This window comes from Bidens hawaiensis, unplaced genomic scaffold, assembly GCF_021521415.1.
Source record: "Bidens hawaiensis isolate Kalapana, Puna unplaced genomic scaffold, B.hawaiensis_p1.1 tig00025603_1, whole genome shotgun sequence".
NCBI lineage: Eukaryota > Viridiplantae > Streptophyta > Magnoliopsida > Asterales > Asteraceae > Bidens > Bidens hawaiensis.
In genome coordinates this window covers 75,896-147,984 of record NW_027494099.1, presented here as the reverse complement: position 1 = coordinate 147,984, position 72,089 = coordinate 75,896, and positions in this window count along the sequence as shown.

Below are 72,089 nucleotides of genomic sequence, written 5' to 3'. Positions count from 1 at the left end.
TGGGCATCATCTTCATCGGCACCTCTTTTAAACACCGAATCGGCTTGTACTTCATCACCATCCAAGGCTTGCCATCAGCCCTCATCCCTCTTTATTTACCTTCAACCAATTTTCCTTTCTGAGGCTTCAATAACTCAAACTTTTTCTCCTTGACACTCTCTTTCCACAAAATCCTTCCAACCCATCTTGCAAAATTGTCATCGCTTCGATTAATCAACCTCAAATGAGCTAAATCTTTCACCTCACACTCAGGCAAAGTGTTCAGTAATCTCAATGCCTTCTTAAAGTACTGAATCCCATCATAACGCTTAATCACAAAAAACTTTAACTGCTCATCATATAGCCATCAAATGATACCTTTCTTCGACTCAGCGTAGCCCTTGATACTGTAATTCTTCTTAAACATTGTCGGTACCGTAGGCTTCTTTGTCTTGACGAACCACTGAGCACAGCCTTCTTTCCATCTCGGCTGTTCTTCCCACTCAGACTCATCTGACACATTTGCATCTTGATTCAAATTAATCTTTTCATCAATAATCTCACCTTCTTCTAACTCACTATCAATCTCAATTTGTTCACCAATCTTTTCAATCTCATCAACCGTTAACACATCATCGACTAACTCATCATCCTGTTCCAGCACTTCCTCATCATCAACAACCACCACATTTTCACCACCTGTTCCACCTGATGTACCAGCAGACTCCCCCTGAGATGTGGAAGTCCCAAGAGTTTGTTCAGTTCTTGGCAACTCACCACCTGCACCTTCCAATGCATTGGAATCATCGTCTCTGTCTTGCCTCTTTTTGGTTCTCAACTCATCACCCTTGCAGCTCGTCTCCCCCCTGAGATGCTAAGAACTGTTTTAGAAAATCAAATAGTTTACCATGTTCAACAAGGAGGGACGATTGGATCTGATTTTCTGCCACAAGTCGCTGGATAGCTTGGGTTTGGATTAGATTGATTCTTGACTGTTCAGCAACTACCCGTTCAAGAGCCGCTATCCTTTCAGAATCAGACAAAGTAGCATCAAAATTAAAACGCATATGAGAAATATCTTGATCATACAGTGGAGGAATTCCCAAACTAGCTGGTATATCCGATGTAGACTGAATAGTGACCGCGGGTGGTATCGAAACAGACAACCCCGCAGTAGCAACCGACGTTGACTCAACAAACCGTGCAACAACCTCCAATGGAGTAAGAGTAGGAGGTGGCAAGGAAACTATTTCAGGAGCAGTAAACTGAAACGAGGTTGGAGGTACACCAAAAGATGACGATATGGTCACCAAAGGAACACTTGAGGAAATTGGCAGTGAGACAGTTGAAGTAGCAGGTAACATAGTCATACCAGATAAGGATGGTGGAGAAAAACGTACAACTCTCGAACTTTCACCAACTCTTGAACTTTCACCAACCCTTTCCTTCTTTGATATTCGTACCATACGATACATATCCTCCTCATAATCTGATTCACTATCATCGGAGTATCTCTTTCGCTTGCCATGAATTCTTTCTTGTCTGGCCAGAATTTGTTGTGCTTCAGCGATATCGTCATCGGAGGAATCCGAGCCAGTTCTCTCAGGATCCTCCACAGATGTAGCGTCCACGGAAACCTTTACACCAGACCCTCAGCCACTGAAGCTTGAATTTCAGCAGCTGGATCAACTCGTTCCATGTCAAAGAACCCCTGCCCCCCCAAAGGCAGCTTCAAGGTTAACCTGTTCTTTTGGAGCGACGACATGATTAACAGGCGGTGCTTGCTGCACCACAGGTGGTGGTTGAAGAACATTTGCCTGTTGCGGTGCCTGATCACGAAATTCATCACCTGGAGGAGCCACATAAGCAGGGTTCACCAGATAACCGAACAATGTAGTATGCCTCGGACGGAGATCAGGTTTACTACGAGTACTCGATGACTTATACTGCGCAAAGATTCTTTTAGAAACACTTTCCACAAACGAAATGGGACGTCGTTGTGGTAGATTGGGAGCTACATGGTTTAGAATCATCTGCAAGAATCTTGGACACATCAAAAATCTTTCCCTAGACACCGCGCGTCTCTGACGATCTATCTCATAAAAAATCATCTGACTAAAGCTGTACGGCTTGCTGTAAGTTAAAGCAGTCATTGCCGATTGCAATGTTGCCCCCATACCATCTGTACCAGCTTTCCGACCGGACATGCACACTATCATCACGTGCATAAGAAACCTCCAATGATCTAACAAAAATCGTTTCCTCCTCTGAGAGTCGCCCAACGGACCAGAATACCCCATGCGCAAAAACGCACCATCTCTGAAGGAGGCCGAAAATTCAATAGGATTATCAGTAGTTTCAACCCCAAGATGTAAAGCTACCCTTATCTATTCGGCCGAGAACTGTACCACCTGATTGTTCACTGTAGCGCGCATAACCAGAGGATCAACCCTACAGTCATATTCAACTGTTCGCCAAAAGTCTTCAATATTTGGTAGTGAAATAGGAAGAGTAGTCGTGATGGCGTGAAGAATACGTGAGCGAACGAGAAATGAAATGATCTCACGATAATCGTCTATACCACGAGCATCTGGATCCAAGGTGATATACATGTTGTGACCCAGAAAGGACTGTCGGTTATTATCACCACCTTCATCACCACCAGCACCACCAGCACCTGCCACAACAGCCATATCTGCACAACAAACAGTTTAAGTCAGTTCTTTGTCTAAACAGGTCATAACTTCTCCCATTACCATAGGCGTAGTTATGAAATAATTGATTGTGAACTTCGCTTGAAGCCCAACTTCGCCTGAGCATGAACACAGAGATTAACAGATCCATTACATTTAATCATTATTTTCTTGAACACGCGAAGTTAATCATATGGCGAAGTTGAGTACAACTTCGCCTAAACCCTAACTTCGCCTCTTAATCGGCGTATCACGATTGACCCATTTGTGGTCTTGTTCGGCGGATTTTGAGAATGAAAACATGAAAGAGGTTGTTCGATTGAGATCCGGATAACCAACATTTGTTACTAAAAACGATATGTTAAACGAGGGTTTAGCGAGACCACAAACCGAATCATCGTGATACCGATTATCACCATATATAACGAATTACAGGTTACATTGATCCTACAAACCTTAATCACGGACAAGAAATAGAATATAATGAGGTTCGATTCAAGAGTATAAGTTCGCCGAGGGTTAGAGGGTTTGAAAATAGTTTGACCAAAAGACCACCACATCAGTTTATATAGTTTAAATAAACCCCAGAGGAGAAGTTGTGATAACTTCGCCCCAAGACTAACTTCGTCAAGTCAAAGACAGGTCAACTTCGCCTCACTTGTTTATAAAGAACATCGCCATTATTATTATTTTAAAAACAGAACCAGAAAACGTTGAACAAAATTCAACTGGCATTTAAACATCTCCGAAAAAGATTTAAATTTTTCAATAAAAGAACCAAGTAACCAAGTTTCAAAAATTTAAACCATAAAACGAAATACATAACGAAAAAGTTAAATAATTACAATAGACGAGATCAAATTTCAGTCTCGACGAGAACCTGCATGTTTTAGAAAAGATCCGAACAGGAATCATACTAATTAAGTGGCTGTCACTCAGATCCATGTTCAGCGGTATTATGACATAAAGAAACAGGTTGTAAGCAGGTATAAAACTTAGTATGGTTTTCATCGCTTATGTGATACGGATTAGGTTCAATTAAGCTCAAAATTTAGATGGACATCATATGAGAGATTGTGATGCCTCCTATCTATTCTCAAAGCATATTTTGGCTTTCCCCAAGTCACCCCGAGTTGACTTCGACCCGTAGTTTCTAATTAAACAATGAGCACACATCTATCTTTAGAGTCTTCTTCACGTTCTTTTTTATGCTTGAAATATTCTTTCTTGCCTCTTTCTAGATATTTGAAACAACTTAAGCATCAGAAGGCTTAATAATATACATTTTTTTTACTGATACAAATAAGGACATTAATACAACTCCAAATTGTAGATAACTGCAAGTCTCAAATCTGGATCACTGCAAGTACTTAACACTATCTTCGCGGGAATCAGAACACTGACGGGCTCGTGTATGACTGGGTAATCACTTTTCTGCCTATCATTCGGAAAGATGTTTATGGAGACATGCTCAACTCAAAATGGTTTTCCACATTAAATCGAGGAGATTTAGTTTATATCACTTCTACTTTTACGCACCATAGAAAGCAGCCATAACATACAATGACTGTTCTAGAGTCTTTTAGGCCTAATAACTTCACCAGTTAAGCACACAAAATCAGTTTTTCTATTACTTTCCAAGGTTGGATCAATTTTCTTTTAAACATCGTATTGAAACTTCTTACGAAGTTATAGACTTGAAAAATTATATCATCTACCAAAAAAAATTTAAAATTCTATCGCCCCGATCAAGTCAAAGTCTTAAGGTAAACGGCTATCCTGAATATCCAATGGATCAGCTGGACCGACCACATACGAGTATGTGTCCTTCTAACTAAGTATGAACGATTATTTTTCAGGGAAAGAATAAAAACCCATCATAAACCGCCCCAGTCACTTTCAGTCATCTGGTTAATGGCTATCCTCATAATCTACAAGTAGAAGTAAGGACCAAACATATCCGAAGATATGTCCTTCAAACTTAAGCAACCGACATAATTTTAAGCGATAGTGATATTATTTTTATTTTTTTTTTTACTAAAAACAAGGTTACTCGGGATTGATCATCCCATTAAGCTCAACAAGATTTTGAAAACGGGATCGGTCAAATGCTTTAGTAAAAAGATCGGCAAAATTATCCAAAGAATCAACCTTTTCAAGCACAATTAATTTCTTCTCAGCACAATCTCGTATAAAATGATGACGAATGTCAATATGTTTAGTTTTACTGTGTTTAACGGGATTGTTAGTTACTGAGATTGCAGCAGTGTTATCAATGCAAATAGGAGTTTGAGTGAAATTCGGAACCATAATCGCGCCATTGCTGTTGTATCCATAAAACCTAGGAGCAGCAGTTTGATGCTGCCATGTACTCTGCTTCGCAGGTGGAAATGGCTACTGAAGTCTGCTTCTTGCACTGCCACGACACCAATCTTCCTCCGAGAAACTGACATCCACCTGTTGTTGACTTCCTGTTCTGTTTGCAACCTCTATAGTCAGAGTCGGTGTAAGCTACCAAATCCAATTCTCCCCCTTTCGTGTACCATAAACCCAACTTAGGCTTGCCTTTGAGATACCTCAAGATTCTCTTCACTCCCTTCATGTGAGATTCCTTCGGGTTTGCCTGAAAACGAGCACAAAGACAAACTGCAAACATAATATCAGGTCTATATGCTGTTAAATACATTAAAGAACCTATGATTGCCCGATATTGAGTGGGATCCACATCATCATCACTGTCGGAATCAGCACCCAGTTTGTGGTTGACGCAGATTGGAGTGTCAAATGGGGTACTATCATCCATCTTGAAGCGTTTGAGCACATCATGGACATATTTCGTTTGATGAATAAACATACCATCTTTCTTCTGATCTACCTGCAATCCCAAAAAGAAAGTTAATTCGCCCATGGCGCTTATCTCAAACCTCTTCTTCATGACCGCTTCAAATTCCTGACACATAGTGACTTTTGATGCAGCAAAAATGATGTCATCCACATAAACCTGAACGAGAAGAAACTCTCCCCCTTTTCTCCTGACAAACAGCGTACTATCAATCTTTCCTCTTTCAAACCCATTTTCTAGAAAGTAGTCTAACAATGTTGCGTACCAGGCACAAGGAGCCTGATGTAACCCATATAATGCTTTACTCAGTTTGTACACATGATCAGGAAAATCTGGGTCAGGGAAACCCGGGGGTTGTTCAACATATACCACCTCATCGACTTTACCATAAAGAAATGCGATTTTCACATCTAACTGGAACACTTTAATCTCTTTGTGTGCAGCATACGCCAAAAACAGTCGGATTGCCTCCAATCTCGCTACAGGAGTAAACACTTCATTGTAATCGACTCCTTCCTGCTGATTAAACCCTTTCACTACCAATCTTGCCATGTTCCTTATGATTATCCCCTTCTCATCTCTCTTACATTTAAATACCCACTTTGTACTGATAGCAGTTACTTCTTGCGGTTTCTCAACTAATTTCCACACTTCCATCTTCTCAAACTGTGTCAGTTCTTCCTGCATGGCTTCAACCCACGAGCTATCCTTCAGTGCCATTTGATAATTCTTTGGTTCAATCTGGCTGATGAAGCAGGTGTACAAGCATTCATTTATTATACCCGTCTCTTTAATGCTTGCGTAAACGCATGTGTGTTCATCCAAACTTCTTCTTGTACGAACACCGTCAGAAGGATTACCGATCACATTCTCCAAAGGATGATTCTTGTGAACTCTAGTAGTCTAAATCGGACCAACTTCCATATCATTCTCAAGATTTGAAGAAAGTTCATCAGTGTGAGTCTGAGGTTGAGTGTGAAATGGATTATAGAACTCATCATCATTCGAGACAGCAGGAGATTCAACCGCATTGGACGAGGTTGGTTGATTTTCATCATATTGTGGACGTTGCACAATGGTCTCCTCGTCGTCATACAGTATCTGCGAGGCTATTTTCTCATCAATGTCTGCAAAATCCAAGTAGGGCACATTAAAAGATTTGAAAAGCTTATCATAGTCAAAAGCCTCTGTTGGTCCCATGCTAGGATTTGATGATTTGTAACTAGTAATGTCAGTGTTATAGACCACCTCAACCTTGATGTTCGATAGATTAAAGACTCTTCTGTTGGGTGTCCCAACAACATAGCCGACTAAGATACCTTCGTTGGCTTTCTCACCAAATTTAGAGTTAGTCTTTATTATCGAACATGGGGACCCGAAAGGTTCGAGACCCTTCAAGTTTGGCTTTCTACCATGCATAAATTCATAACATGTTTTATTTAATATTTTAACAGTTAAAACACGATTAAGGATATAACAGGCTGTAGAAACAGCCTCAGCCCAGAACACCACAGGAAGTTTAGCATCTGCCAGCATGGTCCTGGCGCCTTCGATTAGCGTTCTATTCTTTCTCTCAGCTACTCCATTTTGTTGCGGAGTATATGGGGCGCTGTACTGATGCTCTATCCCTTTCTGTAAGCAGAACATCTCCATCTGATAGTTCTTGAACTCTGTACCATTATCACTCCTGATGTACTTAACCTTTCTTCCAACAATATTCTCAACCTTGGTAATCAAGTTAATTACCAACTGAACTGTCTCATCTTTTGCCTTCAGAAAATAGACCCAAGAGTATCGAGAGTAATCATCGGTTACCACCAGACAATATGAAGTTCCTCCTAGACTCTTTACATTCACAGGACCAAAGAGATCCATGTGAAGTAGGTCCAAGGTGCTGACAATTGAGTTAACTTTCTTGGAGTGATGAGGCTTCTTGTGCTGTTTTCCTTTCTTGCATGATACACATTGGTCTTCAAAATTGAAGTTCTTCAAAGGAACCCCTAGCACCAACCCATTCTTGACTATGCAGTTCATCTTACAAAGATGTATATGACCCATTCTTCGGTGCTACAGTTCTGACTCAGATTCAGTTGCTTTTGACAGAAGGCATGATTCTTCTGTTGTCATCTCGGTTGATCTCATATCCATCACATACGTGTTTCTCTCTCTTGGAGCTCTCATTACAACCCATGTCTCTGGTATCTTAAAACCAGGATAAAGCACGAGTGCCTCATCTTTAGTGAAATGAATAGTGTATTCTTTATCACAGATCTGAGAAACACTCAACAAGTTATGCTTCAACTCTTCTACAAAATTCACCTTTTCCAACTTTATTCTCCCATTTGTCACGGTCCAAATACCACTAATTCCTCCCCCACTTTCTCCAGCGAAACTTACTCTTCCTCCTTGAACAGACTTCCAGTCAGGTAACAATTTCTTGTTACCAGTCATGTGCCGGGAACAGCCACTGTCAACAACCCACATACTGTTTACAGCCCTGTTTAACTGTTCCTGCACAATTAAAGAAATAGATTAAAATCTGGGGACCTAAGACCTACTGGTTTTGGGTTGATTAAATCTGTTATCCGGCATCCAGTACCTTAGTTGCCCAAAGTCAGTTTAAGGAAAGTTTCTATTAGTTCTGTAGGAGAAATTTCTAGATGACTAGCTATGGGGCCATCCAAACCTTCGTGAGTTAATTGGACTATAATTATTGTTTTGGTAATTTACTGGGAAAAAACGAGACTGATTTCTTTGAAATCTTGGTTTAGTCCAATGATTGTAATTTGGTATGTTAGTGTTTTTACTAGCATCATTGTTAGTAATCGTTTTATACCAGTTTTAGTAGGCCTCATATTTCTAGCTTTTCTCTGTTTCAGAGGACAGTCAGCGATAAGATGTCCTATCCGGTTGCATCTAAAACAACTTCTGTTTGATCTAGTCTGGCTGTTTTGAACTTTCGTCTCAGAAGTTGTTGCAGATGTTGAGGTTGTGTTATTATCTATTTGTCTAATATATGGTGGGACGAACGGATTTAGGGACGATTTCTTTTCATCAGGCTTATATTCCTCCCCTCGTTTCAGTAACACAACCTTTTCTTCTATCTCCCTCGATTCGGACGACTTGTCTGAATTTGACGAGATAGAACTGGAGACAAAACAAGTGACATTTGAACTTGTTTTACTTGTTTCGCTCTCATTAACTTCAGTTTCTTTAGAAGAAACTTTGATTGGAACTATCTGACCAACTTCAACATTTGCAGATTACTGATTACTAGGATTATAAGTATAGTTATTGTTGTATGGTAGTGGAACTTCAGAGAATCCAATTCCCCCTTTGTTAACCGGGGAACGTTGAACACTGATTATGTGATCTAACATATTAGAAGAATTTCTAAATTGTTCAATTTTTCTATTCAGTTCCACCACTTTTACCTGGTAATCAGCTATCTGTTTATCTTTTTCAGCAATTAGTTTGGTCTTTTCTTCTAAAACTTCATAACTAAGATTAATTACTTGTATTTTTTCAGCTAGAGTGGCTTTAAGACTTCTGATATCCTTTTCACTAGCTTTTATTTTTTCCGAGTAACTGTTTTCTTTAGTTTTAGAATAGTGATGTTCTTCTTTTAAGTTTTTAAATTTAGTGTCCAAACTAACAAACTGATCAGTTAAGGTCTTCAATTGATCATACAGGTTTTCACATTTTTCACAATGAAGTTCAGAACTTACCTCAGAGAGCTGATCATTCACTTCTGCCATGTATGCTTGATCTTCCCCCGTCTCTCTTTCATTTCCTCCAGTTTCAATGTTTACCAGATTTTCCTGTTCGAACACCTCCTCAACTTGTATATTCCAGTTGTATTCACCGTTCTGTTGAGATACCATGGCCCTATTTTCACTACCACCACCATTCTGTTGAGCAGGTCTGTTCTGACTTCGTTCGACTCTCTCATTTGTACATTCCTTAGCAAAGTGACCGTTTTGTTGACATTTATAACACCGAACCTTTGATTTATCAAACCCTGGTCTTTCTCCAACGAACCTTCTACCCGTTTTCTTCATGAATCTCTTTACCCTTCTTACTATCATAGCCATCTGTCACTGCAGGTCCATCTCTTCCAAATCATCAGCATCGATCTGATCATAGTCTTCATCCAAAGTTGCAGGGTCGACTATTTTACCTTTGATGTAGTTCTCATAAGATGCAATGAAGGATGCATAGAGAGCAAACTGTTGTTCAGCTGATTTAACACTCATGGGCATCTATGAGTAGTTATAGCTTGGAACATTTGATGAGAAATTTCCAGTTGTGGTTTGAGGTTTTGAAGAATTACTACCTCCTGCTACGAAACATACGTCACCATCCATATTGAGAATCACATGACCATCTGGAGTTGAGTTTGATTCCCCCTTTGAGTAGTAGGCGGTGGATTCTGATTTTGAACTTGAGCCTGAAGTGACTTTCGCACCATACATTCCCGGATCCTGAACCTAATCAGTTGGTGTCTCCTTTCGAACCATGTTAATTTCAAAATTTCGTGACTTATTTACCACCGTTTCCAGATCAATCTTGTCAAATTCCTTATCTTCTCTCATCAGAACAGTGTACATCTCCCATTTTGGTGGGAGAGCATCAATAAGCTTATCTACTATCTCTTCTTCCTTGTATTCAATGGAGTAATTATTTAGTTCGGTCATCAAATGATAATATCGTGTGATAATATCATCAAGTGATTCGTTCTTCAGATACTTGAATACGGAGAATTGGGTATTTTGCAGCTTTGTCTTGGAGGTACGTATCCCAACATTACCTTCATATATGTTCTCTAAAGCTTCCCATAGTTCTCTAGCAGTTTTGTACTTTTTTAAAGTATGTAGAATCTCTTGTGGAAGTGCCATTGTTATAGCTGTATGCGCTTTACTCTCCGCCTCATACATTTTCTTTTCATCATCCTCCATCTTAATGTACTTCTTAATCTGTTCACGACCTTCAAACATGGACGTTGGTGGAATGTAACCGTCTTGAATTCAAACCCACATCTTAGCGTCTTGATACTTCACATACTGTTCAAAACGATCTTTCCATGCAACGAAATCAGTACCCTTCAGTAGTTTCGGAGCTTTAGTTGCTGAACCGGCTTCAACCTCCATCTTTACCAGTTCTGTGATGTTTAAAGAAGTCATTGTTGAAAGAATAGAGATTCAAGAATCAAAAACAAGGTTCTGTGAAACAGCTATAGCGAAGTTAGTACAACTTCGCTGGACTATAACTTCGCTGGATTATAACTTCGCTTGGACTATAACTTCGCTTGGACTATATCTTCGCTTAGACCATAACTTCGCTTGGACTATATCTTCGCTTAAACCCTATAACTTCGCTAAAACCCTACGTATTGTTACGGCAACTTCGCTTGACGAACGACAGGTTTTGCAGGTTTTAGTTAAGTTGATTGCGAGAGACGTGAGGGTGATTACGAGGTATATTTGTTGAGGGAAGATGGGAAAGAGACAAAAACGAGGTATTTCAACGTAAACTCATTCCGCGAATGGTCAAGCGGAACGATCCTAACACCCGTGTGATAATCCCGAACCACACAATCACAAGCAAAATGCTCTGATACCAATTGTAGGTTCCCAACCGGATCTACACAGGAGTATCTCGTAACACGAGGGTGCGGAATCCCCACGTAATACGATACGAGTGTAAGATAAGCAATACGTTAAATAAGTAGGTAAACACACGAGATAATACTTGAAAACTTGATGTATTACTATTGCCAACACGTGATGCACAAGATCACCAAAAACACGTTCAGCAAAAACCCTTCTTTTGTCTAAAACCCGAAGTTGAGGTTTATATATACCTCGACAACTTCGCCTGACATACTAGGCGAAGTTGTATAACTTCGCTACTCCCTAAGTTCGCTCAAACAAATCAGCGAACATACAAACCCAACAGTATTCGACACGAAACAAACAAGACTAAACGATTACAAACACAGACAAAACACAAGATACTGAACTACTGACATCATGCACCAACAATATAATATAATAATAATAATAATGAAAATAACAACAAATTTCACCCAACCCATATTCCCGTCCCTGTACCCACGTTTTTCTGGCCGCCGTCTTCCGGCGAGCCGACGGCTCCGATGACCCTCAAACACCCCTAAAACTCGTGTCAAACCTCAATCAAAGCTAGTAAACTCGATATAACGTAACGACAAACACTTTATCAACAATATTAACGCGACATAACAACGATTAATGGGTCATCTAAAACAAATAACGGCCGAAACCCACAGGAAATTATATTAAAACGCAATAAACAATCATTTAATCATATACGACCCAATTGACACTATAAATAGAAGCTACTCGTTCATCTAAACTCGCTCACATCTTCATCTCCATCTAATATACACACTATTATCTCTAATCAATTTGTATTAGTCCGATTCCGGCCATGGCTTGTTCACCCTCTTCGCGGAACCCCACCGGGTAATGTTTATATGGATTTGAATCACCTTGAGCCGATTAACGAAACCCCTAACATAATTTGATCAATCATTGAACGGATTAACAGTTTTGAATTTCTAGGGTTTATGAGGAAGATGATGAACTTGTAATATAGTTTATATATATATATATATATATATATATATATATTTCTGGTATCATAACTAAACTAATAAGCTGGCCTATTGGTTAAGTCTGTTGCGTATAGACAGAAGGACTCGGGTTCAAACGCGGGTCAGGACACATTTTTTGGTATTTAATTTTCTAAACATGTTTTTTTTTTATTTTTCAAATTAACTTATTAAAAACAAATATATATATATAATAAATCAGATAATATTATTTTAGGATTAGATAAAACTATTTATAAATCACGTTCATCACTTTCCACCTAAAAACCGACTTCTGTTCCCGTTAAGTTTCGTTAGAAACCCGATTAATATTGTATTAAAATACCATGGTTTCGTTAAACTCTATATTACGATAACATAATTATTCTCAAGATAATTTCGTTAAATAACCATAATTCATAATCGTTATAAATTTTCAAACTCGTTAAGTCTTGTTTAAACTCCTGAAACATATTTTATTTATAAATACTTTCGTTCGTAAACTATTAAACATTGTTCAACATATTCGTTGTTCAAAATAAAATATATCGTTAACACCAATACTTTTCGTAACCTTTATAATTTTCAACCATGATATTAATCTCGTAATGTAAACTAATATTAAATTTTTAAATTATTAACAAATTCGTTAATGTACAAAATAATATTATAATCCAACTTTATAATAAAATATACATTCAACACTTCAAAATCCTGACAACACGAGTTATCTACTTTTTATAATTCGTTTGTTAATATTGATTTTGTACTTTTAATCCTAGTTCGTGAAGTTCAATTGCTTTGGTTTCATTTACGCACTTTCGGTTTTATTTCAAGATTATCTTCAACTACAAGGTGAGTTTCTCACACCCCCTTTTACCCTTTTTAACTATTTTTGGGGTAGCTTATATATCCTATCAACAATTCAATTTCGTTTATTTATTATTACAAACTACAATTCGGATCATGAACTTGTGTGTTTAATTGTTACTTGCTCATTTATTACGTGCATGGATTTCTTCGATAAGTATGATCATACTGTTGGGTTTTATGCAAGTTTATCAAAGTCTAAGTTAACCATATTTAACTAGAAAACGCAACGGAAGCTCGTGTTATAAAACTTGTTATGAACATACCATTATGTTAAAACTAAAAAACCCGAAGCCAAGGATCAAAATTACAAGAACAAGATGCTCACAAAATGTAAATTGTACCTTCTTCTACCTTTAGAAGAACAAGTGGGTTGTTGAAGGGGATGGTGGATGAATGACAAGCCTCCAAAGAAGAAGACCTCAAGAGTATGATACCCCAAGCTATTTGTGACAACACCAAGTTGTTTTGCTAGGATTTATGAACACAAAACAAGCTCACCAAGCTCTCTTTTTTCTGCTGCTGCTGCCGTGAGTTTATTAGAGAGGAAGAGAGAGATTTTTGAAGCTTGAATACACTTGAAAAGATTCAAAAACAAGACACAAATGCATGTGTTGTGAATGGAGGTTTATCAAGTGGTCAACTTAAGAAGACAAGGCTTTTGATTGGACCAAAAACCTCCACCCACATGGGGTGGACGGTTATTATTATTATTATTATTATTTTTTTTTTTTTTTTTTGTTTTAACCATTAAAACATCTCCATTCATTTTATAAAACTCATTTTTATAAAATGTACATACATTTATATAATTATTTAACCAATTAAATAATTAATTTATATAAACAAATTATCTAGATAATTTATTTAAATCCTCAAGTGTGTTTGTTTAGAAAACCAATTTTCTAAATACTTAGTGTTCGGTATTCGTTTAAATGATCAAATCATTAAAAGAATACATTTGGTGTTGTCTAGCTTGTTATTGGGTATGACCCGACTTGGATCAAACACAGTTAGCCACATTAATATAAGCATGTGTCTCGGGCATACGTATTTCAACAATCTCCCACTTGCACGAGATACATAGAAAATTAATGCAAGTGGTGAATACCGCCTAACAACAGTTCACCACCCCTAATGTGTTTGACGAAGTGCCATTCAATAACATCATCCCTTCAAGTCCCTTACTTGATATGATTTAGGTGAATCTATCATTATATCCCTTTGTTACTAGATGTCATGTTGGATCTAAGAGACATAGGCGATCATTCTCTTTACAATTCAACTTTATCAGGCCTTAGACATCTAAACTCTCAACACATAAGAGGAACAAATCCCATCTTGACTGTATACGCCTCTCACTATCACTTTATACTCCACCCGAGCTCATCCTTATGTACCATCTTTTACGAATAGCGAAGGGGAGAGTCAAAGTGTAATACTTGGTGAAAATCAAGACCCAGTATACATCTCAGGTCTAAGGATAATATGAAATTCTCCTTTACTCAAAATTACTAATGATCAGGTCCATCGACTCCATGTAGTAATATTGAGAGCGGGTCAGTCCAATATTTGTATCCCACAAATATCTATGAACCTTGGCAGCAAACCTATGCTCCATATTCATTCCTTATGAATATCCACCAATTCTAGTTCATAATAGTCTTGCTTCATATTTGTTCCCACAAATGTGATCGACTACGGACTTTTAAAATAAGATAACTTATTCATGGATTAAACATGCAAAATTAGAATTTAACTCAAGATTCCATAATCATATAAAAGAGTTAAATTACAAAAGTCTTTTAAACGTAAATACAAAATAGATCAAATCCAATTACTAGAATATCGAAGTCCTAAGCCACTCGCATGACGCTCATGTTTCGGTCTTTCTAGGAGCTTCGTGAATGGATCCGCAAGATTTTGATCAGTTCCAACTTTGCGAATACATATCTTTCCTTTTTCAACTTCATCCCTTATGTAGTTGAAACTCCGCTCTATGTGCCTTGTCTTTTGGTGCGAACGAGGTTCCTTGATTTGAGCAATCGCACCCTCGTTGTCACAAAAGATTTCTAGGGGGTCTTGAATGGTAGAGACCACCCCTAGATCAGTAATGAATTTTTTCAACCATGCAGCTTCCTGAGCTGCCAATGAAGCGGCGATGTATTCTGATTCTGTAGTGGATAATGCTACCACTTCCTGTTTTGAGCTCTTCCAAGAGACAGATCCTCCATTAAGAGTGAACACATACCCAGATTGTGATCGAGAATCATCTCGATCAGTTTGAAAGCTCGCATCCGTGTAACCTTTTATAGCGAGTTCCTCCTCACCAGATCCATATATCAGAAACATATCCTTAGTTCTCCTAAGATATTTCAATATGTTCTTAACAGCCATCCAATGACTGTTTCCTGGATTCTGTTGGTATCTGCTTGTCATGCTCAAAGCGCATGACACATCCGGTCTAGTACATATCATCGCATACATGATGGATCCTATAGCAGAAGCATATGGGATTTGTTTCATTATCTCTTGCTCACCCTTTGAGCTTGGACATTGAGCTGAACTCAATATAGTCCCTCTTTGAATAGGTACCAAACCTTTCTTGGAGTTTTCCATCTTGAACCTTTTCAAGATTTTATCAATGTATGTACTTTGGTTCAAACCTATCAAGCGCCTTGACCTATCCCTATAGATCTTTATTCCCAAAATATAGGCAGCTTCACCAAGATCCTTGATGGAAAATCTACTTCCAAGCCAAGCCTTAACGCTTTCCATGGTTGGAACGTCATTTCCAAATAGTAGAATGTCATCGACATACAATACTAAGAAGGTTATTATACTCCCACTAGCTTTCTTATACACACAAGCCTCATCAGCGTTCTTGATGAATCCAAAATTTTTGATTTCTTCATCAAAACGATGATTCCAAGTTCTAGATGCTTGTTTCAATCCATAGATTGATTTCTTTAACTTGCATACTTTATTAGGATGTTTCGGATCGACAAAACCTTCAGGCTGAACCATATAGACATCTTCCTCAAGATATCCATTTAGGAAAGCAGTCTTGACATCCATTTGCCAAATTTCATAATCATAATGTGCAGCTATGGCAAATAATATCCTAATAGACTTTAGCATTGCCACAGGCGAAAAAGTTTCATCATAATCAACCCCTTGAGTTTGAGTGAAACCCTTAGCTACAAGTCTTGCTTTATAAGTATCCAAGTTTCCATGCATATCAGTTTTTCTTTTGAAAACCCACTTACTTCCAACAGCTTTGGAGTTGAGTGGTGGTTCAACCAATTCCCAAACTTGGTTGTCATACATGGATTGCATCTCAACGTTCATGGCTTCAAGCCATTTGTCACAATCATTCTTGGACATTGCATCACGGTATGTGGTTGGTTCATCCGAATCTACCACGTAGCAACCTTCTACAAAAAATCCATATCTTTCAGGTGGATTGCTAACTCTACCAGATCTGCGAACGTTTTGTGTGTTTTGATCAACCACTTGATCACTTTCAACAACCTCTTGTTGAGTGCTAGTATCAACCAATTCTGTATCATCTTGTGGTTCTTGATCCTCATCAAATTTCATTGTTCTATTATTAGTTCCTTCCTTAAGGAACTTAGTTTCCAAGAACTTACCCTTTCGAGCAATAATAACCTTTTGCTCACTAGGGTCGTAAAAGTAATATCCTAAATCATCTTTAGGATAACCTATAAAGATACACTTAGTGGATCGGACTTCTAATTTGTTTGGGGTGTATTGCTTTACATAAGCTTCACAACCCCAAACTTTTAAGAATGATAGCGATGGAACCCTTCCATGCCATATTTCAAAAGGTGTCTTCTCCACTTTCTTGGTTGGAGCCATATTCAATATGCGAACGGCGGAAAGTAAAGCATAGCCCCAAAATGATAGAGGTAAAGTGCTTCTAGCCATCATCGATCGAACCATATCTAATAGGGTACGATTTCTCCTTTCAGACACACCATTATGTTGTGGTGTTCCAGGTGGAGTAAGTTGTGAAATAATTCCACAACTCTTAAGATGATCTTGAAAAACACCACTTAGGTATTCACCTCCTCTATCACTACGAAGTACTTTGATTGTGGTCTTGAGTTGTCTTTCTACTTCAGTTTTGAAGTCTTTGAACATTTCAAAAGCTTCATCTTTGTGTTTCATTAAGTACACATAACCATATCGACTATAATCGTCAATAAAGGTAATGAAGTATCTTTCACCATTCCTAGTCATTGGTCTAAAAGGACCACATACATCCGAATGTATGATACCCAATAATTCTTTTGACCTTTCAAAAGTTTTATTAAAGGGTTGCTTTGTCATTTTGCCTTGTAAACAAGATTCACATACATCAAATGAATCATACTCATTTGTTTCTAGAATACCATTCTTGCGAAGAGTTTGCATGCGATTCTTGCTTATATGTCCAAGGCGACAATGCCAAAGATAGGAATCACCCAAGTCCTTCTTGAGTTTCTTGGTGTTGACATTGTACATTGAACTACTATGTGACGCACCAATTTGATCTATTTCATATATACCATTCATGGGTATAGCTTTAAAATAAAATATGCCATTCATCAAAACATGAATATCATAATCTATAAATTTAAGATCAAAGCCACATTGTTTTAAAAGGGACACGGAAATAATGTTTCTTCTTAACTTAGGAGCATACAAAACATTCTTCAAAATTACTTCCAAACCACTTGGAAGCTTTAACATGAAGTCTCCTTGGGCTTGGACTTCAACTCTTGCTCCATTGCCCATAAAGAGACTAATGTCCCCTTTGTTGAGTTGTTTACTTCTTTTGAACCCCTGCAACAAATTGCAAATGTGAGTTCCACATCCGGTATCAAGTACCCATGTATTTGAAGAAATAACATTTAGTTCAATATGTATAGTAAAGATAATACCTGAGGTATGCCCCGCATCCCTCTTATCTTTTAACGCTTTGAGATAGGTCGGACAATTCCTTTTCCAATGACCTATCTCTCCACACTCAAAGCATGGATCTTGCGCCGCAACCTTTTGCTTCTTTTCCTTCGGTTTGGTGGGCGTTATGGCTTTCCTCTTTCCCTTTCCTCGGACGTGGCCCTTGCCCTTAGCAACACTTGCTTGGGGTTGGAGTTATGTCCCCTTTTTCCTTCATCGATTGTTAGAACGGGTAAAGCCTTTTTACCCATTCCCGCTTCGGCCGTTCTTAGCATTGCGTGAAGCTCACCAATGCTTTTGTCCCACCCATTCATGTTATAATTCATGACAAAGGTTTCAAACCTTTTGGTCAAAGAGTTGAGGATCAAATCCGTAGCCAACTCATTAGACACGGGACAATTCAACCTACGAAGCTTTTCGATGTAGCTTTTCATCTTTAGGACATAAGAAGAGACGGTTTGGGTTTCCTCCATACGACATGCATGAAACGCTCGAACCGTTTCGAAACGTTCCGCTCTAGCTTGTTGAAGGAACATTTCCTTCAATTGAGTTATCATGTCGTATGCCCCATGATGCTCGAAATCCTTTTGGATTTCGGGAATCATAGTCCCTAACATGAGGCATGAGGCTTGCACCGAATCTTTGGTGTACTTGACCCAATCGTTATAAGCCTCCTCATTTTCCACGTCAGGCTCGTCGGGAATGGGATCGTCTAAGACATATGATATCTCTTCTTGCTTGAGAACTATTCTCAAGTTGCGATACCAATCCATAAAGTTATTATGGTTTAAACGATCCTTTTCAAGGATGGTTCTTAAGGATAGGTTACGGGTGTTATGGGTAGAGGTGTTTGCATTGTTAGCGGCCATCTACAAAATTTAACAAAGTTTTATTTTAGTATTATGAACAATTTAATTATTAATACCCTTTTATTCCAGATTTTAAAATAATAATTAAATTCTAGAATCCAACGATAAATCAAATTTCGGTTAGGTGACCTTTATCCCGTTATTTGATTTAACAAGGTAGTCAACCTTGACAATTGCAACCCTTTGCAACTTCTAGAGGTATGGGACCATTCGAAATCCTTATTTCGTGTTGGCATGTTTATCCCATCAACACCATTGGATCCCATGCTTAGGTGACCTTTATCACATGGTTTCCAATTCAAGTCGTCCTACTTGTATAAACATGTAAGATTAACATACAAGTGGTTAGGTGACCTTTATCCCACAAATATGTTAATATTACCCTAAGTATATTAGTTTGCTCAAAATGGTTAGGTGACCTTTATCCCATTAAAAGTTCCCTAATACGTTAAGTGTCATACAAAAGGATGGTGTTAGATTTGTTTCCTTGGTAATATGAAAAAGGGATTTTTAAATTTTCAAATATTCTAGTTGAAAAACATTATGCCATATCCTAACATGCATTTAGTAATATGGCGATTTTGAAAACCAATTTTCAAGGTTCTAGTTATAATAAAACCAATTTTATTATAAGTGAGTGATCGCTTAGTTTTAATAAACCCATTTAATTAAACTAATTGACGCGATATTACCAAATATATATTAGAACCCGTTTTATGCTTGTTGTCGTTCCTATGTGACGGTTTGGATATCCTAATATCTATCAACCACACATTACATAAGTAAAACAAACAACCAAGCATACACATGCAAAATATAGTCATAACCGAAAACCACTAATTTGACCATACTTGTTAGCCGAAACAAGTGTAGGTCATAAGTCACACCTAAGGGACAAAACATGACACAAGGATGGAATGTTGACTCCCACTTGACCTTGCATCCAAATGCTTCAAGTATCCTCTCCAAGTTGTTGTGTTCTTATGGGCTTGTTAATGGGCTCCAAACTTCCAAAAGTCTTCTTGGACCCAAGAGTGAAATTTATGGGCCTAATGGGCTTGAATCCCATGATGGGCCGGTGAGGCCCAACAAGCCCAAAATTTCGGCCCAACCAATTTCACCAAATCTTGCATCTTCTAATTTTTACAAAATGTATCCTAATACATATTTTTCTAAAAAAAGAAAATGCAACTAATCTACTTATTACATACCATCTTATGAATAAATAAATTACATAAGCCTAAGATTATGAATTATTACAACCATATTGAATAATCAACATACACAAAACAACAATCAACACATCCAAGGTCTAGGTTTCGGTTATGACACATCCAAACATACCAAATGTTCTAAGCATGCAACCTAAGCAACCAATGCCCAAACATCACCAAAAAACGCCCCCCCCCCCCCCCAAAGAGGCTACGGCCCCCCCCCCCCCCCCCCAAAATTTTACAATTTTGATATTTCAACATCCAAATGTTAAATGGTTTCCTAAGATCTTTCCATGCATGTCAAGATCTTACAAAACCATGAGGGGTAAAATCCACCAAATTTTTTCCGGACCTCCCTTTTCACCCATGAAAAATCCGAAATGTATGAACACAAAAGAAGCATAAGTCCTTGTAACCGGCTCTGATACCATTGTTGGGTTTTATGCAAGTTTATCAAAGTCTAAGTTAACCATATTTAACTAGAAAACGCAACGGAAGCTCGTGTTATAAAACTTGTTATGAACATACCATTATGTTAAAACTAAAAAACCCGAAGCCAAGGATCAAAATTACAAGAACAAGATGCTCACAAAATGTAAATTGTACCTTCTTCTACCTTTAGAAGAACAAGTGGGTTGTTGAAGGGGATGGTGGATGAATGACAAGCCTCCAAAGAAGAAGACCTCAAGAGTATGATACCCCAAGCTATTTGTGACAACACCAAGTTGTTTTGCTAGGATTTATGAACACAAAACAAGCTCACCAAGCTCTCTTTTTCTGCTGCTGCTGCCGTGAGTTTATTAGAGAGGAAGAGAGAGATTTTTGAAGCTTGAATACACTTGAAAAGATTCAAAAACAAGACACAAATGCATGTGTTGTGAATGGAGGTTTATCAAGTGGTCAACTTAAGAAGACAAGGCTTTTGATTGGACCAAAAACCTCCACCCACATGGGGTGGACGGTTATTATTATTATTATTATTATTATTATTTTTTTTTTTTGTTGTTTTAACCATTAAAACATCTCCATTCATTTTATAAAACTCATTTTTATAAAATGTACATACATTTATATAATTATTTAACCAATTAAATAATTAATTTATATAAACAAATTATCTAGATAATTTATTTAAATCCTCAAGTGTGTTTGTTTAGAAAACCAATTTTCTAAATACTTAGTGTTCGGTATTCGTTTAAATGATCAAATCATTAAAAGAATACATTTGGTGTTGTCTAGCTTGTTATTGGGTATGACCCGACTTGGATCAAACACAGTTAGCCACATTAATATAAGCATGTGTCTCGGGCATACGTATTTCAACACATACGCCCCCCTTTGCACCCATGGACCATTTGTTTCTGGTGGAAAAGAGACTCCGATCTGAGTACGTTGGTGCACAATCCTAACTGGAATAGACCTTCATTTATTCTTTACACTCATGGACCATTGTTTCTAGTGTAAAGAACCCTTATGTGTATTTCACAAGTTTTCATGGAATTGTATGGTTTTTTTTATATATTATTTCAAACTGTGTGAACTCACCAACTATTCAATTAGTTGACTTTATTTTATATATATGCTACAGGAACCTTCATTAGAGGATGAAACGTAGAAGACACTAAAACATAGGTTATATTAATAAATGGACAAATTGTCAATGGTTCTTGTATTTTCCTTGTATTTCTTGTTACAAACTTATGTACTTGATGTTTAAATTAATTAATGATAATATTGTCACTTAATAGTGTCACATGTGTTTTGGGCGATCTGTATGTCACACTCGGGCGTATTCCGCTTTAGCCGGGGTGTTACAGACAGCGGCACTCCATGTTTAGACAAAACCTCTTTTATGAACAAGCTTGCTAATGTTTCTGACGAGATAGCCTCTCGTATATACCAAAAGTGAGCACTCTTGGTCAAACGGTCCACAATCACCCAGATGGTATCATGATGCTTAGCTGTACGAGGTAGCTTTTTTATGAAATCCATGGTGATGTGTTCCCATGTCCATTCAGGTATCTCAAGCGGTTGCATTTTCCCATAAGGCTTCTGATGTTCGGCTTTGACTTGTAAACAAGTTAAGCACTTACTAACATAATCCACCACATCATTCTTCATACCTGGACACCAATAGTCTCTCTTCAAGTCTTGGTACATCTTATTGGATCCTGGATGGATCGAATACCTTGACTTATGAGCTTCGTCTAGGATTCGACCTCTGAGACCTCCATGGCATGGAATCCACATACGGTCAAACCTAGTCTTAACACCATGAGTGTTTTCCATCAACTCATCTTGCTGACCGGAAATCCTCTCTTTCTTCACTAGTCCTTCGTCTACCGGTACTTATGTCTGCACTTTTATGATTTCTTTGAAAAGACTTGAATTCATAATCAAATGGTATGACTTTACCATTGCAAGGACTTCCTCATTCTTACGGATTAGCGCGTTGGTGACCACATTAGCTTTTCCAGGGTAGTATTTATTGTCGTAGTCGTAATCCTTAATCAACTCCAACCATCTTCTCTGTCTCATGTTCAAATCCTTCTGCTTGAAGAAGTATAAACTTTTATGATCCATGTAAATAATACACTTAGTACCATACAGAATATGCCTCCATATCTTGAGAGCATGCACTACTGTTGCTAGCTCTAAATTATGCATCGGATAAGTGCTCTCATGGACTTTCAACTGTCTAGACGCGTAAGCTATCACTTTTCCTCGTTGCATCAACACTCAACCGAACCCACGATGCGAAGCATCAGTACAAACAAACAGATCCTCGTCACCATCGGGTAAAGTAAGGATTGGAGCTTCCGTGAGTTTTTTCTTTAATTCCTCAAAAGCTTCTTCTTGAAACTTTCCCCAACAGAATACTACCGACTTTCGGGTCATACTGGTCAATGGTGCAGCTCTCTTAGAGAAGCCTTCGATAAATCTCCTATAATAGCCTGCTAACCCTAAAAAGCTTCGTATGTCAGTCGGATTCTGCGGAGTCTTCCAATTTATTATCGCCTCAATCTTAGCTGGTCCACTGAAATCCCTTCAGGACTAACCACGTGACCTAGAAATTGTACTTCTCGCAACCAAAACGTGCATTTCGAAAATTTAGCGTATAACTTCTTTCTCTTCAGGGTCTCCAATACCTCTCTCAGATGCTCAGCATGATCAGACTTGCTCTTTGAATAAATCAAAATATCGTCGATGAAAATGATAACTGACTTATCCAACATCGGCAGACACACCCTATTCATCATGTCCATAAATGTTGTTAGAGCATTTGTTAGACCGAATGACATCACAAGAAACTCGTAGTGTCCGTACCGCGTTCAAAACGCTGTCTTAGGGATGTCTGCCTCTTTCACTTTCAATTGATGATAGCCTGATCTGAGATTTATTTGTCAGAACCAACTTGAACCTTGCAGCTAGTCAAACATATCATCAATCCTTGGCAAAGGATATCTATTCTTTACCGTAAGTTTATTCAACTCGCGATAGTATATGCACATTCTCATACTTCCGTCCTTCTTCTTCACGAATAATACTTGTGCGCCCCACGGGGAAACACTTGGTCTAATAAAATCCTTGTCGAGAAGTTCTTGTAGCTGGGATATCAATTCCTTCATGTCGGACGGTGCTAGACGGTAAGGCACTTTCGTGACGAGCTGGGCTCCTGGTATTATATCTATCTGGAATTCTATCTCTCGCTCTGGTGGCAACGCCGGAAGATCATCAAGGAATACGTCTGGGTAGTCGCGCACGATAGGCACATCTTTCATTTCTTTCGTTTTGCCCGTAGCGTTGACAACATACGCCAGGTAGGCACCGCACCCTCGCCTTAACAAACCCTTGGCTTTTATCATCGAAATGACATTAAGCCCAGAACTTTCCTTATCACCATAAACCGTCACCGCACTACCATCCAAGGATTTTAACTTTATTATCCTACTCTTACACACTATCTGAGCTTCATACTCAGACAACCAGTCCATTCCCAAAACCACATCGAACCCTCCTAAGGTCATAACATACAAGGTAAAAGGGAACTCATGTCCCTCTAACTCTATCTTACAGTTCTTAACCATCCTCATTATTTAAACCGAAGTGTCACTAGCGGTTTCTACTACAAAGGTTTCAGACACTCGGCAACATTTCATTTTAGCTAGTTTACTAAATGGTGTAGCTACGGAACTTTTATTCGCACCCGAATCTAATAATGCTGAAGCGGAAATACCGTTTACTAAAAGCGTAAAAGTGACGACATCCGGAATCTGCTTGGCTTATTCTTGAGTCAGCATGTAAGCACTAGTTCTTGGTCAAGCTTGATCAACATCTTTCTTTCCACTACCCCAACTCCACCATCAGTACACTCTCTTGCCATATGACCCGTCTTACTACATTTGAAGCATGCGGGTTTTGCATCACATTAATTAGCATAGTGCCCCACCTTCTCACACTTATAACAGGCATTTGTCCTAAGCCTAAACTATCCACTATGAGCCTTTCCACATTTGTGACACACATCTGAACAAGTACCCCAATTGCACTCGTCACCGTGCACCTTTCCACATGTCTTGCATGTCTTTCTCTCCCACACATTCTGCTTCTTGTCATTAGGGTTCCACAACTAAGTACCTGGTCGTTTGACAGGAGCAACCCATTTCTTATCCTTCTTCTCTTCCGCCACCACATCATCTGCCGACAAGTCGTCGTAAACCATTTCTGCGAGCCCTATAGCACAATCAAAGGTAGCAGGTCTACTAGCCTTGACCAAGACGCGAACATTCCGTGGCAATCCCCTGATGTAACACTAATTAATCTGCTTGGCCTCAGCGTTCACCATGTCTGACACCAGCCTAGACAGGCTGTTGAATTCAGTGGTGTACTCGCGGTGTGTCATATTTCCCGCCTTCAGACTCAAAAACTTCATTTCAACCCATTCGACCTCCTCATCAGCACAAACTCTTCATTACTAACTCCTTCAGATCATCCCACCTCATTGCCTTTATCTCTTCCTGACTCTTTCTCTGCTCCACTGACTCCCACCAGTACAATGCCTCATCACCAAGCGATTAGGTAGCGTATCCCACAACTTGGTCCGGACGGCACTCGCTAATTCGGATAATTTTATCCATGGCGGTTATCCATTGAAGAGTAGCGATTGCGTCTCCCAAACCAGTTAGCTTCGGCGGGTCACAACCTTTAAATGACTTGTATTTGCGCCCACCTATGCCCCTTCTCCTATCATCAACCTTCACTGACTTAACCGCACTCTAGGCCTCCCTCTCCCTTTCATCATCTTTCCTACCACCTCCTCCTGCCCCTTCAGCCGTTCTTTCACGGCCTCTAGCAGACCCTTCAGGATTCAAGTTCTTCACAACAATGGCTACAGCTTGAACAATAGCTGCTTGTATTGCAGGGTCAAGTTGGAACCCTTCATTGTAGTTTGGGTTTCGCCCAGCTGCGCTTCCTTCATCTTTGGTGTTGGAAGCTGCTTCAACCGAAAGTTGTTGGACACAACGATGCCTGCCACGACGTCCAGTGCGGCCTCCTGCTCTGCTCCAACAACTGCCCTAGATCCAGTCATCGTGTTTTGGAAAGGAAAACACAAACGTCATCACTCAAGGAACTATTTAGTACAAGGATAGTAAGGCTAACAGGTATTTAGTACAATGATAGTAAGGCTAACAGGTAACAACAGTGGCCAGCTATGATTAGCCGATCACGTTACTTTCCGTGTCCTATACACTTCCCCTTATGAGTCTATTTGTGTTGGTTCTACTCTTAAATAATTAATCGATCAAATAATCAAGAAATCTTATCCCTAACTTACACATATCCTTTCTTTAGCAGTTAAGCTAACAATAACATTCATTATTTAACCATACACGTTATCGTTACTAAGCTTGCTTGAGTGACACATGGCTATCTTGAACTGGCATCTTTTTTCTTTTCTTACTTAAATCTCATTCTCTGTTCGAGTCTAAGCATGTAGGATGCTTAAATCTCTCGAACTTTGCTCTGATACCAACTTGTAAGGCCTCGTTACCGGTGCCCTACATTCAGAAGCTAGCCTCTTTAATCCCTTCCATGTGTCCATCTCAAACCACCTGTCTCAATCTGTTAACCTGCGTGCTTACTAAAAGTCAGCTACGTTGAGTGAGTTCTAGTTAATCACATAACTTACTTTACATACACATATATGTGCCCGAAGGTACCCATTACATACATAACTTGTTCACCATTCGTCATACACATTCATAGCTAACCTTACATTATAAAGGGCATTTCACCCTACATACCTCGAATATTATTAGGGTCCGGTACCCTCCATCCTCGGATATTATTAGGGTACGGTCTCCCTTCATCTCTTATATTATTAGGGTCCGGTCTCCCTTCATCCTCGGATATTATTAGGGTCCGGTCACCCTTTCTTCAATACCTTCATACCATACCTTTCTATATACATAATTGTAAGTTTCGTACATAAATACATCATTCATTCTTCATATACAACAATTATATCATCAAACCTTTACCTGGCAGTGCATGCAATATCCGAAGATCGTTCATGTACTGACAAGCAGTCATTCATAACTTTCACATAAAACATATATGGCATACACTTATCACCAAGGATAAGTGTATTAACTAATCACATCGAGTATCCACACAGCCCCGAAAACATAACAAGGAATGGGACTAGAAACTCATCTGAATGCGATTACGTTCGCCTTTAATAGTTATTCCCTTCTTTAGTTGTGCGAGACTAACTGTATAACAATTACACGTATCAGTTAACTATCACTACCCATATCACGTTTCTAGTCTAATTATAACCCTCAACGAACGGGGGTCGAGGGAGCGCCCTGGCAGCGGGGTTCTAGGGGAGGCAACCCCGAGCAAGGTCCAAGGGGCACAGCCCCTGGATGGGGTCGAGCTATGTCATTGTAGTTTGCTAACTTAAACTTGTAGTTCGTTACTTGGTTCTTTAACGAATTGATTTGTCATCACGAAATGGTCCTTGTAACGAATTGGACCCTCTAACGAACTAGTCCTTTGACGAATCAGTCCATATAATGAATCAGTCCATGTAACGAATTGGACCTTCTAATTCGTTATCTCTATTAACGAATGGTTATAGCGCAATGGGGGTAATTCGTTATCTTTTCCATAGCGAACTGGGACACGAAATAAGGCTAGTTCATGAAGCTTTAATGACTTGCTTGACGAATCACCCATAGTTCGTTAACTCCCCGTTAACGAATTAGGGTTAGGTCATTAACCTCGTACACCGTTTTCCGGCGCCGCCATCGCAGGAAAACCGCGACTTCGCCGGAAAAACGAGATCTGACACGTTTTTCGTCTCGTTCGATCCTGCTCTGAGCTAGGGTGACCCTTATGCTCATCTTAGGTTCAGTTTATACCCGATTCCACCCGGATCTCATGACTTTAACGGTTTAACGGTTTCGGCTCGTCGTTTCGTGACTAAATCTAACGGGTTCTAGTTCATGCAACATCATACTATCATTACCTTGGATCGGGTCCGGTTTTCTTTCTTGGTTTGGCTATAGAAAGGAGAGAAATTAGAGAGAACTTAAGTGTGTGTTTTGGTGGTGTATGGAATATGTGTAAATGAATGAATTCAATGGGTAATTAAGGTTTATATAATTATGGATCATGGGCTTAAGCCCATGATCTTTCCTTCTTTCCTTCTTAATTCAAGTTCGTAACCCATGCCCATTTAACCCAACACTAGCCCGACTCATAATAACTCATGTTTTCATTTTATTAACCGAAATGAGAAAATGGGATGTTACATACTCGCTCCTATGTGTAACTAAGAGATGCTTCCATTATATTTAAGGAACTATATATATCTCGTTAGAAAGTTTAGTTAATTTTAATTAGTTAATTATTTAGAAATTTCTCAAGGCTTGGGTATGAGAACAAATCCTCAGGCCAAATTTAGAAAAATAAGCGATTCAAGTGATTCAAATAATTTTTGGGGTTGTATGCATACTCATGAAGAAGAATAAAAAGTAAAGTCTTAGGCTTATGCCTGTTACTATTTAATAAGAAAATATTTGGAATGTAAACGTAAAACCATGTGGTATTTTATCGTTGCGGACAAAAAATCAGGGGCATAAACACAATAAAGGACTAAATGCCTACACTATATTTAGGGCACATCTTGATATGTTATTTGGTCTAGTGATAGATACAAGGTACTAACTGTTAGCATATTATACGTATATGTGCTTAAGTTATGTATACTATACTAATGTGGTCCGACTATGGATTCTAAGAGAATTTGGTCCAATTATGGATGTGATGCTACATGGTCCAATTATCAACACGAGGAGAACATGGTCCAATCATGGAAACTATGAGAATGTGGTTCAGTTATGGTTACTAAAAGAATGTGGTCAAGTATTGATACAATGAGTAGGTAGTCCAATTAAGGATACTAGGTATGGTAATTATGAATATGTACGTATATGTTGTATGATTGCATGGTATGGTAGATAATGAATGTGCATATATTGCCTGATTTAATAGTCTAGTTACGGATACTATTAATAACATGTACTAAATACTTGCATGCTTCTAGTATGCAAGAAGAAGTCAAGGATACAAATGTGAATGTATGTGTAAGTAAGAAATGTTATACTATATATTTTCGGATATTGAAGAGTCATATATCAGTTGTGTTAAATTGATGATTTATGTAACAAAAGAAAATTTAGAACTCAATCAGTGTATATAGCCAACTTTTATTATGCATGCATGTGTTATAGATGACGTGGTGAGCTTGAAATGCATACGAGGATATTCATATTGAATATTAGAATAGAGAAAGAAGTTCTTTATGTAAAGAATTAGTTTTTCTCCTGCATAGAATGTAATAATCTATTATGTAAACTGAGTTCATGCGTAATTCTAGCTAATAGTAAGGTGCCCAAGTTTGGTGCCTTACACAAAATAAAAAGATGTTGAGCCGTCTCCATGTGTTTAGAACAAAATCAGACACGTTATAAATGGAATGTCTAACCATTTCTCACAAATGTTAACATTCTTCAAAATGCTCATATTCCAAATAGTTTGTATCTCTGGAAGCATCTTCTTTTCTATGGATTTACTTATATATTTTTTTATCACAAAATCTTTTTTTTAAATTACCAAACCCATGAATCTTTCTTATTCGTCCACTCACACAAGTTTCAACAATAATTAAAATGCTTCTCTTCCACTCCCCCTCTTATATTCGTGCACCAATCCCCACATATTATTATTTTTCTTATCTTTAATAAGAATTTTTATTATTTTCTAATGCATATAATCTAGATAAATCAATCTCAACTTATTTTAATCCATCCAATGATTCAACTATTTGTTTTAACTTACTGCATGACGTAATAACATGATTGTAAATATTTCTTAAACTTGTACAAAGTATATTTAAACATAGACAATTGTTAATAGTTTTATATTACTTTGAAATTAGATTAATTTAACTTGTTTATGCTCAATCTTGCAAATAAAAAGACAAACTACATTAATATATTTATTAATAATAATGGTGCATTTTATAAATAATTAAAATGAGATAGAATGTATATAGAAATAGAATAATATATACTAAGCGCACCAGCCCCTGAAAAAGGCGCCCTTTTGATTACCGTCATTTTAATTATGCAAAATCCAAATTATACTATATAGAGTAACTAAGGAATCGTATCCACGAGAAGCATGTGATCAGTATTATATAAGTTGTTAGATTATTAAAAATTATACTAATTAATTGGAACTCAAGGTTTAAGGAAATTTGGTAAAACTTTAAAAAACTATAAAATTCAAAATACCTTTTAAATATAGTTTATTAATTAATTAATAAGAATAAAATTTAATTAATGGTATAATTTCTTTCATAAAAATTAACTATTTTAAAGATAAATTTGATTAAAATGTGAAGGGTGACATATTATATGGTATCATATTATATTATATACCATTGTATCATATATTATTATCTTATATTGTATTATTATATTATATTATACAATATAAAAGTTGGTTTACGGGATTTCGTGTCACCACAACTGTGTTAGTTTCAGTTTCATTACTTATATTCATCATTTCTATTGAAAAATAATATATTTTTTTAAAATATTAAAATTTATCCTATTTGATTTTTCTTTGATACGTTGTGTTCATTAACTTTATAAATAAGCTGAATACGTAGTTTTGTTTAGTTTTTTAGGTACTAACGAGATATGCAGCAACAAGAAAAAGAGATGTATTGGGCTATTTATTTTCTTTTTCCTTGATAGTATTCTCTTCTATGATAAGAGAGAGTTCTTAGTTCAATTTAGTTCAATAGAGCGTGGGTCTTCTCTCATCTTATTTCAAAGAATTTGAATAAGAAAATGATGTTTGAAAATATGCTTAACGATATATTTTCTAGTAGACTCTAGTTTGAGACTCACTAATGTGATATGTGATTTTTTTTGTATTTATTTTCTGATACGACTTACAAGAAGAATGAGAAAATGGATAAGGGATAAAGAAGATGGGAGAGAGGAGGGCGATGAATAAGTAGAGTGGCCAATTTATTCGTAGATCATGTATAAATAGTACATTTTAGAAATATTTATATACATGCTTGTTCACATGGAGCTACTCGAACTTCAACCTTTTGTAAATAGAGACTTGACTTGCTAATGAGACTGCTGGATAATGGATAGGAGAGAGAACAAGAGGGAGGTCGACAGATAAGTATTATTTGTTTGTTATAGATAAATACAACAACGTTTAAGTGTACAATAGCGTACAAAATCTAATTCAACATCCATTAATCGTTTGGAATTAGGTATATGATTAAATTTGAATATCCATACACCCATTTGTACAACTTAGTATGAAAAGTATGTAATATGATGAAAACTGAACACATTATCTTTTAGTGGATTTTATCGTTTATTGATGAATCTTATATTTATTCTTACATGGCTCTCATATTTTTCTTGCATCTTTTATACATTATTGTATTATTTTACAAGTAAATTCTTACACTCAATCATCGTTTATTGATGAATCTTATATTTATTCTTACATGGCTCTTATATTTTTCTTGCATCTTTTATATATTATTGCATTATTTTACAAGTAAATTATTACACTCAATCAATATTTATTATAGAACTGTCTAGGCGCTAATTAGAGTAGGGATAAACAACTTACTGGAATTAATAAGGTCTAAGCGGGATAAATCGTATTTGAACTTATATGTACTTTTTCAAAAATATACATGTATACCAAATTTTATATATAAAATTTTCAATTTTGTGCGATTTTAAACGAATAACAATTAATGGGCCATTAGTCGGTGAGGCACCGACTAACAAACGGTGATTCATTGGGATGATTGTTCCACATGTCATTACATTATCTTACTGGTTAAATGAATAGTTCTTTCAACATTGGTCCACATGCCATTGGCTGAATGACCAAACTTTTTTTTTGTTTTGCCTTAATATCTACTTTTCTAAATTATTTTTAAAATATTTTTGTGTTACTATTTAAGTAATTTGACCAAATCTCTTCAAAATCATTTTGGAGATTTATCGTTTTATTATTTAAATAAATTTAAGAAGCCACATTTATACTTTATAAATTTTGAAATTTTTTCCCCTTTTCAAGTTTTTACACACCTTAATGAATCGAATCCATGCTACCTTTAGCTTTAATACATGCTCGAGTATTGTAAATCCGCCACGAAGCACGGGTCAATTTTCCTAGTAGTTAAGTAATTTGAAAACAATGCATATAAGAATATGATAAAAAAATTAATAAATGAGCATGCGCTAAAGAAACAAATATTCAACTGATATAACATTTATTAATTTATTAATGACGAGAAGATTTAATTTATACACTACCAAGAAGCTTTATAAAATGCAACATCAATATAACTAAAACATGATCAAAAGATACACCAATCATTAAAATCTTAAATCTTTTTTTATGGCTTGATTCGAAACAAAGTACACGATAACTCAAAAATAACATTCATGTATTTAAACTAAAAAGGTATGAAGATGAAAGATGTATATTTCAATATAGATATAGGGTACCAAAAAGACCCAATTACCTTTAAGTACCACCTGCGGGTCAAAGGAATATTCCTCATAATATACCCGCGGGACATACGGATCACCCGCACAACTTAATAAAGGAAGAACAACCTTACACCATGCGCGGAAGCATCCAGACACCCTCAAAAGTCATCCGCAAGGAAGTACTCTTACTCCGCCAGAAGGCAATATCACAGGACAACTGTAACTAACTAATTATATTCTAGAAGAATTACCAAGATCTTTTCTTGGAGAATAATATATTCTAGAAGAATTACCAAGATCTTTTCTTGTAGTATACGTTACCCTTCGACCAATGAGCGGAGGACACGTGGCCAGGTTGTTATAACCGTGCACATGGGGCAGGGTTATCTTATCCTATTACAAAAAGACAAGTGTCCATGTTGTTATAACCATACACACGGGGCGTATAGCTCAACCTATTATATGAGGGCACGTGTCCAAGTGATTACGAGAGCATCTTCTAGAAAGGGACAGCTGACCCAATCACATTCCTCATCCCTCAGCTATAAATACATTCACATTCTCTTTGAGGTATTCATTCACTCATAACTATCTACTGTAACTTCTTAAGTACTTTCTCACTATCAGAACTGTACTTATTCTCACTTTGGAGGGTGGTTACAGGAAGATCCCCCTCTTGTCCTTCCCGTAACGAGCTCACGGTGTCTGTTTTGCAGGTTCTGTCACTGGACTTTGGGAGATTGAGCTCATATCATTGTGGTTGTTGTCTATATCCTACCCTATAGACTCAATGGATCTAGGGCCTTTCTAGGGGAGTAGATCCGTGTTTCTTCATTGGCGCCATCCGTGCTTGTGTTAGAACTGTGTTGAATTTTTGTTTTTGTTGGTTCAAACGATATGAGTCAATTTCTGGAAGGGCCGATGGGAACTCATGCGCCTGTTTTACGAACTACTGATGACGTAACACCTGGAGGGTTAACTAGTGCTGTCTGTTGGCAGAATTTGGCGACAGGAGGCCCTACTCCAGTTGACCTAAAGCATGTCATAGCACCAGGAGGCCCTACTCCTGGTGACTTAGGGCGTATTACGGTGGAAACTCTCTGGACTCGTACAGAATTGGAACTAGAAAACATATATGATAATTCCCAGCCGAAGAAATCACATCATCAAGAATCTAGTGCCAGGGACCATTATCCCCGAGGAGTGGTTCTGTATCCAGAAGGAAGATATCAAGGCAGAATACGAACGCATGGTTCGTGAAGAGCTATTGTGTGTTCGTCCTCTGACTTATGATGACTCTCCTAGAAGATCTCCTTCTTCTCCTCCAACAATACGGAGGAGTCAGGCCCGTCATAGTCAACAAACAGAGCGAGATCCTGAAGAGGTATGGAGGCCGCGTGACCTTCCTCGTATGGTCATGCGGATGCCAACTTACAGAGATGAATATGACAGCCACGAATCAACATATCATCTAGGTGATTATAGTTATAATAGTGGCGACAACAGACTTCGTTCACGCGAAGAACCCAATCGCCCGCTTGAGGTAATCTGCCATACTCAATACCACAGTGATGCGGAGAAGATTTTATTAAACCATATCGTCCCACAGCCTTTGCTGAGAAGTCGAAGTTCATAGCACGTATTGCAATAGCTCCATTCCCGGTTAATGCTAAAATCCCAACGTTGGTGGGTAAGTATAACAGGATGAATAATTCGAGTGATCATCTCCAAAACTTTGTAGCGGTAGGCGGTGTTAGCGGATGGACGCTCCCTTATTGGTGTCACATGTGCGCATTGACATTAACTGGGGCAGCGCGTGAATAGTTTGAAAAGCTACCAGATGGTCAGATTACTAGTTGGGATGATTTGGTGAAAAATTTTTCCTAAACAGTTCAATCAACAAAAGAAGCACACTCGTGACCCGTCAGAGATTTTAGACGTTATTCGTCGAGATAACGAGTATGTCGAAGATTTCATTACTCGATTTAATGACGAGAGTTTGAATATTGGTGGATCAGTAAAGATATGCTGCGAGGAGTCTTATGTAAAAACGTAAAATGTGACGCAGTCATCCGTACCTTAACTGGCAGGGATGGAAGCCACAAGAATGGGATGATATAATGACCGGAGCTAAGTTGTATGCGAGGACTGAGAAAACCTTAGGGTATGACAATTCAAAGAAAAAATCAAAAGTGGAATTTCAAACTCCACGGCCTAACAAACAGGCGAGAGGAACAATTTGGTCTAGGTTACAACCTTCTGTGGAAGCGTCGAAACCAATTTATACCAGGTCCTGATAGGCAACAAAAACAAGGCGACCTCCTCGACTCGAGTCAGTGAAAATTGGACTCCACTGTCAAAAACTCCTTTAGAGATTCTCACCACTGAGATTGTGAATTTCAGAAAACCTCAACCACTCACAAGGAGAGCATACCTCGATGCTAAAAAACACCGTTCATTTCATGATGACATTGGGCATAACACCAACGAGTGTGTAGCCTTGAAAAACTAGATTGAAGCAGCAGTAAAATCTGGAAAACTTGGACACTATGCAAAACCAGCGGGGGATAACCAGGGCCCGTCTAAGATTAAAGACCTGAATGTTCACATGATACAAGGTGGACATAACTTTAAAGTTTATGTATTCAATAATCAAGTATTAGTGTCACGAAACACAAGGTTTAAAAAATGATGGTAAAACTTTGAGAGAAACTATAAAATTAGAAATACCTTTTAAATATAGTTTGATAACAAATCAAGAAGAATAAATTTTAATTAATGGAATAATTTGTTTCATAAAAAATTAAATAAAATAAAAACAAATTTTAATAAAATTTTTTATAAGATATCATATCATATCATATCGTATCATATCATATCATATCATACGATTTGGTATTGTATTGTATTGTATTAAAGTTGGTTTATGGGTTTTCATGTCACAATTTTTTTAGTTTTAGTTTAATAATTTAGACTCTAAAATAGTATACCTTAAGGCATTATTTACTATATTAAAATATAAAAAAAATATTTGAATACAGAGTTGTGGTTAAATTTTCTTTTATAGACATTTTTGTGTAAATTTTGATGGAAACGAAGTTGTATTCAAAATATAGTATTTTTAGTAGAGTATTATATGCAAGGTTTCATTAGATAACCTGTGTGCGGATAATCAATTTGTAAATAAAATAAAAAGTTAATTGGATCGAAATGATGTTAAAAGTACAAGAAAAATAAAAGAAAGCTTGAAGTAGGCATACCAATTAAAAAAAAAGCTTTATACTTTTTGTATGATTTAGAAAGAAAAAAATGAACATGATTTAAAGTGTAGATGTAAAGCATATCCTAATTCATCCTATACCAAAATTTCGCCTCACTGTCATCATTTTGTACTCAACTACTAGCAAAATTCTACAAAATCTGAAAAATATAACATCGTCATTATTATCCCCTTCCAGAAGTTGTTGCAGACTGATCACAAACTTCTACATCTTCTGTTTGTTGCAGACTGATCACTATCATCATTTTGCATTCAACTATCATCCCTTAGCTTATCAACCAGTCGAGTAATTGACAGCTTGATAGCTTTTGACACGAACGAGTAAAATGTTTGAGCGAAATCAGCATTCAAATTATAGTACTACGACCAAACAAAACACTCGCTGCCAAATGTTTCACCCAAAGGTTCGTGTAAACCCTTCGTCACAAAAGCAATCAGCCCATGTCCTGAAACCAAACCTTTAAGCTCGGTTAAGAACCACCTCCAATTATCATCATCTTCCTCGTCAACAACCGCAAAGACCACTGGGAACACCTCGTCATTACTGTCTGCTGATGTGGCGGTCAACTACATTATGGAATTAAAAGACGTGCTGTCAAGAAACAGAAGAGGTCGACATCCTTTTATAAAACCGGATACTGAGGTATTAAACGCAACAAAGAGACGTAAACCCTCGTGCGCACTAAATTTAGCAACGCTTCTGGGATTTACTTCCATTAATTTCTCACACTTATACGCTAATTCATCATCGTTATAGGATCCCAAAAGCTGTTCGCGTGCATACTCCCTATCGCGTCTTGCTTTTGAATAATTAGCCTTGATCCCATACTTGCTTTTAAGCTTCGCAGCAAACTCTTTGGGCTTAATCATGGGATTATCTTTAACCCTTTCCATTAACATTTCCACAATCAAACTTCCATGAGCCCGTAATGTGGTTGTTACTGAATCCGCTTGACAGCTATGAGTTGCGGTCATTGTTTTAATGCACAACACATCGGTGATTTTTGATATTCTTGAAGCTTGAAGCCGCCATTGACAGTTTTCTGATTTGCATTTCACAGTGAACCGTTCACGTTCGTTTCTCTTGTACAGGTAGTTAAACCCGTGAGCGATTGCATATTTTCAAAACTTCTCACGGAGTTCAGCTACCGAATTGAATCGCTGGCCAACACCCGTTATAAGATTCATCGCATAAGTCTATAATTGTGATCGAGGACATCGATTGTTCCCTCGTTCTCACAGGTCAGAGAAAGAACGAAAATGCGGATAATAAAGAGGAACAAATTAAGGGCCGAGTTCACGAAAAAGATGAAAAGGAGAAGAAAAGCGAAGTGACTTTGTCTGGGCTTTTGAACTTCATTGATGGATTATGGTCGGCTTGTGGTAGTGAGAGATTGATCGTTTTCACTACGAATCATATCGAAAAGCTTGATCCGGCTCTTATTATAGGAGAGGAAGAATGGATAAACATATTGAGATGTCGTATTGTTGTTTCGAAATCTTTAAGGTTCTTGGAAAGAACTATTTAAATATTGAATCACATGAGCTGTTTGAAACCACCGGTCGACTGTTGGAGGAGACCAATATGACTCCAGCCGACGTGGCTTAAAATTTGATGCCGAAATCGGCTGAAGAAGATGCTGAGAGTTGCTTGAAGGGGCTGATCAAATTATCTCTGGAAAACGCAAAAGAAAAAGCAAGACTTAAAACTACGGAGGTTGCAGTAGAAAAGGGTGAAGCCGATCCTGATCAAAAGGTACAAGAAATGTTAAGACCAACACCGAAGTAAAAAGATTGACGGCCTTGAAGAAGTAGTAACAAATCAAGTTTTGAGTTTATTATTATGTTTATTCTTGTCTTTAATTTAGTTGGCTTGAGTTTGAATTTGTTTAAGTTCCGAATAAGCTCCTTGGAGAGCAAGTATGGTCGAAACATGTGGCTCGTAACTGGTTGAGCCGGGAATTGGAGTGGTTCCATTATCTGCTTCTTTGTCGATCACTTTGTTACGAGGGGTTAGATTTTGTGGGTTGAGTCGGGAATTCACAGCCGCTTGTGTTTTTGCTGGCCTCTGCTGCGGTCTATGCTTACAAAGAAAAAAGCGAAGATCAGAACAAGAATTTTAACTTGAAATAGACATACAATAATTAATATTTACCAAAAAAATAATTAATATTTACCAAAAAGTGTAAGAAAATGCATTTTAAATGGACATCCAATAATTAATATTTGTGATCATTAAAATGTACTACATAAAGTCAGAAATGAAACTTTTATACACGTGTTTTCAAAGTGATTGTTGTGACTTGGACAGTGAAAATCATGATTTCGAGTTGCAAAAATCATATTAAACACGCATCCAAACAACCTGAAAGATCATAATATACTGTGATGAATCATCACCATATAAACATGATGATCATATTAAATAACAGCATACATATGGAATGTTAAATATACGTATAATTAATATTCCTTAATTAGAGTTTATTTGTATTAATTGGCACTAATTATGAAGCATTAATAATATAAAATCTATATTTAATATCAAACTTTAAAAAGATAGATCATAAAGTTTACCTATTAAAGCCAACTGGTGAGGGTTCTTGTATAATAAAGACCTCTAACTGCTCAGAATCTTTGTAGTCCGTCTTCATTTTATTAAAACCATCGTCATTCAACACAGAAATAAAGTACTTATTATTACTTCCGGGTAGAAAATACTAAGAAGCTGCATGTTCTCATGAACATCAACAGCATGTGACTCCCAACCACAACAAGCCACTGAGCAGTCTCCATTCAACTTAAACCACCCTTCATTGTGGCAAATGGCGATCATCTTCTTTGGTTCAACAATTGGCATATCTGTGGCCATTAAAGTTGCAGAATTTGAACAAAATACTCGATTGGTTACAATAAATATCACATAAACAAAACCAGTTAAATAGGAGTGTTACAAGTCGTGTTCGTGGGTTTGCGAGTCAAACATGAAAATTTAACACCGACGTAAACCTGACCCAAAAATCGTGTCAAACATGTGGCCCTGAGCATGACATGCATATTCGCGGGTTGTCCCATATATCACGGGTAAGACGGAAAGTTCTTTATTTACATTTTTAAACAACAAATATCACATTTTTATATAAGCAACAAAATCCAAATTATAAGAGCTTATCTTAATTTCTATTTTACTTTTTAATTTTAGCTGAAGATACCCAACAAATTTTATTTATTTCAAAACCAAAATGTTAAAAAAATATTGAGTTAAGCGGGTCAACCCTCAAACCCACCGGATTCAACCCGAAAACGACCCGTTTATTCACGGGTCGACCTGAAATGGACCCCAACTCGTCTATACCAAGCCGGCCAAACTTGTGAATTTCGTGTTAAATGCTTGTGTTGTTTTCGGATCGTGTTAGAAATTCACTCCACATACACACTGATTAATGAATGAAGTAAAAAAAAAAAGAAAAAAAAAACATTAAACCCTATAAATTTGTGATGTAGAAAAAAATCCAGATGAAAGGCGCCATTGATTTATCGAAATGAAAAGGTTTTGGGTATAATTTTGAGTTTAATTGACTCTTAAGCATGAAAGTAAGATGGTGGTGAGTGTAAAATAAAATAATCGAAAATAAAGGAGGAGAGAGGTTGGTGAAAGTAATGAACAATATGTTTTTTTTAAGATTTGCTGGTCGTGTAAAAAGAGGCTAGATGAAAGCTTGTATACATAGGGGTACAGTCAACCCTAATTTTCCTTTGTCTCTAAAAGAAAAATAAATATCTTTTTCTAAGTCTCATTTTTCCTAATAGTTTAGATATTTCTTATTGTTTTTATTTATTTATTATTATTTTCTCACTAAATCCATCTAACATATCGCCTTTTTTTAAGTGAGGCATGAAAATGCGTTTTAAGATATCCTCGTTAATATGGTGCAAGGTTTCTTGATAGATAGATATTGCTTTCATCTTTTGCATTGTTGCGCGTGTTCGAAAATGTATTTTCAATGGACTCTAATTTGAAACTCGTTAATGCGTGAAGAAATTTGTTTATTTCTTGCCTGATAAGGGTTACAAAGACAAGCGGGCGAGACTAGATAAAGGATATAGGAGAGAGAGAGAGATAAACAAATATCCTTTATCTAGTCTACGTAATACATTGAAGAAGTATTTGTGTAGAAAAAGATAGCAACAATTTAGTGTACGGAAACGTATATACAAAATCTAATTCAACATCCATTAATTAAACATTCGAAATACCTTGTATGATTAACTGAGTCTCCATATACCAATTTATACAACTTAGCATAAACCATATCTAATACAATGAAATTTAAATAGTAGACCGTATAATTCTTTTCAATGGATCTTATATTATTATCTTGTGCCTAGTGTTTTTTTTGTTTATTATGTAATTACTTTACATTTAAATCATTACACTTCATATCTATTTAACACATTAATACTATAAGGGTAGGTGGTGCGCACAATAATTGGGTACATTGTTACGAGACATTTAGGGACCTAATTGGGTAGTGTGAAGCGCATAGTAGTCAGTAGTCACCAAAGAAATGAGAGAGAGATGCATGTGTGTAGGGGGAGAGAGCTACAGGTGGGAAACGGTTCACGCATGTAGGGATGCTGCTAGAGGTTGTTTTGACAGATTTCGAAAAATACAAGTTAGCCGTTGGTTTGTGAGAGGATTTACGGTGGGTAGCGATGGGTAGCACCTCGTCCACCCTAACAATTACTAAGTTGGTGAATAGTTTTTTTTAACAAGATTGGTCCACATGTCATCATCTTACCGGTCGTGTAAGGCCCCGTTACCGGTGCCCTACTTTGGACGTTGGATTTATTCATAAACACAGTTCATAATATCAGAGTTAATAAAAACATTCGCGGAATATTAAAACATTCAAACCATTATGTTAAATAACCATCCTTTCTTGTCTTAACAAACATTCAAATTATTTAAACATAAAACATTGTCTTTAAAATAACATAACATTTCTTGAGATGTCAGCTTCTTCAAGTTCATGCCATGTGCTTCCTCTTATGCAAACTGCCTCAATCTACTCACCTGCGTGCATACTAAAAGTCAACCACGCTGAGTGAGTTCTAGTTAATCATACAACATACAATCTATTCTCATGCTTGCAAACGTGCCCGAAGGGGTGTACATTAATCATACTTACTCTTCATATATAACTATCCATCCTAATTAAAGACCCTTCCGCCCTATAACCTAACAGATATTATAAGGGTCTGGTCCCTAACATCAGAGATATTATAAAGGGTCTGGTCCCTACTGTCACAGATATTATTAGGGTCTGGTCCTAGCATCACATATATTATTAGGGTATGGTCCTACCATCACAGATATTAGTAGGGCCTGGTCCCTTTGTTTCATGCAACTGTACCATACATGTTCTTACATACTTTCCTTGACAATACGTGCAATCTCCGAAGAGAGTTCATGTACCATCAACATATCATACATATATTATGCACACATCATATATATATATATATATATATATATATATATATATATATTCATACATATATCACATCTTACATCATACATACCAATCCTATCTTTAACCACCACCTGACGGTACATGCAATATCCGAAGATCGTTCACGCACCGTCAAGCAATCATCATACATAAATCATACAAGACATACACTTACCACTTAAGGTAAGTGTATTAACTATCACATCGAGTATGCACACAACCCCGAAAACAAAACAAGGAAGTGGGGCTAGAAACTCACCTTAATGATGTTGCGTTAACCATTTACGGTTATTCCCCTATTTAGCTGTGCATGACTAATTGTATAACAATTACGCGTATTAATTACTATCACTATCCATATCACATTTCTAGTCTAATTATAACCCTCAACGAACGGGGGTCCGTGGGCAGCACCCCTAGAAGTGGGGTCTAGGGGCAGCCCCTAGCAGGGTCCAAGGGGCAGAGCCCCTGGCTGGGGTCGAGCTGGAAAAATTTTATTTTCATTAGCTGTCTTATCACATTTTCCATGAGAATTTTGAATCATCATTAAATTTGCTAACTTAAAAAGTCCAAGGGCTTCATTGTAATTAAACCATTCTTTTATAAGTCCAAGGACTATTCTGTCATTTCATAAAACTTCTAGTTCGTTACTTGGTTTTTTAACGAATTGGTTCGTTATAACGAACTGGTCCCTGTAACAAATTGAACCCTCTAATGAACTGGTCATTTGACGAATCAGTCCATACAACGAATCAGTCCATGTAACGATTGGACCTTCTAATTCGTTATCTCTGTTAACGAATGACTATAACGAATCAAGGGTAATTCGTTATTATTTTCCCTTAACGAATGGGATACGAACTAAAGCTAGTTCGCTAATCTTTCCTTAGCGAATCAGCTGACGAATTGCCTCTAGTTCATTAATCCTCCGTTAATGAACTAGGGTTAGGTCAGAGAATGTCAGAACATTCTGAGAATACATTCTCTGACATACCCTTAACCTCGTATCTTTTCCGGCGCCGTCGCCGGAAAAACGCGGTTTCGCCGGAAAAACTGGTTTTGACTCGTTTTTCACCGTTTTTCGCCCCATTCGATCCAGATCCGAGCTAGGGTGATCCCTAAGCTCATCTTAGGTTCGGTTTATACCCGATTCCATCCGGATCTCGTGACTTAAATGATTTAACGGTGTCGGCTCGTCGTTTCATGACCATATCTAACGGGTTGGGGTTTATACAATATCATACTATCATTACCTCGGGTCGGTGCTCGGTTTCCTTCTTGGTTTCGGCTTAGGTAAGGAGAGGACTAGAAAGAAAGCTTAAGTGTGTGTTTTGGGTGGTGTAATAGATATGTGTAAATGAGGAATTAAATGGGTGATTATGGTTTATATATTTAGGGATCATGGGCTTAAGCCCATGGTCCTTCCTTCTTTCTTTCATGACCCAAGTCCACAACCCATATCCATTTACCCAACACTAGCCCGACTCATAATAACTCACATTTCATTTATTAACCAAAACTCGAAAAACGGGATGTTACAAGTCTTCCCTCTTTAAAGAGGGTTCGTCCCCGAAACCTAACTATTACATAAACAAATTTGGATAAAATTTGCGCATCTCTTCTTCAACTTCCCATGTAGCATCCGATCCCTTGCGATGCTTCCATATTACCTTCACTAGTGGGATAACTTTATGACGAAGCTGCTTTTCCTTGCGGTCAACTATCTCGATTGGTTGCTCAATGTAGTTCAACTTTTCATCCACCTCAATGTCCATTAATGGCACGTGCGACGTGTCATCAGCCAGACATTTTCTCAAATGAGAAACATGGAAGGTTGAGTGAATTCCTTCTAGCTCCTCAGGCAATACCAGCTTGTAAGCCACTTCACCTACACGATCCATTATCCTAAACGGTCCAATGTACCTCGGACTCAACTTTCCCCTATTCCTAAAACGAATAATTCCTTTCCAAGGCGAGACCTTGAGCATCACATTGTCACAAACGTTAAACTCAATCGGCCGTCGCCGCTTGTCAGCATACGACTTCTGTCTGTCTTGAGCAGCTTTCATTCTTGCCTTAATCTGATCAAACTTTGAAGAAGTTTCTTGAACAACTTCCAAACTTCCCATCTCCTTTTGACCAATCTCTCCCCAACATAACAGAGTCCTATAACGTCTTCCATATAACATCTCGAATGGTGGCATACCAATACTTGAATGGTAGCTGTTGTTATAAGAGAACTCTGCCAGATGTAGATGGTCATCCCAACTTCCTACAAAGTCTAAAACACAAGCACGTAGCATATCCTCAAGGGTTTGGATCGTCCTTTCAGATTGTCCATCTGAGTATGATACGCCGTACTGATGTTCAATATTGTTCCCATAGCTTCATGGAACTTCTTCCAAAACCTCGAAGTAAACCGAGTATCATTATCAGACACGATCGATAACGGCACTCCATGCTTAGATACAACCTATTTTATGAACAAGCTTGCTAACATTTCTGACGAGATAGCCTCTCGTATAGGTAGAAAGTGAGCACTCTTGGTCAAACTATACACAATCACCCAGATGGTATCATGATGCTTAGCTGTACGGGGTAGCTTAGTTATGGAATCCATGGTGATTTGTTCCCATTTCCATTCTGGTATCTCCAAAGGTTGCATCTTTCCATAAGGCTTCTGATGCTCTGCCTTGACTTGTAAACAAGTTAAGCACTTACTGACATAATCTACCACGCCATTCTTCATTCTTGGCCACCAATAGTTTCTTTTCAAATCTTGGTACATCTTCGTAGTTCCTGGATGAATCGAATACCTTGACTTATGAGCTTAATCTAAGATTCGACCTCTGAGATCTCCAAGGCGTGGAATCCACATACGGTCAAACCTAGTGTTAACACCATGTGTGTTTTCCATCAACTCGTCTTGCTGACCGAAATCCTTTCTTTCTTTTCTAGCCCTTCGTCCACCAGCACTTCTGACTGCACCTTGATGATTTCTTCAAATAAACCTGAGTTCATAATTAGCTGATATGACTTTACTGTCGCAATGACTTCCTCATTCTTATGGCTTAGCGCATCAACGACCACGTTAGCTTTACCAGGGTAGTACTTAATATTGCAGTCGTAATCCTTTATCAATTCTAACCATCTTCTCTGCCTCATGTTCAATTCCTTCTGCTCGAAGAAGTACTTCAAACTCTTATGATCTGTGAAAATGGTACACTTCGTACCATACAGATAATGTCTCCATATCTTGAGGAGCATGCACTACTGCTGCTAGCTCCAAATCATGCGTCGGATAAGTACTCTTATGGACTTTCAACTGTCTAGATGCGCAAGCTATCACCTTTCCTCGTTGCATCAACACGCAACCTAACCCACGATGCGAAGCATCAGTACAAACAACCAAATCCTCATCACCATCGGGTAAAGCAAGGATTGGAGCTTGCGTGAGTCTCTTCTTTAACTCCTGAAAAGCCTCTTCTTGAAACTTACCCCAACTGAATACTATCGACTTTCAGGTCATACCGGTCAACGGTGCAGCTATCTTGGAGAAACCTTCGATGAATCTCCTATAGTATCCAGCTAACCCTAAGAAGCTTCGTATATCAGTCGGATTCTGTGGAGTCTTCCAATTTGTTATCGCTTCAATCTTAGCTGGGTCCACGGTAATCCCTTCAGGATTAATCACGTGACCTAGAAATTACACTTCTCGTAACCAGAACGCGCATTTCAAAAACTTAGCATACAACTTCTCTTTCTTCAAAGTCTCCAATACCTCTTTCAGATATTCAGCATGATCAGACTCGCTCTTTGAATAAATCAATATATCGTCGATGAAGACAATAACTGACTTATCCAACATTGGCCGACACACCCTATTCATCATGTCCATAAATGCTGCAGGAGCATTTGTTAGACCGAATGACATCACGAGGATCTTGTATTGTCTATATCACGTTCGGAACGTTGTCTTAGGGATGTCTGCCTCCTTCACCTTTAGCTGATGATAGCCTGATCTGAGATATATTCGTGAGAACCAACTTGAACCTTGCAGTTAGTCAAACAGATCATCAATCCTGGGCAAAGGATATCTATTCTTCACCGTAAGCTTGTTCAGCTCGCGATAGTCTATGCACATCCTCATACTTCCATCTTTCTTCTTCACGAGCAACACTGGCGCGCCCCAAGGAGAAACACTTGGTCGAATAAAACCCTTGTCGAGGAGTTCTTGCAATTGGGACATCAATTCTTTCATCTCGGACGGCGCTAGACGGTAAGGAGCTTTCGCAATGGGCTGGGCTCCTGGTATTAAGTCTATCTGGAATTCTATCTCACGCTCCGGTGGAAACCCCGGAAGATCCTCAGGGAATACTTCTGGGTAGTCGCACACGATAGGAACATCTTTCATTTCTTTCGTCTTGATCGTAGCGTTGACAACATACGCCAGGTAGGCACCGCACCCTCGCCTTAATAACCCTTCGGCTTTTATCATCGAAATGACGTTGAACCCTAAACTTTCCTTATCGCCATAAACCATCATGGCACTACCATCCAAGGACTTTAGCTCTATTATCCTACTCTTACATACTATCTGAGCTTCGTATTCAGACAACCAATCCATCCCCAAAACTACATCGAACCCTCCTAAGGTCATAACATACAAAGTAACAGGGAACTCATGTCCCTCTAATTATATCTTACAATTCTTAACCATTTTCATTATATTCACCGAGGTGTCACTAGCGGTTTCTACTATAAAGGTTTCAGACACTTGGCAACATTTCATTTTAGCTAACTTACTAAATGTCGTAGCTACAAAAACTTCTATTCGCACCCGAATCAAATAATACTGAAGCAGAAATACCGTTTACTAAGAACGTACCGGTCACAACATCAGGAATCTGCCTAGCTTGATCATGGGTTAGCATGTAGGCTCTAGTCCTTGGCCTCGCTTGATCAGCATCCTTCTTCTCACTACCTCCAGCCTCACCATCAGTGCACTCCCTTGCCATATGGCCTGTCTTGCCACATTTGTAACATGCTGGCTTCGCACTGCACTCATTGGCATAATGCCCTACCTTCCCACACTTGTAACATGAATTAGACCCCATCCTACATTCTCCACCATGAGTCTTTCCACATTTGGGAAAAACATCAGAACTTCTACCCAACTTGCACTCACCACCGTGCATCTTTCCGCAGGTCTTACACGACCTCTTTTCCCAAACTCTTGGCTGCTTGTGCTTGGGGTTCCATAACTGAGTACCAGGTCGTTTGGCAGGCGCGACCCACTTCTTCTCCTTCTTCTCTTCCATAGCCACCTCATCTTTCAAGTCCTCATAAACTGTTTCCGCGAGCCCCACAGCAGAATCAAAAGTACATGGTCTACCAGCCTTGACCAAGACGGTTGAATTTGATCCGCTTGGCAGTCCCCTAAGGTAGCATTTGATCCGCTTGGCCTCGGTGTTCACCATATCTGGCACCATCCTTGACAGACGGTTGAATTCAGTGAGGTATTCGCGGTGCGTCATCTTACCCGCCTTCAAACTCAAGAACTTCATCACAACCTTCTCTACATCCGGATCAGCATAGAATCGTTTCATCACTAACTCCTTCAGATCGTCCCACCTCAAGGCTTTGATCTCTTCTCGACTCTTCCTCTGCTCAACTGTCTCCCACCAGTACACCACCTCCTTACCAAATGATTGGGTAGCATACCCCATGGCGTGGTCGGGACGGCATTCGCTAATTCGGATAATTTTGTCCATCGCGGTTATCCATTGGAGAGTAGTGATTGCGTCTCCCATGCCAGTTAGCTTTGGTGGATCACAGCCTTTGAAAGACTTATAGTTGCATCCACCATGTCCCCTTTTCTTGTCATCAACCTTCACTGACTTAACAACGCTTGATTCTTCCCCCTCCCCTTCATCATTTTTCTTACCATCTCCCTCTGCCCTTTCAGCGGTTCTTTCACGGCCTCCAGCAGACCTTTCAGGATTCATGTTTTTCACAACAGCTGCTACCGCTTGAGCAATGGCTGTTTGAATGGCGGGGTCTAGTTGAACTCCCTCGTTGTTACTCGGATTTCGACCAGCTGCACTTCTTTCACCTTCATTGTTAGTGGCTGCCTCTACTGACGGTTCTCGGAGGACGCGGGGTCTGCCACGACGTCCCGTGCGTCCTCCTCTTCCAGCAGCTTTCTTAGCTCCAGCCATTCATATTCTATAAGGAAACACAAACATCGTCACTTAAGGAACCATTTAGTACAAGGATAGTAAGGCTAACAGGTAATAACAGTGGCCAGCTGTGATTAGCTGATCACGTTACTTTTCGTATTCTATACACTTCCCTTCATGAGTCTATTTGTGCTGGTTCTACTTCTAACATTTAGATAGTCAAGCAGTTCACATCATCGTATACTCCTATACCTAGCAATTAAGCTAGCATTCATACGTTATTCTACTTTACATGTGAAGTTGATCACATACTTTACCTTCACCTAGCTTGCTTGAGTGACACATGGCATTCTCGTATTGGCATCTTCTTTCTTTTCTTACTTTTATCTCATTCTCTGTTCGAGTCTAAGCATGTAGGGTGCTTAAATCTCTCGAACTTTGCTCTGATACCAACTTATAAGGCCCCATTACCGGTGCCCTACTTTGGACGTTGGATTTACTCATAAACATGGTTCATAATATCAAAGTTAATAAAAACATTCACGGAATATTAAAATATTCAAACCATTATATTACAAAACCATCCTTTCTTGTCTTAACAAGCATTCAAATTATTTAAACATAAAACACTGTCTTTAAAATAACATAACATTTCTTGAGATGTCAGCTTCTTCAAGTTCATGTCATGTGCTTCCTCTTATGCAAGCTGTCTCAATCTACTCACCTGTGTGCATACTAAAAGTCAGTTACGCTGAGTGAGTTCTAGTTAATCATAGAACATACAATCTGTTCTCATGCTTGCACACGTTCCCGAAGGGGTGTACATTAATCATACTTACTCTTCATATATAACTATCCATCCTAATTAAAGAGCCTTCCGCCCTATAACCTCACAGATATTATAAGTGTCCGATCCCTAAGATCAGAGATATTATAAAGGGTCTAGTCTCTACCGTCACAGATATTATTAGGGTCTGTCCCTACCATCACATATATTATTAGGATCTGGTCCCTACCATTAAAGATATTATTAAGGGTCTGGTCCCTTTATTATTAGGGTCTGGTTCCAAATGTGTGTTCTGTGTAATTTTAATGATTTTTGTATGTTATTATTTAATAACTTTAACCAAATGATTTTAGTAAGTTTTCGGATATCTTTTTACCACTATAAGGAACTAAATCGATACCGACCAAATTCCCGACGTGCTCATGCCGTTACGCGACAGCTGAACTGCACTACCTCAACCCACATACATGCTTGAGTAACGTAAACTTACACACACATACCAAATATCTCAGTAACCAATTCTTAAAAAATAAATGGGCAATCTATAGGATCACTCATATAAGATATTTTTTTGTTCAATTATTTTTTTAACGACGTCAACTAAATTTTACTTATATACTAGCAAGAAGCTATATCAAAAAGGTACATATATCAACACAAATTTAAAAATATGTACTAAAGTTACACTAATCATTGCAATCTATAAACACAAATACCACAATCGTATGGCTTAGTCAGAAACAAAATACCTGATAACTTAAATTTAACATTCATTTAATTCAATTAAGAAGGATAAAGATAACATATATGTATATTTCATCGACTTAAAGTGTTATGTATACAATAAAGAGTATTAGTGTCATGGAAAACAATAAGAAAATTTGGAAAATTTTTAAAATTTGAAATACTATTTTAATACAGATAGATAATATATTAAAAAAGAATAATATTTGTTTAATGGTGTAAATATAATTATGATGTATTTAATTAAAAGTTTGAAAGGTGATATATTACATTATATTTTATCATATTGTGTTATGTTATATTATTTTATATCATATTATATCGTATTATAATATAATATCATATAATTGGCTTTAGAACTGACGTGATGCATCATATACTTAAAAGAAATAAATTAAGCTATAGAAATTTAATGAATATTTTTTTATCAAAAATTTATATTCGGGTATTATAATATAATATCATATAATTGGCTTTACAACTCGGGTTTTAAATTTTATAATTGTAACCCGGCCCGTTTTTATATTCGGAAAATTTATCCAAGAAAAATATCACGTTAATCGTGATAATATTATTTTATTAATATTAATAATTGATATTATATTTTGTGTATATATATATATATAAACATTTTTTATTTATGTTCAAGTTTAACCCGATTTAAACTTTAACCTATTATTGTCTACATCTCTAAACTCTAAGGATCAAAGTGCAAATATCTAAGATATTGACCCAGAAACCGTCCACCCGACCCTATTCGCAACCCGTGACCCGTTGTTTGTTTCGACCTCAATTATCGGCATAATCAACGAAATTATTCAATATATATCATTATTCTTGCCTTAAACGATATGACTGACATAGTTAATTAGGTATTTGAGATCAATTTGATACGTATTACTATTATGAACGAACCTTCCTTGCTTGTTAGTCAACTCATAACCTATCGAGCAGCATAACTCAATTAAATGAATCTGCACAATCCCCTTCACCCTCGCCATCAAAACCCTATGCCGAATTGTAAAATTATCGAGCTGTTCGTCTAGTTCTGATCTCACCCATGGCCGCAACTATGTACTCTTGGTTCTGCGTCCTAACGACATCAACTAAGGTAATTATATATATGGTTCTGATCGCTTTGATCCGCTTAACATTAACCCTAACGTTAATTGGATTAACTCTTTACGGATTTATCGATTTGTTATCTAGGGTTCTTGGATGTGAAACGCATCTGTGGGTTTTGTTTTAACTGTCTCCATCTATACACCCAGCTCAGTTGGCTGGGTGCTTGATTGTTAATTCCATGAGCCAGTCATGGCGCGGGTTCGAGTCCCGGCCATAACAGATTTTTGTTTATTTATTTTTTTTGTATTAATTGCTTTACAATCTAAAAGGTTTAACTAATTTATTTTAATTAACATTAAATATCAAATAAACGTTATACTATTAAAACCGACATGTAAATCGATCATCTTTCCGAATTTTGGTTAAACACCATATATATATATGCTATATATATTTATATATTTATGTAATGAATTATTAAAAATGGATAAAAGTTTTAATATATATATAAAGGAGTTTTAATCTAAAGTATATATTCAATATAATCGTGTTAATTAACGTATTCTAAAAAATATCATATTTTATATTAATTATTTATTATGTGTTATCTATTATTTACGACAGTAATATAAAAGAAATCTTTATTAATAATAAAGATATATATAGATACATTAAACATATTTTTTTTGTTTAAAATAAATATCTTTAGATAGTCTCTTTATATAATTTATCCAAAGTCTTATAAATATTTACTTAAGTATTTTCAGGTAATTTTGTAACCAAAATAATATTATTTATGAGAAACCGTTGTTAAATAAAAGTAATAAAATTAATTATAAATCTAAGTAATATTAAACTTTAATTAGAATGTACCCGATCATCGAATCCCGAACCTTTATCTTGTGTAACTTCATTGTTATATCCATATTTATTTCCTCAACTATTGTTACTTAGGATTTCTCGTTAATAACTTCCGAAGAGCGTAAGTCGTGTTTACTACCGTTCTAACCGCATTTGTTTATCTTTTTCTTATTGCTTAGGTGAGTACCACATTCCCCTATTTTACTTGTTTTCCACGTTTTGGGGAAATATGCGTAAATTATATTTCTCATATATACTTATACACAAAATTGCAACTATTGCCTTATGTGTTAACAACTTATACCTTACTTGTTTATGTGCTTACATGCTTTACGTGAATCGCATTCGGAGAGGTCCGACATAATCTCAGAATAGTATGATCATACGCCAGAAATTATAGCCTTTGTGCTTCTCGACATCTCAGTTATACTTGCTCATTTGGTTAATTTGTTATTCTCATATGACTTGTTGCAGCTACGTATTTTGTTATATATACTATATGTACAACTAAACTGGTGTGTTGCTCACTCAACATGTTTTGTTGATAAAATTCTATTTTAAACGCATATGCAGGTTATCGTAGAAATTTAATGCATGTTGGTGAAGACTTATTGAAGAATTTAAGTTAGAAGATAATTAATCAAGATCATTTGTGATATAAGTTGTATTGATGCATGATTTTGGATTATGTATATGTTGTATTTGATTTACTTGAAAACTTAATTTAATTAATAGATATTGTCATTTTAATAATGCATAATAGTAACCTTTGAAAAGCTGTGAGCAATCAGTTCGGCCTGACATTTCCGCCGTAGGTTGGGGTGTGACAGATTGGTATCAGAGTCTAAGGTTTAAGATAGGTCGTTAGAAATTGCCTTAGACACATGTTTAGGAGCCCTATACGTGCTTATCTGTTTGCCTTATGTGTTCAAAAATTAATTGTTTACAGCTTTCTTAGATAATTATCTAATGGTTAATTATTATTTTGTTGTTATGCACACACACACAATTCCGAAGCTATATTTCACTCTCAAAATGTTTTATTACTCCGAGACTATGTCTCATTCTCAAAATGTTTGTATAACTTCGAGGCTATGCCTCAATTTTATAATATTTATATTAAATGTTATTGGATTGTCTTTTATTGTCGGAAATTTCCTTGTAAATTTCCTAGCTTTGATTTTGCTCGTTTTCACTTAAAACTAGGGAGTGTGACAAGATTCCCCGTCATAATGGAAATTTTCATGCGACCGACACTTTAAGCGTTTAATGTAACCGGCTAAACGGTTACACCATTTATTGTGTTTTATTGTTTTTAAAATATCTAGTCGGGTGTAAAACCCATGGGACGCCATGGACACGCCAACTGTACATTTGCACAATGTGTTATATTTGCGATATATTGTTGGAACTTTATCATCCGTGGTGATACACAAGATGTTTCATCTACTTGTGCTTAAGTTCGTTTATTCGTTATTTAGTTTGGTCGGTCAAATCGCCATGTTACGCTCATGGGCCGACAAACTCAATTGATTCGTTGATTCCTTAATTAAGTTGGGTCATCCAAATTGCCATGTAATGCTCATGGGAGACCGACCAACACATTTGTTTTGGTTTTGGTATGCTAATAAGTTGGGGAAACAAAATGCCATGGAAAACTCATGGGAAACCCAACACCTCGAAGAACATTCGTTAATTGTTTTATTTGTTTGATTTTATACGAACCAATTTATGATTTGATTTAACTATTCAATTATTCTATTATTCTATTAATAAACTATTCAATTCCTTATTTACTAAATCATTTTTTAATCAAGATCTATTGATCCGATCTACTCATACACTCAAAACATTTTTTTTCTCCTGATCGGATACTGGCCCTTTATTCATTAAGACTCGGTTATCACGAGCTAACCAAAACAATTTACACTCATTAAAATCGGTTTTCACCTATTCATCTTATCACATTATTATAATGTCAATAACTTAATTAATTTAAATATTATAATACAATTTAATACTCATGACATCATATACATAAACTATTAAACATATTTCCAGTATTCAACCTCAAAATGTTAGTTTGTTAAAACATGTCAAACTTTGATGAAACTCATTAACTCATCAAATTAATCCATTGATTTTCAATTTAGATTCTAACTTATCCTTAAGTAATGAATAAACATCAGCATAACATATTTAAGTTTCGTTTTACACAATAACTCATATGAAATCTACACAACTATCCAATCTTCTCATCAAATCACATCTTTATTAATCATAGAATGTTTTCTTAACATGAAACAACACCAATCATTTATTTTCTATAACCGCCTCATGGTTACATGTTTAGTCAAGGAGATAACTCCTGCAATCTCTAAAATATAAACTCAATTTCTAAAACATAAATACAATCAATTCAATATTGTTCATTAATTTCTTCGCCAATAAATTCAATTCATTTACCGCTACTCAATCTCATAACAACAACAACAACCGCAAGTCTAAATGGATCCATACGTCGTTACATTCCATTTAGGATTAGGATTAGGAATAGGCGTAATCGGACCTGCTTTTTACATATCTCTCATTATTTGGGGCCCTGTTCCTGGTCAGAAATATAGTGAAATGACCTTTCCTATTCTTTCCCCAGACCCCGCTACTAAGAAAGACGTTCACTTCTTAAAATATCCTATCTACGTAGGTGGAAACAGGGGAAGGGCCAGATTTATTCTGACGGGAGCAAAAGTAACAACACAGTTTATAAATCCGTGATTAATAATAAGATAAATAACTTATTTCATTTCGGAACCTCGTTAACTATTCTGGAGGTTAATGGTAATCAAATCAAACTTTACCATTCAATTACAACCTTGAAACTTGATTTCATTGGTCTTTCTCGTCTTTATATCTCTCATTCACAAAGGGTTCTGCGTTGACTTGTTCAATCTCGATCTCGACGATTGAATATAAATAGGCTATTATGAGTTCGAGCAAGCCGCTATGGTGAAATCGGTAGACACGCTGCTCTTAGGAAGCAGTGCTAGAGCATCTCAAATCTGTTCCTATCTAACGGAACACTATTGGATCAAATGACAAAGGCATTGTTGAGAAAAAGATGGCTTTTCCCTGATGAAATGCAAATTGGATTCATGGAACAGGAGAAGGATTTCCCATTCCTTAGCCGGAAGAGATGGTGCGATTTGATTTTTTTTATTACTCTCAGTCTTACGAGAAAAGAAATACACACGATTCGTGATCGGTAAAAAAAGAAAATAAAAAAATCTACGCTTGTTGAAGGTAAAGTTACATCAACTATATGATGTCAATCAAGTTAACAGTCAATCTCAACAAAATCTTAACGTCTCAAACAAGAAACTTTACGTCAAAATTCACACGATATTTTTCACTTACTATCACTATTCAATTCAATCCTCATATCGTTTTGTAACTAAAGTAATCATTTGATTATCTTGTAAATACTTGCCACGACTATGAAAATCCTAATCACCTACGTCATGTGTGTTCTCGACTCAACTTACTCTATTAAACCCTACTTTGCGACCTAATCAGAATATTTCAGTTCAATCAACTTCAATTATTCAAATTTTTACAGATTTAATTAATCAAGTTATTCATAACTAAGTTTATTAAAGAAGATGTTTTTGTCACTTTTATCTAAACATACTTTAACCTTTCTCAATCGTACATTATAATAAATCTTTACTCGATTTTTGGATTTACACAATTTCAATTCTAATAATTTATAAATATGTTCACCCAACACAATTTATATTTTCAAAGACAACTGGTTGCAGCACTATACTTTCAAAGGATGTTTGAAAATTTTAATATTTTATTTAAAACAACTCAAAAAAAATAATAAAATAATAAAATCAATTCATTTTTTAGCAATATTTTACGCAATGTACCCCCTAATCTTATAAACTTTTACTTTTAATCCTCATGACGCAATTCCTCACTTATTAAGAAAACATTATTATTTTCACATAATTAAACATTTTACTATTCTTATGATTCCCCAATTTATCCCTCATCTTATAAACCCTCATTTTTGGTCCTCATAAAATGTCTCATTCAAGAAACCACCATCATCCTCGACGTCAATTGTTTGATTCTCACAACCACTGTATGGCTGCCTGTATCGCCAAAGAGATAGCTGCTATGATCCCTCGGATAGTGACCTGAATTCAGGACATCAATGCATCCGATTCAACTTTTCCTACTAGTTCCTCTGCTGGTGGCTACAAACCATTTACCTTCACTCATCCTCACAACAAGAAACGTAAGAACCTTGCTGCAACAAAACCTACGCACCCGCAAGTCTCCTCAAACAAGAAACCTTACCTCGGTCCTTTTTCCGTCATGCTCCGTTTGTGATCATCATCACTCGATTAAATCTCTATGTCGTCGTTGCATCCAATGTAACCGTTATGGCCATCTTGCTAACACTTGTCGTGTCCCGCCTACTTCACAAGCTGTCCCACAACAACCTACCCCTCATGCTCAACCTGGTGTTTCTAATACCCGTGCTTGCTACCATTGTGGAAACCCAGATCACCTCCATAATGCTTTGTCTCAACTTACCCAAGCTTATCAAGCACAATCCACGACTACACCATACTACTCGACCCATGATTACCAAGCTCAAACCTATCAACCTCATGTCCCTCAAGCTCCTACCATCAATCAAGGCCAACCTTACTTAACCCAACACTACCAAACCTCGCAACTACAAGCTCAAGTTTACCAGATATATTTCCACCAAACAACTCTCTTGCAAACCGTTCAAGCTCCAGTTTTCCAAGCAACGCCGAATCAATCTACCTCAACTGCTCCAACTCCCGCAACTCCACATGGTGCCTCAAGTTACGTCAATCAAGCTACTCAACGATACCGAAGACCTTTGTCGTTCCCTTTATCTATCTTACCTTATCTTGTCTTTCTCTTAATTATTGTAGCGCCCCTTATGGCCATTTAACTATTTATCTTTTATAATCTATCTTATGAATAAAGTTTCTTTTAAATATATTGTTTATTTAAGCCTACTTCTATCTTATCTCTTAACCTTCGCTATTTATAAGCTACCTTTCTTAAATTTTAAATACTTATATCTTCACGTTTAAAAGTTGTCACACCCCGACCAAAGACGGAACATGCCGGGGTGCAACGTGATTGGACAAATACACAAGACACTATTTAAAGTGACAATATTCATTTAACTCATTTTATTACAACAAATCGATAAACAACACTTCTCGTCTACACAAACAAACTGAATACAAGTAATAATTATATTTTTCGTTTTGCTAATATCCTAAAGGTCTTGGTAACGTTTTCTGTCAAGCACTCGAGTCAACAAAAGTCAAACCTGTAACATTTCATAAAATAAAGTTTGTCAACACAAAGGTTGGTGAGCAATTCATAAGTTTGAGCATATAAGTGTATAGTATGAAAATCCACAAAACTTGTATACAAAACAATAAATAAGAGCTATAAACTGGAATAAATAGTTATCGCTAAACAAGTTAGCGACACCTAGCTATTGGCAATTAGTCTAGGATTTATGACAGTTGCTAATAAGCTTACATTAGTACCACCTAGCTACAAGGGGATGCCGAGTAGTCTAGGATTTATAGTTATCGTTAATAGCATACGTTAACGACACCTTGCCATTGCCAAATGGTATAGGATTTATAGTTTCACCATCCAAAAGCTGTAAACACATAGTCAAATAAGCATACAACACCAAATCGAGCAATTATTCAAGTAAGGTATACAATCACGTTTGTGGGTTTACGATGCAAGTAATTAAAGCATTTAGTTTGATAAGTATGAAATGTCACCCCAAAACGAAAGATGGAAAAAGGGGTATGAAAGTACTCACCTCGATTGATGAACCGAGAAATAAATAGATAAATAAATGAAGCTCGAACGGTAAACGAACAGATCCGACTTGAAACGATAAACACCTTAGCTAAAATAAATAATGTAATATACATTAGTGAACTTAAAACCATAATGAAACTATATTTGAAACATTGGACGAGAAGGTTCAGTTGTTTATCGGGTTACCGGTTAGTTTGTTAATGATTAAGGACTCGTACATAATTAATAATTATAATAAAAATAATATTATTTTATTGGGCTTTTAAATAGCTAAACTAATATTAAAAGAGACAATACGGGTTTTAAATCAAGGGTTCGGTTTTATAAAGATGAATTGATAATAAAGTTTATAATAATATTATTAATGATAAGATAGTAATGATAATAATAACATTAAAGGTATGTTAAATATATATGTATAAGATAATGATGTTAAAAATTATAACAATAATTATTTTAATAATACTAATATAGTATAATTATTATAACAATAATTATTAATAAATACTAATATTAATAGTTAAAGAATAAAGATCTTAGTATAAATTATAATGTGGTTGATAAAAATGATAATAGTAGTATGTAATATTGATAGTAAATAATGATACCATACTCGATGTCGGGTTGATTTCTAAACAAATTCATAAAATAAATATAATAATATTATTGTTAATAATAATTGATAAAAACATGATTTTACTAAATAATAATAATATGATCTTTATTAATAATAATATTAACAACTTTAATATTTATACGAATAATAATAATAATAACAATCATAATAATAAAAATCCATTTATTATGAAAATAATGGTAAAAATAATTGTTTTGGTTAATGATAATAACAATAATAATAATAATAATAATAATAATAATAATAATCGTTAAAACTAATGAGTTTTATATATTTTAATAGTTTTATACTAAATATACAACTTTTAACAATGATAACACGAACTCGGTTTTAAAGTGGGACTCGAACCCGGGTCTTGACGAGACGACTCATAAATCAAATTTCCGAAACACAATCCAATTCTATATTTTATATAACAAATTATAACCAAACTTTTTCCCACAACATAAACACCCGATAACCCTTTCCTTAATCCATTTATTTAAATCCGAAAACGAACTCGATAATGAAATCTTAAAATCCAACATCAAGTATTATGTTAAGCCGAGCAAAAACCTTAAATTAAAAATACCTACTCGAAGCCGCAGAGGAGGGAAGCACGGGTTCGCCGGAACTGATTCCGGCCGTCGGAACAAAGAATCGGAGAGAGATAGAGTGAGAGAGAGAGAGAGTGACGTAGAGAGAGAGAGAGTGAGAGTGAGAGATACGAGAAAGAGAGATAGAGAGGGATGGCTGAGATAGTTCCAGCCGCCGGAAAAACGAGGGAAGAAGGTGTGGTGATTTCCGGAGGTCGAAAAATGGGAAGGAGGGGTGAGCTGTGTTCGGTGGTGACCGGAGGTGGTGGCCGAAGTTGGTGGCCGAAGGTGGTGCGGCGGAAATGGAGGTTCGCCGGAAAAAAGGCAGGGGGTGAGTGGCGGCTGGGTGAAGGTGTTCGGTAGTGGTGTTGGCCGGCAGGGGTGGCGTCGGCTGTGGCGGCGGCGGCCCGAAAACAAAGAGAGGAAGAAGATGAGTGGATGGTGGTTAATATGTTGTTAGGGTTAGGGTATTTTAGTTCATATATGTATATACATATTTTCACAACAAGCCCCTCAAGTTTGTTTAAAACGAATTAAAAGGTTTTTAAAGCTTATAACTAGTTTACGAAAATCATTTTAAACCCTTTATGTTTTTTTAACACATTATAATATGACAAAACATCGATTATTGATGATCGAAGTATATAATAATAATTAAATAAGGAAACAAAGGTTGAGTCGGGTTTGTATAACAAGAGTTTACAACATGGATACAAATCGAGATCCGAAATTTTGACGAATGTCACAAAAGTCGAACTAAAATTTCACTACAACTTTTGAAATGGTTTTATACATTGTTGATTTTCTAGTGTTATAAAATTAAAACTTTAGTTTTCTCAAAGTCATGTTTTTAATCAGACGTTTTGCAAATCACACGATGGGACGAATCATGTGGACCATCCGACGATGAAAATAATTATGGTCCGGAACATAATTATCGTAGTCCTCGCATGGAAATCATGAAGCGTAAAGTTGTGTGTCATAATACAAAATTGAGAGTAGTTGGGATAACGGTACAAATGTAGAAATGATAAGGACATGGTGGGTACGCCGCCGGTACATCCTATATATAAGTGCCCTTATTGGATTTGTATTTGGAGCGTTATTTTAACTATTCAAAATTCTCTGCTATGATAAATTTTTAAATTTTATTTTAAAATTTTCATTTCCTCAAAATTTAATGATTTGTTATAGTATTCTTTAATTTCGGGACGAAATTCCCTAAAGTAGGGGAGACTGTAAAAACTCGGGTTTTAAATTTTATAATTGTAACCCGGCCCGTTTTTATATTCGGAAAATTTATCCAAGAAAAATATCGCGTTAATCGAGATAATATTATTTTATTAATATTAATAATTGATATTATATTTAGTAAATATATATATATATATAAACATTTTTTTATGCTCAATTTTAACCCAATTTAAACTTTAACCTATTATTGTCTACATCTCTAAACTCTAAGGATCAAAGTGCAAATATCTGAGATATTGACCCAGAAACCGTCCACCCGACCCTATTCGCAACCCGTGACCCGTTTCATTGCTTCGACCTCAATTATCGGCATAATCATGGAAATTATTCAATGTATATCATTTTACTTGCCTTAAACGATATGACCGACATAGTTAATTAGGTATTTGAGATCAATTTGATGCGTATTACTAATATGAACGAACCGTCCTTGCTTGTTAGTCAACTCATAACCTATCGAGCACTATAACTCAATTAATTGAATCTTCACAATCCACTCCACCCTCGCCATCAAAACCCTATACCGAATTGTAAAATTATCGAGCTGTTCGTCTAGTTCTGATCTCACCCTTGGCCGCAACTTTGTACTCTTGGTTCTGCATCCTAACGACATCAACTAAGGTAATTATATATATGGTTCTGATCGCTTTGATCCGCTTAACATTAACCCTAATGTTAATTGGATTAATGTAAGGCCCCGTTACCGGTAGCCCTACTTTTTGTTTGATTTACTCATCAACGTAGTTCTAAATATCAGAGTTAATTAAAACTTTCGCGGAATAACATAAAACATCAACAGTCGTTACAAACATTCATAATTTGTCCTTAAAACATAACTTAAAACATATCTTTTAGTTCAACATTAACAAGTAAAACTTCAGATGCCAGCTTCTTTATTCATCCGCCATGTGTCTCCCTTCAAGCCAGCTGCCTCATCCTACTCACCTGCGTGCATACTAAAAGTCAGCTACGCTGAGTGAGTTCTAGTTAATAACATCACATACTTTACATACATACATTCTTTTATTCAAACTTTCATAACTCAAATTCTACTTTACTCTATTCTATTCTGCCTCGGATATTATTAGGGTCCAGTCCCTCTTTCTACCTTGGATATTATTAGGGTCCAGTCCCTTTTCTACCTTGAGGTTACTAAAGGGCTCGGTCCCTTTTCTGCCTTGGATATTATTAGGGTCCAGTCCCTTTTCTGCCTCGAGGTTATTAAAGGGCTCGGTCCCTTTTCTGCTTTGGATATTATTTGGGTCCAGTCCCTTTTTTGCCTCGAGGCTATTAAAGGGCTCGGTCTCTTTTCTGCCTTGGATATTATTAGGGTCCAGTCCCTTTTCTGCCTTGGATATTATTAGGGTCCAGTCCCTTTTCTACCTTTCTATTTCTTACATTTGTCAATAACATACATACATATCATTCATAGTCCATACATAACATTCTAACTTGACAGTGCGTGCAATATCCGAAGATCGTTCACGTACCGACAAGCAATCATTCTTACCTTTCATAACGTACATACATATCATTCATATTTCGTACATAGCATTATAACTTGATAGTTCGTGCAATATCCGAAGATCGTTCACGTACCGGCAAGCAATCATTCTTACCTTTCACATAATCACATAAGACATACACTTATCACTTAGGATAAATGTATTAACAATCACGTCGAGTATGCATACAGCCCCGAAAACATAACACAAAAATGGGGCTAGAAACTCACCTGTATGCGGTTACGTTCACCGTTAATAGTGATTCCCTTCTTGAGCTGTGCACGGCTAACTGTATAATATGTACATGTGTCAATTAACTATTGCTACTCAAATCGTATTTCTATCTTTATATAACCCACAACGAACGGGGGTCCGAGGGCAGCGGGGTTCGAGGGGCAGCAGCCCCTAGCGGGGTCCAAGGGGCAGAGCCCCTGGCTGGGGTTAAGCTGTCTTAACACATTTTTCACTATGATTTTAATTCATTTCTCAGCGAACTTAATATTAAGCGGATTAATCATTAGCGAACTTGTATTAGGCGACGTTCTCAGTGAGCGAACTTGTCAGGCGAACTTAAGCTAGGCAAACTTAAGTTAGGCGATGTTGACCATGGCGAACTTACGTATAGCGAAGTTACCACGGCGAACTTACGTATAGCGAAGTTAACTATGGCGAACTTACATATAGCGATGTTAACCAAGGCGAACTTGATTTTAGCGAACTTGTATACTTCGCGAACTTATAGGGAGAATTTATTAAGTAGCAGCGACGGGTTGATTTTCATTCAACCTTTACAAGCATCTTGCGATTTCAATACCGTTGTTATGGCTCAATATAACCATTTTTGTTCATATTTAACCCGTGTACACCGCAAAGCTTTTACCTTTAAATCTTAAAACGTTCCATACACGTCGCCGTACATAGCCCTAGGTTCATTAAGTTCGTTTCCAACGTCAAGTTTGCTACTTTACATTTCGCTTAGACCCGATTTACTTTATGTTTAAGTTTCAAAGCTAACCGATCCTAAAAACATAAACTTTTAAGGTATAAGGCATACCTTTATGCGTTCGGTGTGGTCGCGTTTTGCTTGGTTATCTCGTATCTAGCTCGTATATTGAAGATCTAATAATGGTTGGCTTGATTTTGGACTCGAATCCCGTTTTCTCTCTCGCGGCCGTATGAGGTGGTGGTGTGTGTGTTTGGAGTGTGTAGAGATTAGGATGAAAGGAATGAGGATTTATGGTTTTAGGGTGGTTTAAGGGGTATTTATATCCCTTAAAGCCCATGGACCTAAGGCCCATTACCCTCTAATCCACCAATCAATCCAAGTCCATGAATACTAATTAATTATTTAGGCCCAATAACAAAACGCGACTTTCTTTTATTTAATATTAGAATATTTTAGGATGTTACAATTAACTCTCTACAGATTTATCGATTTGTTATCTAGGGTTCTTGGATGTGAAACACATTTGTGGGTTTTGTTTTAACTGTCTTTATCTATATAACCAGCTCAGTTGGCTGGGTGCTTGATTGTTAATTCCATGAGCCAGTCATGGCGCGGGTTCGAGTCCCGGCCATAACATATTTTTATTTATTTATTTATTTTTTGTTTTAATTTCTTTACAATCTAAAAGGTTTAACTAATTTATTTTAATTAACATTAAATATCAAATAAACGTTATATTATTAAAACCGACGTGTAAATCGATCATCTTTCCGAATTTTGGTTAAACAACATATATATATATATATGCTATATATTTATTGATATATTTATGTAATGAATTATTAAAAATGGATAAAAGTTTTAATATATATATAAAGGAGTTTTAATCTAAAGTATATATTTAATATAATCGTGTTAATTAACATATTCTAAAGGACTTATAAATATTTACTTAAGTATTTTCATGTAATTTTGTAACCAAAATAATATTATTTATGAGAAACCGTTGTTAAATAAAAGTAATAAAATTAATTATAAATCTATGTAATATTAAACTTTCGTTAGAATGTACCCGATCATCGAAACCCGAACCTTTATCTTGTGTAACTTCATTGTTCTATCCATATTTATTTCCTCAACTATTGTTACTTAGGATTTCTCGTTGATAACTTCCGAAGAGCGTAACTCGTGTTTACTACCATTCTTACCGCATTCGTTTATCTTTTGCTTATTGCTTAGGTGAGTACCACATTCCCCTATTTTACTTGTTTTCCACGTTTTGGGGACATATGCGTAAATTATATTTCTCATATATACTTATACACAAAACTGCAACTATTGCCTTATGTGTTAACAACTTATACCTTACTTGTTTATGTGCTTACATGCTTTACGTGAACCGCATTCGGAGAGGTCCAACATAATCTCAAAATAGTATGATCATACGCCAGTCATTATAGCCTTTGTGCTTCTCGACATCTCAGTTATACTTGCTTATTTGGTTAATTTGTTATTCTCATATGACTTGTTGTATCTACGTATTTTGTTATATATACTATATGTACAACTAAACTGGTGTGTTGCTCACTCAACATGTGTTGTTGACAAAATTCTATTTTAAACGCATATGCAGGTTATCGTAAAATTTAATGCATGTTGGTGAACACTTAGTGAAGAATTTAAGTTAGAAGATAATTAATCAAGATCATTTGTGATATAAGTTGTCTTGATGCATGATTTTGGATTATGTATTTGTTGTATTTGATTTATTTGAAAACTTAATTTAATTAATAGATATTGTCATTTTAATAATGCATAATAGTAACCTTTGAAAAGCTGTGAGCAATCAGTTCGCCTCGGCATTTCCGCCGTAGGTTGGGGTGTGACATAAAATAACTTAAGAAATAAGTATAAAATAAGATAAAATCAAATAAGTTAGAAGTAAAGATAAAATTTAAAAATAAAGTTAAAAATAAAAGTTGAAAGTCAAAAAAATTAAAATCAAATGTTAAATGAAATAAGATAAAATAAAATTAAAAGAAATACAAGTTAAACTAATTTTAACAAGTAAAATAAAATAAAATAAAAACTTAAAAATGAGCTAAAACTTAAAATTAAAATAAGGAGAAAATTAATAACATATTAATCATATTTATTAATTTGCAGAAGAGGCTATTAATACTTGTTTTTTGTGAGAAAGATCACGACATGGAATCATATTTTCTGTAGCGTCCTAGATCACAATTCTATTTGGATATTATTATGCCAAGAACCCACAGTCGATGGTAGATATGTTGCTCCACCTTTAAACTTAACAAGTATTTTAATTTCACCGTGATACGTTAATGTATAGTTAGGGACAATACATGTGTGGTAACCACTTGCTCGTGTATGACTAACTATTAGGATTTTTGCCTTCATTAATATGACTTATTTGGATTCGGCAACCGCTTCATAAGAGGGTAACCACTTGCATAGGCAGATATTTAAGTTTATATCACTATGATACTTACTCATTTGTCAAGCCTATCTACACATCAAGCAATGATCTTGTTGACTTTTGATCTACTCTTTTCATGTGCTAGGTTCACCTAAGACAATTTTCTATCATTTTCCAAAGGTCGGATCAATTTCTTAAATTTTCTGATATTTTATTATTATCCGACTCTCTCTAAACAAGAGCTCCCTCTAAACGAGAGATTATATTTTTAAGGTCTTTTTCAGATTTTCTTAAAATAAAATAATATAAAATATTTTTGGAAAGTCAAGTGACTTGATTTTTTTTTTCTTAAAACAAAGATAAATATTTTTGGTGAATTAAAATTAACTCATGTTCTCCCTCTAAAATTGTGACATATTTGAAAAATATTTACAATTTTATATACAAAAATATAAAAGAAATTTGAAATAAAATGAGATGAAGATTAAAAGGAAAATTAAAAATAAAGTAAAAATAAAATCAAAGTTTAAAGTTTTAAAGCTTTCAAATTAAAACTTAAATAAAATAGAAAATAAAATGTAAAATTGAAGGTTTAAAATTCAAAATAAAAGAAAAGATTAAATCTAAATAAAGAAAGGAAACAAAATTAAAAAGAACTTAGATAAAATAATTTTTTTTAAAATAAAAATAAAATGAAATAAAACAAAATAAAATTAAAATAATTTTAAAATAAAAATAAAGAAACATAAAACAAAAATATTAAAACTTATTTTTTTACAAAAGAGATCATGCCAAGTGTCTCAACAAGAAACATAAATCTGGCACGATCAAAGGCTTTAGTAAATAGGTCAGCATAGTTGTCATCAGTATCGACCTGTTCTATTGTGACAAGCTTTCGGTTCAGATTTGAGAGATGCTAAGCAAGTTGTGGTTCAGTTGTTCCACCAAATTGACGTCGTCAAATGTCATGACTCCATTTAACACTCTACCATGTTTAGTGATATTTTCACCCATATCTCCAGCAAAAGAAACGTATCCGCCATCGAACGGTTTAATGTCAAACAGCATTGACATAACATCTCGACTGACCCTACACATTAGCAGGTTCCCGAGACTTAGTTGTCTCGGGAGGGTCAACCACAAGGTTGTCAAATGTCCTTTTCTCATTGTTGTTTATGAAGTTATGGGACGTGTCAGAATTAGAGGAACAGTCTTTAGGATTCCATGCATGAGCAGGTTTCCTGTTTTTAACAGATTTTCAAGACTGTCTCCTTCTTGGTTTTAAAACAACATCCTCAGATTTTTCAATCTTTGGATTTCTTTTCTTCTTTCTTTTTGATAAATCCTTGACTTTTCAGTCTTCGAATTCCTTTTTTGCTCTCTCCTTTTTGGTTATCCAAAATGGAGGTTTATCATTCTTTTTATTTCTGGATCTCACATCCATTTTGCTGGCAGAACTGTTAGGTTAGTCATTTATTGTTCTTGAGCTTGGTTTAGCTGTTGAACGGAATTGATTAAACCTACTGTTCGTTTCTCTTTTCATCTTATGCCAGCTCCTGCAATGTCTTGCAAGGTGAGACGGGTTACCACACAAAAAACAAAGTTTTCTTCTATCTTCCCTATAGAAACCATCAGAATGATAATACATAGGTTGTGGCGAATAAGGAGATGGTTGTATGGGAACAAACAAGTTGTCAGATCTATCACCCCGATCATCAAAAACATTTGTGTAGAAAGAGTTAACATAATCTTGTGGATAATAACCATAGTAGATATTATCAAATTGATTGTACAGTTGAGGTTGATAATATTGAATAGTATATTGATAAAAATTGTTTCTATGAGGTGGGACATATTTACTAGATGTACTTGCGTTTTCCTTTTCAAAAAAAATTTCTTTAACTTTGGTTTCCTCCACTTTACAACTATTTGACGAACAACTAGGTAAGTTAATATTCACATATACCTTTTCATGCACGTTTCTATCAACAATGGTTTCATCAAAAATAGTTTCAGAGTCACTATCAGAAATGGAAACATCATTTTCATTTTCAAGAGTCGTGCTAACATGAACACTCTCATCAAATACATCATTGTTCAAAATGTTTTTGGAATCAATATTATTACAGACGGGGTTGACAATAGATGAATCAAAAAGTACGTTTTTATCTCCACAACCCTTGTTTGTTTCCACACACCTCTTTTCTTCTACACAACCCGCTAAAGAAGATGAATCACTATTAGGATTAACTGAAGAATTAGCTGAATTAATAGTCTTGGAAGCAGCAGGTGATCGATGTCGAAAGGTCAATCAAAAACATTTATAAATTACCTTTACTAGAAAGGGCAAGTAAGGTGTCGAATCCACAGGGAATCAGTGGAAAGTGCTAATCAAGTTCATAATTTATAAAATATTAAACTAAGTGGACAGACGATGTCAAGCGGTTTGAAAGATTTGTTAAGCAAAAACAATGTTACTTTGATTTGTAAACAGTTATGAGGAAATAACCAATATCCAGGTTTCAAGTTGGGAAGCAAGTTGGAAAAGTAGTTAAACCTATTTGGAAATATCTTTGTTTGATTTAATATGCAAAATACTAAATATTTGGCTCTGCTGATTGTCAAAACTTAATCCGAACAATTGGCACGGCTGAATAATAATCTAATTGATTACCAGTTTTAGGGTTTGATAAGTGTAAGTGATTTAATGGTTGATAATAAACGGGCCAGTGACTTAAAGAAATTAATCCTAAAAGTTGATTACCACAAATCAATAAACTGATAAAAACACAAAACATTCAATTACGAAAAAACTGTTAAATGCATAAAAAAATTTAAAGATTCAACTAACCGAATGATTAACCCAATCCAAATCCAATATTAAGGTTCAAAATACCAAAGAGTCTAACCACAAACACAACCCTACGCCCGGAGATGGTCACAAAGGCTTTAGCCTAGCATATGCATCTTGAAGATCTTGATTCTTGATTGAGATGATGAGAACATGGATGATTGTGGTGATTGGTAGGTGTTAGGGTGGTGTATGATGGCCTCCAAGAAGTCAAACAACGGCTGGAATCATACCCTTCACGATTTAGGGTTTTATGCTTTATATAGAAACTGGGCCATGCTTTAAATCTGAATTTCGCGTATCAGCGTAAGCTACTCTGACCCCTGGCGTAGCTTACTCTTGTTGGAAATCCCTTACTCTGAATCTGACTGCCTTACTCTGAGTCAATTTTGGCATCCAGAGTAGGTTACTCTGATCCCGGAGTAGCTTACTCTGGGAGCTGAATTTCAACCAACTTGTTTCTTTTCATTTCCAACACTTGTGTAATGTCTCTGATCTTCCCGAGACTTCAAATCATGCTCGTAAATGTTTCCAAATAGTATCTTTTAAGCTCCGTTAAGCTCCACACACCTGTAAACATAAAACCTATCAAAGTATTTGTGTTTGATACATATAAACAAGTAAAACACACAATATAAAACACTTAATGCACAAACTTTTACCCACACATCACATCCCCACACTTATCATTTGCTTGCCCTCAAGCAAACTCTCATGCAACACATACACCTCGATCGACGGTTCATCAATTATCAGTATTAATACAAGTGAGGTATAAGGTAATACCCAATTCCCAAGAACTGACACTGTCAAAGTTGATAACCCACCAAATAATTTAATGATACATTTTAAAACTATGAAACCGCCCAAACGAGTGTACTTTGTTTCCGGTTAAAGCACACATGTTCATACCCCTCATAATATAATATATATCATCTCGATTTAATATCTGGACCAGCAAAAAATGTGCTAGTATCTCTCTGCCTTCAATACCGAGTATGAACACAATGTTATAAGCTTGGTAGCAAGTCATATCTCCACCCATTACCCATCGGTTGCATAGAGAAAAGAACTAAGGGTTTTGCTGTGGCTTAAGTTAGGGTGCGGAAGTGTATATATTTAGTGACTTATGGTGGATGAAACCCAATTTATTGACACCAACAAACAAACGAACAAACAAACTCACTAACTATTATTTACAACCAATAACGACTTTAACACAAAATCTTTTTGAGTTTTTCTTTATTTTTCTTTTCTTTCTTTTCTTTTCTTTTTTTTTTAATTTTTTTCTTTTCTTTTTCTTTTTTTTACGAATACTAACATCAATATATACAACCAACTGAATCAAGACATACGTACATTGTGTACTATGATCGACAAAAAACTTATATACAACTCTTGACATACCGAATTTCATCCACAGGGTTAAAATAATAAAGGCCAAGGCAAACACGGTTTGTAATGTGGATTTAAACAAACGAAAAGGAAAAGACACAAACTTGGCTCCTAAGGGATAATGTAGGGTATGGAGTATTATTTTATTTTCTTAATATATAAAGCTAATATAAAGTGGTTTTCTACAGTCCTATTTCTCCATACAGGTGGTGGTAATAAGATCTCGAAATGCATGAGACAACCAAGTTCTAGATATCATGGACATACTGGTTACTCTCTATAATGGAACTCGTATGACATGTGTACATACTATATATTATATGTGTATTATATATAAAGCAAATCTCACATACATACCGGAGGAATTAGGCTGCCGATATGAAACATATGTACCTATCCCCATGACTCGTTATCCCCATCTAAATGGTCCATTTTAATTTTTCTTTTTGAAAAACATTTCCATGGGAAGACTTTCGAGAAGCTTAAAAACTGACCATGACCAAAGACCTCTACTTGGCATTAATACTAACAATTAACAAGTTACAATTCCGGCTTTTGCCCACAATCAAGGTACTCTAAGGCCAAAATTTTCAATTTCCCCCCATCCCCACACGTGAGGTTGACATTGTCCTCAATATCTAAAAATATAAATTTTAAAAGAACATTAACGAGGACTGGCTTAAAATTTACTGTTTATTATTTGATTTTAATTTTAAAACCGGGCTTAATGTGATGGTCATAACAATTTATACAATTACACTTTTAACAATGAAACTAATAAAACAAAGAAAATTATGAAAACGAAATCACCTGATATAGGTAACTCGTATGCACTCGTGCTTGCTCCAGATGAACCTGTGTCCTCAACTCACATAACAATATCTGCAAACTCTCACACATGTAGAAGCATGCTTCTCACAATATTAGAATATGCCTTTTAAACTGTTTGCAAAACCGTTGATTATAATTACCAAGCCGAGTTAAATAAATTTCATAATTAAATTTGTTAAACGAGTAAAAATGTTAAAAGACCTAACTCACTTTCGTAAGAATCACGATTGCATTTAGCATATGCAACAAGCCCTTTAAACCCCCCCGGTAGCCCGGGTGGACGAGTAAGGTCTCGTGAGGGTTTATAGTGAACTACACCCACAAAGTTCTGATACAACAAAAATATACACGTACCTGAATCAACCGTAGCAAGGTATGAACGCACCTATGGAAGCTGCAACTCATGTTAAGATGATTCTTTACCAAAACATTGCAAACTCCGATTTTTCCATTTGTGGCATCCCCACACTTGACTTATGCTACAATGACACGCTTGAAATATAACGATTAAACAAACTATAAAAAACTAAAATAAAATACAAATTGAAAATAAAATCCGGGTTGCCTCCCGGTTAGCGCTAAGTTTTTGTAAGGTCTTCGGCCAGACCGTTACCTGATTTGGTGGTTATGGTGGTCTAATGGAGTTCTTACCTTGCTCCACCTCATTCTTCTTACTTCTCCAACACAATGGTAGCTCTAATGCCTCCCACCTGGGCCCGAAACATGCCCATCTCCTTTGTTCATTCTCGAATCTGGGTGTTTTCTTTACATTCTCCTTCTTTGGTGGTTTTTCTTGTTTGGTCCATCCTTTTCCTCATCGACCACCACTTCCATCACCGTCTTAGTGTTGTTTGTTGAACTTACTCCGCTTTTTACATCTACTGCTTTTAACTCTTCATTCTCTCGTTCAGGCTTAGACCTGTCAAAAACAACACTTTTCTCCTTTTTGGTGTCATCCTCACATGTATAGGGAAGACACCTATTAGTAGCACAAGACCTAGAATAATTATTTTCAAAATAATAATCATATGAATTTGAAAATATACTTAAAATTAACTTACGGTTACCGAAGGTCATACAAACTGTTCCGTCTTGGCAGTTAATCTGAGCATTTGAAGTAGCCAAAAACGGTGTCCCCAATATCACACGGGTTATTCTTCCTTCTCAGCCGGTGTATAATCAAGTACCAAGAAATCCTCTGGGTAGTAAAAATCACCAACCATTACCGCAACACCAATCAGCTTCCCATGGGGTCGTCTTCGAGTGAAATCATCTAATACCAAGGTGGTATCAACTTCTTGTAAAGGTCCAAAATCAAACCGGTCATACACACTCCCCGGTAGAACACTCACACTCGCACCATAATCAACAAGGGTCTTGGTGGTCTTGAACTCACCAATCTGAATAGAGATGAGTGGTGCCCCGTTTCAAATTCTTCAACCGTGTCATTCTCCACACTATCTTCGATGGTGATGGCACTGACGTGTGCAGTTTTGGAGTTTGACGAACTAATACTTTGATGGCTCGGATTCTTCAAGGTGTCACTTGGTATTTTAGATGGATTTCATTTGAAACTCGCCACTTCTTCAGAGAGTTGACTCACCTGTTTATCTCTTGCAGCATTTGCCTTCTCTTGAAGCTCCAACCTCTGATTCAATGCCTTATTCTGAGTCTCTTGATCTGCCTTCATTTGTTTCAACAACTCCATCACATCCTTAAGTGATTCCTCTTTGTTACCCAAAGAATTCCCTTGGTTATACCCGCTCTGATTATGACCCGAACCAATCCCATACTGCTTTGATTGGACTGGTATCCTGTTTTCTAAGAACTGCCCTGAAAGTTTGGGTTATGTTGGGTGTTTGGATTTCCATAACTGAAGTTTGGATGATTCCTTAGGCCCGGATGATAAGTATTTGAGTTCATATTATTGTATTTACTTTTACCCTGCACATAGTTGACCTCTTCTTCTCAAGTTTCTTTATCTTGCACAACCCCACAACTCGCAACCTCGTGTCCTAATTCACCACAACCTTCACATACCGGTTATGTTTTACCCGACTTTCCAGCTCCTTGTACACCTGAAACCAACAACCTATCCATCTTCTTTTCAAGTCTATCCATTCTATTATCTGTCCCATGACTTTCAACTGCTTTTACCACTGACCTTTTTGACATCCTGTTCAACTGTGCCTGTCTCTTTGAATTAGTCGCATGTCACTCCAAATGTCCCCATTCCTCGTTTTCATCATTTGCAAGAAAAGATCCATTCGTTGTGGCTTGGAGGTCACGAACATCATCATTTGAGAGACTATCATGGAATGCCTTTATCAATTCCCATAAGGCAATCCCATGATGCGGACAAGTCCTCAACAATCGTTTAAACCTTTGGAATGATTCATAAAAAGTCTCACCGGTGATCTGCTGAAAGTTTCTAATGTTGTTGCGGGCCTCTGTGGTTCTCTAGGGAGTATAATACTCGTCCAAAAACTGTTGTGCCAAGTCTCCCCAAGTGAAAATACTAGCCGATGGCAAAGATAGGAACCATTGTTTTGCTGCATCTTTCAAACTGAACTAGAAAACCACCATCTTTACTTCTTCCGCAGTGAAACCTTGACTTGAGATGAGTGCACATACTGAGTTGAAATCACTCAAATGCAGGTACGGTTCTTCTGTATCCTTTCCATGAAATGTCGGTAATCTCGTTAAACTGTTATGCCTTACCGAAAAAGTTCTTCCTCGTCTGACTGGAATGATGATTGGTAAAGGATTCTTAGCCACTTGTGGAATGAACTGGCTTTGAACGCCTCTGACTGGCGGTGGAACAAACGCCCTTGGAACTCCATCATCAAAATAATAATACGGTTGTTCATGGTGTTGTTGCCGTCTCGGTGCTCGATCTCTCTGATTTTCTGGATGATTCTGCCTAATTTCTTCGTCATCACGGGGATCTTGTTGCTGATATCGACACCCCTGTTCATCTCTACGCTCCTCCTCATCCTCAGAATCATAACAAAAATCCTCCCCTATGTGCCAATTTTCCACCCATACACGAGCACGATCAATCTCGGGTCTTTCCTTTCTCAAATCATCGTGTCTTTGACAGTTCACTGGGGCTG